Source organism: Arachis stenosperma, chromosome 3 (genome assembly GCF_014773155.1).
Source record: "Arachis stenosperma cultivar V10309 chromosome 3, arast.V10309.gnm1.PFL2, whole genome shotgun sequence".
Lineage (NCBI taxonomy): Eukaryota > Viridiplantae > Streptophyta > Magnoliopsida > Fabales > Fabaceae > Arachis > Arachis stenosperma.
This window is the reverse complement of record NC_080379.1, coordinates 22,834,299-22,906,387: the sequence shown is the minus strand read 5'-3', so window position 1 is coordinate 22,906,387 and position 72,089 is coordinate 22,834,299. Positions and strand designations below refer to the sequence as shown.

Genomic DNA, 72,089 nt, shown 5'->3' with positions numbered 1-72,089 from the left:
CACTCCGCTGTGTGCTCCTCATGCCGGCCCAAAATTTACTCTTGAAGAATATTGGCACCCACTTACGTCGATTCGCATAAAGATCTGCACCGGAAAAAATAAATAGCATAAGAGTGTCGCTTATTACCAACAGGATGACAGCGTACAAAGCATCGATAGAACATATAAAAGAAACATCCAGACACACTATGAAAAGAAACATTAGTATGTGTATTGAAAAGAACATTCGCTGACATAAAATTAAGAAAAAACAGAAGAACGGAAACACCCGGCAGTAATAAAATTAGATGAATAAATATGCACCATGAAACCAACAGACGGGATTTAGTTTAGCGATCACAAACCTGCTAACCATCTGTTCTGACCTAACGCAAATTCTTTAATGAAAGCAGCCCAATCAACTTCAAACGATTCACTCGAAGGAGAGTTATACACAATGTGATTCATCATTGCACTCAACTCTCCATACCTAGCGTAGCCACCAAGCTTGAATTGTGTTTTCTTCATTATGTGCCAAATGCACCATCTATGGACAGTATCAGGTAGGACCTTCCTTATAGCACCAGCCATCGCCTTGCACTGGCCGGTAATGATACCCTTTGGCGTAGTCCCAATGCATCTCACCCACTGCGTGAACACCCACTCGAAACTAGGGATCTCCTCATTGCCAAGTAAAGCACAGCCAAGAAGGGTTGACTTCCCATGGTGGTTTACACCGACAAAGGAAGCAAACGGTAGACCATGCCTGAGAATACATAAAAAGCAAATGTAAGGTAACACGACAAATTTAACAGATAACTGCTCATGCAATTCACCAATATTTATGCAGACCTGTTTCTCCTGTACGTGGTGTCGAACGACACCACATCTCCGTAATATTCATACGAAGCCCTGCACCTTGCATCTACCCAGAGTGCGCTCCTAAATTTATTAGCATTGTCAACATCTATGGCATAAAAGAAGTTGGGATTGATTTCCTTCATTCGAAAGAAATAATTCATCATCCCATTGAAGTCCGCATTGTCATCGGAGCATCGGAGATTGCTTGTAATGTAATTTCTGACATCCTTTTCTGAGAAACTCATGTTTGAAGACCCACCAACTTCATTTGCAAGTGCTAGATACGTCTTGTTGGGTCTTATGCCAGCCTCGTCGTTATCCGTAATGACACACTTGGCATGCATGGTCAGCTCCCGGTACTCATGATAGTGGACAGCTTTATCAGCCGAACAGGGGTGAGAATGCCTCAATTCTACCCTGGACACAACCCAACATTCCTTCTCCCTGTCCAGCATGACATACATTCTTGCTTTGTATCTCGTGGTTGTTATTCTGTTTGACCTAGTTGCTGCCTTAACACGAGATTCTCGATAACCCTCTCGAGTGCAGTGAAGAGACTGATTAATGGGTATCTTTGCGTCCTTCCGCATCTTGTCAAAGTTTGTGTTCCTGACTTTAGTTACAAACCCCAATTTCTTTGCATAACTTGCATAAAACTCCTATACCAAATACAGCGAATCAAATCTCATTCCTATGGCTGGGATTTCCTCTTCACCGAGCCCACTATGATCCGGCAACTGTAAAGCCAATTCACATAACCAAAATACAAATTAAAGATAGTATCAAAGTGGTAACTATAACGTGCTAACACACAATAAGAAATACTTCAAACCTCGTGTCTTAAATCCAACTCATCATTTCTCGTCACCATGACGTCGGTGATTTCGTCGACCTTCAATTAAAGACAACCGGGACAGAACTTTAATCCACTTATGACCATTACTATATAATGAAGCAATCCAATAAAACATATCAACAAATAAATAGAAACATATATAGCACTCAATCAGACTTTATTACTATAAACAAATTATTTCTCCAGATTTTTCCAAATGCTAATAATCTAATTACCATGAATAAGAAGCCTTCACAACACACGTTTTAATAAAAAATTTCTATTAGGAATCAATGAATCAATAACAACATTTAATTGATTGCATGCATTATGACATAGACGGACACCATAGTGTGATTGAAATAGATCTTGGACTATACGCACATCTAGGGGCAATATACAATACCAATAATTTTGTCTTTGCCATCATAGATGTTACATGTCTTCCACACAACCCAATTAATTTCCATATCCACTATCTATGTCTATCTCTATTGGAAGTTTTATTATCAATGACATTAGCTAATTATAGTCTGTTCCACAACCCAATGTATTCAATTGCAATCATACCTTATTAACATGTCCACTAGCAACGTCGGTGTCCAATATTTTTTTTCAAAGAAATAAATTTAAGAAACATCTAAAAAACATGGAAAAGAAACATTCACACTTCAGGTTCTCATATAACTATTCATCAATTCAATACTAACATATACAACATAGAACGTACCAAGGAACCCTCTTGATTAACAACGCCATCGTCATTCAATTCATCATTGCCTTCACTAGCATTGATCACTGTGCTATTCGGTTTTCCTTCCGGATTTGAGCGTTCCATGGAGAATTTTTTTACAGAATATTTGCGCCGCCACAGCCGCTTCTTCTTTTTAGAGTAACAGAGGCACAGACCGAGGAAAAGCAAGGACGGAGGCACGGTTTATATGATTTGATGTGGACGGTCTAAAGCAAGTGATGATGATCAACGTGACATGCATGCAAGGCTTCCGAGGACGTGATGCATCAACGGCGGCTACTTGGTGAATGAAAAGCAGCCCCAACGGTCAATGAAACAACGCCGGCGACACAGCTTGAGTGATTGGGTAAAGACGGTGGAGGAAGTAGGCGGCTATGCTTCTTGGGGGAGAGAAAAAGAATGACGGCGCTAATTGGAAAGGGTAACCCAGGGTGTTGAAATTGAATGCTATGTTTCCGTGATTCTCTCCTACGAGAATCGTTTCTTTCCTCATATTTTGTAGGTTGTCAACAGTAATTTAAAAACAAATAAAATTATAAATTAATAAAATTAAATTAATTATATTTTAATTATGTTGTTTTATTTTTGGCTGATTATTAGTTGGTTCGTATACTTTTCCTTTTTCTTATAATGCCACAATTGAAAAGAGTATGAATCTTTTTATTTCATAAGGTGAAAAAGAAGTCAGAATTTATTATCTGCGATTCATGACCACTTAAACATCGTTGCCTTGAAAAGATTTCAACATTCAATGCATTCATTTTAAATTCAACATAATCTAGTTGAACAATGAAATGAACTTCTTGCCTCTTTCTAAAGTGATATAATTAATGCAACCACAATAAATATAAAGAGTTTCATAGAAAATAATTGACACCAGTGTATAACACAGTTCAAAATCACGCCATCAAAGGGAAGTAGGGAACAATGTTACATAAACTACTCCTGAATGTGTTTATTAAATAGATGTTGCATCTGCAGCCTTTGTATACAAATATCTCTGTAACTCTGAACTTAATTAAATTTGTAGCTTATATATCATATCTATTAATAAATGTGCTTATTGTTATTTACAAGATGACATACTATAAAATGATCTTTAACATGCAGAATTCATATATATTTCTCATCATTGAAGTTGAATGAGGCTGCACTTCAAGCTTCTTTCTCTGAGCTGCAACCAACATAATAAAGTTTGCATGTTTAAAAATAAATTAATAAATAAAATGTTTCATTTTCAAAGTAATATGATAATACCAAAACAAGAATAACCAAGTTCTTTTCTGCATGTTGAATGGAATAAGGTTTGTTTTTGTTTCGGAAGTATTTGGTAACAAAAAGAATTAGTCAAAAACAGACAAAATTTGTCTTATTTAACATTCATTAATTGTTACTAAAATTAATAAATATTAAATAAAACAAGTTTAATCTATTTTTTTTTTGTTTTTCTAGTATAACCGTAATTTTTTTTTCTAATATCTATTTGTGCTATTCTGCTAAAAAAGAATAACAGGAACATAACATGAAAAAAAAGTAACAATGAAATTGGTTATATATTTTTACCTCAAGGAGACGTACGGCATGGAAAAGGTCATAGAATTCCTCTAAGAGCAACTTCTCTTGTGCAACAACTTCTGCTAATTCTGATACCAACTCAGCAGTCTTATAAGCCTGCTTGTGAAGGAATTATGATTCAATTTCAATTAAAACTTTTAAGTACTCAAAGTCACAAGATAATAACATAGAAAATCATGTGTTACTTCTTTTTTTCATTTATTTAGTCTGCTAGCTACTATTAGTTTCTCAACTTATATGTGAAAAAATAAAATCATACTATAAATAAATTAAGAGGATGATACATTAGAAGTGAGTGAGGAATTACGTAACGTAACATACCGGCAGTGAAAAACTATTTAACATTAAGTTGATGGAATCTGTGAGATCAGATGCTTGCCGCTCAGCAATGAATGCCGATTGTATGTCCACCTGTGAGATTAAGACTTTTAATGAACATTTCTTTATACTAAACCATAGTTTTCATTCATTAATCATTATACACTGAGAGATTATATAGTCCATTAAGATCTGATGTTAATTACAATGTACTTTTGTGATATTTTGACTAAAAATATATAAATCAAATTTATTTCTCAATATTTAAAAATAAAAAATTTATATAAAAGATAAAGGATAAATAAGTTTATTATGATCTTTTATCACAAAGATAAATAAATTTTTCACCAAATTAAAATATAAGTCCGTTTATGTACAAAAATATTTAAAAAAAAGACATACATACCGTTGCGCCTTCCAAAAGCGGAACTTTACAAACAACAGAATGCAAGCAGTCCTTCATTGCAGCAATTTCTGCCTTGTGTTGCCTTTCCATAGCTCCCCATGATTCCAATAGCTTCATCTACCGATATATCAAGTAACATGAATTGAAGAATTTAATTAATTAATATATTGCAATTGGGAAACTCACTCTTGTGATAGAGTTTGATTATACTTACTTGAGAACGTAGTACAAGGTTGAGCTTCATCCTAAGCTTTTCCCTCTCAAGCTGTATCTTCTTTTGCATCACTGAATTTCTCAACTTTGTCAGACCATCCAAAGCACATGTTAAATTACTCTGAAAAAACATTCACGGTTCACAAAACCATCAAAATCCATATATTCCTTTTGCTATTAAAGATAGAAAAAGAAAAAAGCACCAACCAACGTACAAACCATATACCAAATAATAATAATAATAATAGAATTTGTTAAGAGTTTATTTATTTAATATAATATATATTAAAATTTTAAATGAAAATAACAGAGAAATAATATTATTTTAATAGAGTAATTTTTAAAAAATTTTAGAGAATAAAAATTTGTCAGACTAAAATGTTTGATCTAAAATTCTTTTAACATTAACTAATTTGGGTGTTCAATAATAACAGCACATTAATTGTTAATCTATATAAGTTAGATATGCTAAGTCATATTTTTATTGATTATTCAATTTCAAATCAACTATTCTAATTTTCTTTATGTATATCTATCTATCTAAACTTAACACTCTAAAAAGAAATGGAATCATGACAAGATACTATCCATAATTAACGATTTTACAGTTAAAGACATACCTGAACCGTATGAGTAAGATTTTCGTTCACAACCTGAGCTCTAGCATTAGCGAACCGCCACTGCATGAAACGATTATCAAGCAAGCGTAGCAAATGAAGATCCTCAGAGTTAGAAGAAGAAGAAGATTTCTTTGTCCTGAATAGATCAAAACCCATGCTCAGAATCTTCTCCACGCTCTTATTATTCTTCTGCGGCCTCAAGCTCGAAAACGAAGACGGTAGTTTATCCTTCTTGTCCACACACATAGTTGGTGACCCTGATCTCCCAGGAGATAACGCCCACTGAGACATTGAACTCTTGTACCCATTAACAAGCGAGTTTACCCTCTTTATAGAGCTGCTTTTCTGCAACATTGTGTTCTTGTTCTTCGCCGTTGATAGCATGGACTCGTCGAACGATGCTGCATCAGTGGTCATCACCATGTACTTGGAAGGAACCTCTCTACCAAGTTTTCTAGATGTTGTAGTTCTTGATGGAGAATTGAAATAACCAGGTTCCGATTCAACTGAATTCGAGACGTTAGAATAGTAATCTTGGTGGTTTCTACGTGAAGAAGACAAGGATTTCTTGTACAACGCATTTTCATCCAGAGATAACCTTGCCGGACCAATGCATAATGTATCGTTGGAACTTTGTTTCTTCACCGAGGAAGAGGAAGATGATGGTGATGATCTATGTTGCAAAAATTAGAAGTACAATTACAATTACAATTATATGTACACAAATTAAATGAAATAATCACTTTAGAGATGGAATTTTTTTCCACAAATCAGCATCAAATTGAAGTGAAATAGGATTTATTTGAGTGCTTATATTAGCTTGATGGTGACCATAATAAGAAATTCTATCTGAGAAAGAGTATGTCAATTGTATTAGAAGTAAAAAATGAAATTTACAATGATATATAAATTCTTATTATTAAATAATTTATAAATTATGATTCTTCCTTTACCAACGTTCAATTCAAAATATAATTTACAAACTAATTATGCTATACTAAAAATCGAGTATTTGTGTAAAATATATATTAAAAATAAGTGGGTAATTATACAGCAACAACATAAATTTAGTAATATTTAAAAGTTTTGCTAAATTTATTATTTTTGGCTTAATTAATATTTTTTTTAATTTTATTAAATTCTCTCCTCTTTTTCTCCCTCTTCACTCTTATCTAGAAGGTTAAAAGCTCTCTTATATATATATATATATATATATATATATATATATATATATATATATATATATATATATATATATATATTTTTTTAAAATAAGGCTCAGTTGAGACTATTTTTTTAAAAAAAAAGTTATTTCATATTTAGATAAATTTTTAAATAGAAATTTCAAAGACTAAAAATGTCTTTTATTTTTATTTTTTTAATAAGATATTGTTAATTTTAAAAAAATAAATAATTTATTTTTATAATAAAAATATTTTTTAAAATATATCTAAACGTAATTAGAATTTAATAAAAATATTTTATTTTAAAAAATTACTTTTTTTTTTCACTCAACTAATCCATTTAAAACCATCGCTTAGAGTTAATTTGAATTGAATTTTAAAAAATTACTTATTTTTTATCTTTTTAAAAAAATCTAACAGACAAAAATTATTTTATAAATTTTAAAAAAGAGAATGTCGTTCGTTTTTGTTTTTTTAAGTAAGGTATTGTTTAACTTTTAGAAAAAGTAAATAATTTATTTTTTTAAAATAAAAATACTTTTTTTTAAGAAGTATCTAAATAGTTTTAAATTGAATAAAAATACTTTATTTAAAAAAATGAGTACTTTTTCATTAAAAAAAATCAATTCAAATTAGTACTTATATAATTCTAATTAACAAGGTATTTTATTTTATTTTTTTAAGAGTAAATAATACAATTTTTTTTAAAAAATAATGCTAATGTTATTAATGAGTTAGTTTGACCTTTGAACCGTTTTAAAATAATTAATTAAGTTTTCGCATTAAGTGTGTAACAGTTACTTTATGTGAACATTATATGTTCAATTTAAGACATCAATCATATGATACTAAAAGAGAATCACATTTTTTTCAAAAATCATATTAATTTGTATGTTTTCTAAAATTTTTTTTATATTAAATTCTTCTTCCAACGAATAGGTGAGTAGTTGAGATGCATGTAAAATGATGGAGTTTTAATTTTGCGTTTAAATAGCCGAAAACAACATCACATTATTTGTTTTGGAAAAAAAATTAATAAACACTATTTATAATATTGTTTTTTTATTATTTGAATGCCAAAACGGCAAAACCAAAATGATCTTCCTTCACTGAGTCAAGCAAGCGTGTCGTCCAGCTATCTATTTCGTTAACGAAAATGATTTGACTAACATCAGCTATGTTAGTAAAATTTGAAAACTAGATAAAAATAATTAAAATTTTAAGAATTAAATTAAAGTTTGTGTGCAAGTTTACGGATTAAATAGTATATTATCTTGGTTACAATAAGTAGAAAACAGATCACAAAATTAAGTTTATAGAATCTTACATGATAGTAGACGGTGACGAGGAAGCAAACTTTACAATGTTTCTTAGAGAAGCAGCAAAAGAGGGTCCATCGTTCTCTTTGGAAGAAGCGCTGTTAACATGGTTCTTGGATTTCTGCCTGGTGAGAGAGGAAGCGGAGGTTGAAGATGTGTTGCTGTTGGTGGATTTGTGATGCTCTTTGTCTCTAAGCCTATCATTGGTTATATGATCAGCAAGCGAAGGAGAAGACATGAAGCGGGAAGTAACGACTTTTCCATTTTTGAGATGAGCAGAAATTGAGGACGAGGAGGTAATTGAGTCCGTGAAATCACTAGTCTTTTTCTTATACATTTGGAAATGGGAAAGAATAACAGAACAAAAAATAGAGAAATGAAGAAAAAGATATGTTAACGTTGTTATATATGTAGAGATCAGAGAAATGCGCCGGCAAATAAGAATAAAATGTAAAAGACCGGAATTTAAAATGTTGTTGTGGAGCTCGTTACAAAGCAATCATGATTAGTGTGAAATGTGAATAATACTACCCTTATATAGTGCTATATTTCCGTCCTCCCTTTTCAAATATCCCATATTTTAAAATTTGTAGTGTATTTAAAATTCAATGTAAATATAATTTATGGAATGAAAAACACTTCCGAACTATTAATATTAATTTATATTAATCAGTATTTTTAATTAATAATTTAATATTTTTAGTATTTATTTAAATGTTATTAAGTTGATAGAGGAAAAAATTTAATAAAAAAAACTTTTTATTTTTTAATATATTTAACAAATTTTCAGTAATAAAAATAAAAGTATTAAAAAATAAAAAATATTTTTTTTGAGAGAGTATATTTTATATTTTTTTAAAAAATCTTAAACAAAATCTTTTTTACATCATAAATAAAAAAAGTAATTTTATATTATTGTACTCAAACATAATTGATAAATAAAAAAATTTAAATAAAAAAAATTTAAAAGATTTTTCTAAAAAAAAATATCAATTTTTTTTCTTAAAATCCAAACAAGCTATTAATTCCCTAGTTCATCATCATATTTTTTGCAAATATTTTTAAATATCGATAATTAATTTTTGTATTGTTTCTATAATATTGTTGTTGAGAATATTAAAAGACCAGTACTTTTAATAGAAAAAAAAAAGAAAAGTTTATTAGCATTGATTAAAAAATATATTAGTTGTCTAATATTTTTACATAATTTATGTCTAAATATATTAAATTTTTAATGTGAATTTTTTTTGACAAAAATAAAATGTAATTAAAGTTTAAATTAAAGAGAGTAGGTATTTCTTTTAGATAATGAGTTTAATTTTAACGTATAAAAAGTTTAAGGAGTTTCACTCACTACTAGAAAACTAGTTTAAGGAGTACTTGACCATTCAATTAAATTTATAAATTTAAACTTTGAATTTTAATTATTATTTGGATTTAGTGAAGAGGAAGTATAAAAAAAAAGAAAAGAAAAAACGTGGAGTAAAATCTTAATTTTTTTTAGTTAAGTTGGATTGGTCTAGTAATTAGCTCACTAATCCGCTTAAGCAAGTGTCGGGGTTAGAATCCCGCCTTGTACATGCAGCAATCTATTAGCCAATAGCAAACCCTTAAATAGAGCTCAGTACCGCGGCAGATTAGTCTTTAATCTGTGTCAATTACTCTTTTAGTCATTTGGACGAAAAAAAATGTATATATTTATACAGTCAATTACTCCTTTATTTTTCTCCACAACGAAAAAGAAATTTTTTAGGTGGATCCATCATTTTTTTATTTCTTTTATATTTTTAAACAAATAATAAGAGATGATGAGAATTTATTATCATTTTTTATTGTCACTTAGTTATTAACTCAATTTTTTAGTTTAGTAATTTAACAATTTATTTTATTCTATATGTTTAGTTATTTATATATTAATAATTAATTGATAATAAAAGATATAAATTCAAATGATCTTCTAATATTTTTCATATTTTTATTTTATTTTCTTTTTAATCAAATCACAAAAATTAATCTACTTTTTTATTCTCTCTTTTATTAATTTTTTTTCCACTTTAGCTTAAACATATAGTCTTAGAAATAAATAAATTAAAAGAGAATAGTTATTTTTTAGGTAATGAGTTTTATTTTAATATAAAGATAATTTAAAAATTTTTATTTGATCATTTAATTAAATTTATAAATTAAAACTTTAAAAATTAATTATAGTTTAAAAAAATTTATTTGACCATTCAATTAAATTTATAAATTTAAACTTTAAAAATTAGTTACTTTTAATAACGTGATAATATATGATAATTATTATATGTATAAAAAATATTCTCACAAACTATGATATACGGACGAATACGGGATATGATACGAGATATGAAATGACATGGGATATAAAAATATGCAAATTTAAAATTTTTATAAGACACGGAGACACGATATATATATAAAATATCAATTTTTTTAAAATAAATTATAATATTATTTTAGTATTTTATTAATATTAAATCATAAATTAACTTTTTAATTATTTTTAATATCTTTTTTTAATTATATAATGGATTTAAAATATTTTGTTTTAATAATTAATAATATATACTATTTCTAAACTCATTTCAAAAATACATGTTAAGAATAAATTAGATACGCTAATATATGATAGTATTTAGATGTGTTCAAACATATCTAAAAAAAATTATTTTTTATCTAAACACGATTGGACATAGAAAATAAGTATGTCGAACAAAATTGATAAGTATCATATCTAAAATTTGTCCAATATAAACACAATAAATTAAAAAAGTATTCGCACTTGATAATTTAGAGTATATTGAAAATTCAATTATTATATTTATTCTTTATTGCTGGTTTGACTCTCTTTCATTTAATATAATCATTAGTGGCAAAAATTAATTAACGTTGTTTAATATTATAAAATAACTAAATAAGGAAGATAAAATAAAGAAGTGTAAATCAAAGACTCTAGTATTAATATTCACTAATATTAATATCCTACCATAATAACAATAATTTATATATTAATATTGTATTTGTAGTATATGAAGAGAAAGAGAAAGAAAAGCTTTATATTGTACGTAAAGAGAGAAGAAATACTTTATTGATGTGTGTTGTTTCATACGTTCACTTCCTCTATTTATACATACAAAAGGTATTCCTTTTCAACCATCATTAAATTCATTTTTTCTTGATATCTTCAGCTTTTAATATTGTAAATATGAACCACCCATATTAAATGATGGTCATCCACCTCATTTGATCTTATTACAACACTCCCGCTTGGATGACCATTTAGGATTATTGCCTCGTTAAAACCTTACTAAAGAAAAACACAGTGGAAAAAAACCTTAGTGAAGGAAAAAAAATACAATATCCTTTAGTGATGGGACTGCCTCATTAAAAACCTTGTCAAGAAAAACCCAATGGAAAAAAAACCTTACCAAGGAAAAAAGAGTACAGTCTCCCCCTCTTGCCGACATTATTTTATATTTCGAAATCGGCGCATCCCAATCTCATGTACCAATCTTTCAAAGGAGGATTTTGGGAGTGACTTTGTAAATAAATCTACCAGATTGTCACTTGAGCATATCTGTTGGACATCAATTGTCCCTTGATTTTGAAGATCATAAGTGAAGAAGAATTTGGGAGAAATATGTTTTGTTCTATCACCTTTGATGTATTCGCCTTTAAGTTGAGCAATGCATGCTGTATTATCTTCAAACAAGACAGTTGGAGCTATCTTATGATCAATCAGTCCACATGATGACAGAATATATTGGATCAAACTCCTGAGCCAAAAACACTTGCGACTTGCTTCATGAATCGCTAGTATTTTGGCATGATTAGAGGAGGTTGCTGCTATTGTCTGTTTCGTGGACCTCCACGATATAGCTGTACCACCATATGTAAACAGGTATCCTATTTGAGATCTCCCTTTATGTGGATCAGACAAGTATCCAGCATCTGCATAGCCAACTAGTTGTGACTTGGATCCATAGGGATAAAACAATCCCATATCAACCGTTCCATGAAGATATCGAAAGATTTGTTTGATTCCACTTCAATGTCTTCTGGTTGGAGAGGAACTATATCTTGCTAGTAAATTTACAGCAAATGATATATCGGGTCTTGTATTATTAGCAAGATACATTAGCACTCCAATGGTACTAAAATATGGTACTTCAGGACCAATGATATCTTTATTTTCTTCCTTAGGACGGAACTGATCCTTTTCCACATCTAAAGATCTTACGATCATTTGAGTACTTAATGGATGCGACTTATCCATATAAAATCTCTTCAAGATCTTTTCTGTGTATGTTGTTTGATGAATAAAGATCCCATTTTTTGTATTCTTGATCTGCAGGTCGAGACAAAATTTAGTTTTTCCAAGATCTTTCATCTCAAACTCTTTTTTTAGAGTTTTTATAATTGTTGGAATCTCTTCAGGAGTTCCAATGATATTTAAATCATCAACGTACACAGCAATTATAATGAACCCAGATGCAAATTTCTTTATGAAAACACATGGGTAGATATCATCATTCTTGAATCCGTGTTTGGCCAGATACTCAGTAAGGCTATTATACCACATTCGTCTAGATTGCTTTAGATCATATAAAAATCTTTACAATTTGACTGAGTATAACCCTTGTGAATATTCATTGGATGGTTTAGATATTTTTAGTCCTTCAGGAACTTTCATATAGATATCATGATCTAATGAGCCGTACAAATAGGCTGTTACCACATCCATTAAATGCATATGCAGTTTATGATATGCAGATAAACTGACCAAATAATGCAATGTTATCGCATCTACTACAGGGGAATACGTTTCTTCATAATATATACCGGGCCTTTGTGAAAAACCTTGTGCCACAAGTCGGGCATTGTAGCGCACAACTTCATTTTTCTCATTTCGTTTTCTCACAAATACCCATCGGTATCCAACAGGTTTTACATCTTCAGGTGTATGGACTACAGGTCCAAAGACTTCACGTTTTGCGAGTGAGTCTAATTCAGCCTTCATAGCTTCTTTTCATTTTGGCCAATCATTCCTTTGTCGACATTCTTCGACTAATCTTGGCTCAAGATCCTTACTTTCATGCATGATATTCAATGTCACATTATATGCAAATATTTCATTGACAATTGTCTTATTTCAGTCCCATTTCTCTCCTGTAAAGACATAATTCATCGAGATCTCGTCATTTTCACAATTTTCAGGTACCTGAATGTCTGCTGGCGTTAAAACCATATCAGAATTTTGGACAACTACAGGTGTCTTTACTATGTCTTTTTCAACAGGAATCGTATTTACCTCTTTTCGCTTTCGAAGATTTTTATCTTTGGAATCGATAGACTTGCCACGATTCTGGCGTGAATTTGCTTCAGTGGCTACTTGTCCTACTGGGACATCAATTCGAATTGGGGCATTTTCTGCTAGTATATAAGATTTAGTTATCCTCTTTGTATCGAAAAATGCATCAGGAAATTCATTTGCTATTCTTTGCAAATGTATAATCTTTTGAACTTCTATTTCACATTACCCTGGTCGAGTATCTAAATGCATCAACGATGATACATTCCAATTAAGTTTCTTTTTAGGAAGCTTATTCTCTCCCCATAATGTTGGAAATTTTGATTTATTAAAATGACAATCCACAAACCGGGATTTAAATACATCTCCGGTTTGTATCTCAAGATACCTCACTATAGAGGGAGAATCAATATCCAACATATATCCCCAATTTTCTTTGGAGTCCCATTTTGGTGCGATTAGGTGGTGCAATGAAAACATATATCGCACACCTAAATATTCTTAAATAGGAAATATTTGGCTGCTGGCCAAAAGCTAATTGCATAGGAGAGAACTGATAGTAACTCATTGGCCTTAAACGAATAAGTGTTGTGGCATGTAAAATAGCATGCCCCCAAACCAAAGTTGGGACGGAGATTCGTTCTCATAAGCAATGGTCTAGAAATTAATTAGAGGCATTTAATAAGCGATTCTATTAACCCATTTTATGTGTGAACATAAGCTACTGGATGTTCAACACTTATTCCATTAGCCATAAAATAAGCATAAAAAGCTTGGGAAGTAAATTCACCAGTATTATCAAGACAAATTTCTTTGATTGGATTTTCTGGAAATTGTACTTTTAATTGAATAAGTTGAGCCACTAATCTCGCAAATGCCAGGTTGTGAGAAGATAATAAGCACACATGTGACCATCTCGAAGATGCGTCTATTAGGACCATAAAATATTTAAAAGATCCACATAGTGGATGAATAGGTCCACATATATCACCTTGAATCCTTTCTAGGAATCCAGGGGACTCAAATCCAATCTTTACTGGTGATGGCCTTAAAATTAACTTTCCCATGCAGCACAACAAAAATTCACTAGTTTTAAGAATCTTCTAGTTCTTTAGTGAATGTCCATGAGAGTTTTCAATAATTCTCCTCATCATGGTTGTTCCCGGATGACCCAATCGGTTGTGCCAAGTTATGAATTCATTTGGGCTAGTAAACTTCTGGTTTACTGTGGCATGTGATTCAATTGCACTAATTTTGATATAATACAATTCAGATGAAAGTGAGGGTAACTTTACTAATATAACCTTTTTATTTAAATCATGAGTTGTGGTACATAAATACTCATGATTTCCCTCATTCATTGTTTCAATATGATATCCATTTCGGCAAATATCTTTGAAACTCAACAAGTTCCTCAGAGACTTGGTAGATAATAGTGCATTATTTATTATAAATTTTGTTTCTCCGGGAAACAAAATTATAGCTCTTCCGGAGCTTTTTATCACATTGCCTGAGCCAATAATAGTATTAACATATTCTTCTTTTGGCACAAGATGGGTAAAATATATAGTACTTTTAAGAATAGTGTGCGAACTTGCACTATCTACAAGACAAATATCTTCAGAATATGTCCTTGCCATTTTTCTTCAAAAACAAATAATAATAATAATAATAATAATAATAATAATAATAATAATAATAATAATAATAATGAGCAAAAGTACATGAACAGTAAAAATTATTCACATGAATACTTAACAAACACATACACATATTAAACTATTCCATCATTTATCAAATAGCCAATATTTCTTTCAGAATCTTTAAAGAAATTAGATACATCATAATGAGTGATGAAATTTTCATCATTTGAAACAAAATTTGTTTCCTTTCCTTTGTCATCCTTTTTCAAGGATGCTTGATAAAGATCAACTAGGTACCTTGGGGTACGACATGTACGTGACCAATGGCCCTTTCCAACACAACAGAAGCATTTATCCTCAATTGATTTACTTTACCCATTGTTTCTTTCTTTATCCCACTTCTGGTGAGATCCTTTCTTGTGAACATAATTTCTTTTCCTTCCATAATTTTTCTTGTTATCAAAACCTTGCCATTTACCTCTTCTAGAGTTATAATTTGCCGCATTTGCTTCAGGAAATGGGGCGGCGCCATCTGAGCGCGCTTCATGATTTTTTAAGAGTAACTCATTGTTGCGCTTAGCAACAAGAAGGCAATAAATTAGCTCAAAAAAAAATTTTTAAATCTTTTTTCTCGATACTGCTGTTACAGGAGCACATTCGAGGCATGGAAGGTCGAGAAAGTTTTCTCTAACATATCGGGTTTGAGGAAGTATCACCGTCTTTTGATGATTGTACCTTTTTTCAAGGTCTTTCCACATATCTGCAAGATCTTTTAATATGGGATATTCATTTTTCAATTATACGTCAAGATGACGACGAAGAAAAATTATGGTTTTGGCTATATCCTTTTAGGATGTATTATTTTCAACCTTAATGGTATCTCCAAGATCCATTGAATTAAGATGAATTTTAACATCTAGTATCCATGATAAATAATTATTTCCAGATATATCAAAAGTATTATATTCAAGATGAAAGAGATTCGACATAATAAAAATTTGTTACTTGGAGTCTTCCTAAAATTTTGTTAAAGTTTCGTGTTGATAACGTATTATAAAATAACTAAATAAGGAAGATAAAATAAAGAAGTGTAAATGAAAGACTAGTATTAATATTCACTAATATTAATATCCTACCATAATAACGATAATTTATATATTAATATTGTATTTGTAGTATATGAAGAGAAAGAGAAAGAAAAGCTTTATATTGTATGTAGAGAGAGAGAAAAGAAATGCTTTATTGATGTGTGTTATTTCATACGTTCACTCCTTCTATTTATACATACAAAAGGTATTCTTTTTCAACCATCATTAAATTCATTCTCCTTTGATATCTTTAACTTTTAACATTATAAATATGAACAATCCATATTAAATGATGGTCATCCACCTCATTTAATCTTATCACAACATTTAACTTTTTCTAGATGAATAATTATTTTAGACCAAATTAAATTTTAAGAATAAACATCTATTTTATATTCTCTCTTTTATTTGAATTTAAGACTTTATTTCTCTGTAAAGTACAAACAAGTATTTTACTTACCAAATCGATCAAATGTAACATTATTATTATTTTTTTTAATATTATATCCCTTATTAATGTTACTCTAGCTGATCAACTCGGAACAAGCGAAGAAATAAATAAGAATATAGCTAACTTGTGTTTACCAATAAATGTTAAGATTACAAATAAAGAATAATTATCCACGTTAGTTCTTCAGGATTTTAAAAACAAATATTTTAATTTAAAAAAATAATACACAAATATATTTTTAAAGTTTTATTTTAATAAATAAATTAATTTATAATTTACTTTTTAGTAAAATAATTATCTAAATCAATTTTTAATAAATATTTTAATAAAAAAATTTAATACACATATTAATCCTAAAAATTTTTTCGTTTTGTCTATTTTTTAGCATAATTTATTAAATTTTTTAAGTATTTATTAAAAAAAATATTAGTAGATATTATAATTAAATTAACTTTTAAAGTTAAGTTAAATTTATTTGATTTTTAATATGATATTTTTTTAAAAAAAAGTATTATTAAACCATCTTCTTCACTATATACACAATTTTAAATTCAACAATAATAAGGTGGATACTTCTATGATGATATCTTTACATAAAAATAGTATTGTGGACCATTAGATGAATTGATATATTTAACTAAATATGTTTGATTAATTATCTAAGAGTTCACAATGTCATCTTCATATGAAAATGTCATCATGTGAGTATTCTCCTAACAACAACTACGATATAATAATAATAATAATAATAATAATAATAATATAATAATAATAATAATAATAATAATAATAATAAAATTATTAGAGATTATTTTATAAAAAATTTAAAGTTAAAAATATTTGATATTTTTCTATTTAATATAACTTAACTTGGTGTGACAGTAAAGAATTAAGTATAATCAAAATTATTCTTCTATTTTCACTTGAATCTCAACTTGATAACCAAATTATTAATTAACTCAAAAAGCGAACTGAATTCCTACTTCATAATTAGACTAACTTAACATGCACATTCATGTGACATATACATATTATTTTTCTTTGATTTATAATGTGTGCAAAAATTATGTTAACAAAAAAAAGTGTCAAATTTGTAACTTAATTTCATATGCATAATGTCAAATTGTCAACAAGAATATAACAATATCCTATTTAAAAAATATTTTAATTTAAATTTTAAATAAATTATTATCATTCGTCTTACTTGTTTCTAACGAAAAGAGTGTATTAATATGTTAGTGTCAATATTTACATGCACAAAGCTAAGCTAATAATAATAAAAGAAACATGTAGTAAAAGTAAAATAGATGTGAGACTGTTATGTCGAATAGAGAAAAATGTTGTGATTGATCTGTGTATTAATTTTTTATGACTAAAATATCCACTTTTAAAATTATTAGAGACTGATTTGGGTAATTACTCAACCGAAAAATAGACTGAAATTTATCTGTCGAAATAAAACTTTAGGGATTAATCATATTAATTTTTTTTGGAACTAAAATGTCAAATTTTAAAATTTTTAAAATCTAATTTAAATAATTACTCAAAAAATTATTAAAAAAAAGTGTAAAATTTTAAGTTTTTAATACATTTCTTTTATATTATTATAAAATTTTAGAAACTTTTATTAATTGTAATCTTATCGTATGCAATTTTTTTATGTTAGCTAAATTCATAAAATAAATAAACAACATAACTAAAGAATTATTATTACTAGTATATTAATAGGCATTAACTTATCTAAATTTATTTTTTATTTATTAAATAAATGTGTGTACAAATGATTAAAAAAATTAATTCAAATAATAATTTACTTATAAATTAAGAGTTATTGGGTTCAAATTTTAAAAATAATAAACAAAATATTTTTTACGAATTATATATAATGAAGGATATTTAAGAAAAAAAAGTTGTATACTAATCTTTTTTATATCCTCGGTATAGGTTTTTTAATTTTATATAAATAAAAAAATTCTTTATTTACCCATTTAAATTAGGATATAGAAATTTATTAATATGTGCATTTAGTTTTATTTTCGCAATTAACTATTATATATTTTTTGTGACCGTATCAACGAAAATAAAAAAGAATTAATTAATTCATTTTTGTTGACCGTATGTACAAAAATAGAAAATTAAATTTTTTTTCTATTTTCACCGGCATAGTTACCAAAAGCCATACACTAAGATTTTCACGGTTTTTTATTGTAAAAATAAAATTAAATGCACGAATTAATAAATTTTTGTATCTTAATTTAAATTGGTAAATAATTTTTTTTTATTTAAATAGAAAACCCCCATTATATATAATAAGTATATAATAAGTATAGAAGTATAGATATAGAAGATTATATATAGTACAGAGATGGGATTTTTTTCAAATATAAAATAAAAAAATACTTAATTCTTAAAATAAGATATTTTAACTTTAAATTTTAGAATACGGTTTTTTTTATTAGGGGCAAGTTCGGCACCCTCAATGAACTCTAAGTTGGATTTTTAAAATAAAAGCATGTCTGTTAGAGAGCGAAATTAAAAATCACAATTTCATTTCCCACTTTCATTCTTATTGAAAATATTTTTTCAGTACAATGTCAAGACATCTATTGTTATCCATTTATTACGATGATAAAATAGTATATGATGAAAAAAGTTCTATCGTTTTTAGATCGGGACAACCGATAATTACTTATATGACACTGAAAATTAACAGTCTAACAGCGTTGAAAAATCTGATATTATATTCCATCGGACAGCAAGAGATAAAAAAGGTGAAAAAAATTTTACTACAGATATTTGACCAAAATAGATGGCAGTTTGTTTTATACAAGGTATATCACAGTTGTCTTGTCTCTGTAATAGTATATTTATTTGACCATGGTTATGAGAAATTTTTTGTTGTTTTGAATTAGGTATTGTTTACGTGACGACGAGGATGTACGTCTTATACGATCGTGGCACAATCGATGGACAAATGTTCATCTGTTGAAATTATTCGTGTTCCTCGTTGAGTTGGGTGGCCGAAGATCATCTGCAGATACTGTCGATGATAGTCCATTGAGTGGAGTTATTAGACGAAATATCAGAAGGACGATGGTGGATCTAAATATGCCACTTGAAAGTAGTCAAGAGGGGAGGGGACTAATGTTAAAGTTTATAATGTTGACTTCATGGATGACGATGTTAAAAGTCATGAGGGTTCTGCTTTCAAGGATCCGATGATGGATCAGTATAAAGTTAACCCCATGACGAAGACGATGCTGATGATAAACCACCCGAAATTTCTGATGACGGTGATAAGGAAGAAGAGATGAACTACTACTCTAGTAAAATAAAATAACATATACTGAATTTAGTTCCTTTCACATTAACTAAAATCTTAAAAAACATATTTAAATCTGCTAATTGTCTACTTTAATTCTTAATTAGTTTATAAATTTACTAATTAAAATTTAACTCAACTACATGAGACCGTCAACTAATACCCTAAACAGCCCTAATCAATAACTAACTGAATCATAATCATGTTTCTTTTTAATCTAATCTAACCTAACTAATTACTCCACTAATTACCTTGTAATTCACAACTTAAACTAATTATTCTGACTAAACTAGCTTAAAAAGTTAAAATTGACTAACAACTTATACTAATTAACATGTTATAAATAATAAACAGTAACTGTACTTGAAAGCAATAACATAAAAAATCTAGCTAACATGTTATATACTCTAACTATCATGTAAATAGTGGACAGTAATTCTAAATAATATTTACATAGTAATTCTAACTAACATGTAAACAGTAAACAATAACTCTAACTAACATGTAACAGTAAATCTGTTACTCTAACTAACATGCAACCACTTAGTAACTTTAACTAATATGTACACAGTAACTTTAATTAACCTGAAAACAGTCACTCTAACTAACATATTATTTACTACCTGAAATTGAGGATATCGTGGATAACAAATTTTAAGGACGTCAAAAGACAAAAAAGAGGAACAAAGTGAATTTGGAGGAGAGATTTGAAAAGGAAGGAACAAATAAAAATGCCCCCACCACATTTATATACTCTGCGAAACTCAACCTAGAGTTCGTCGGAGGTGCGACGAACTCTATATAAATTATATGGGGGGACTTGCCTTTAATGGAAAAAAAATCGTATTCTAAAATTTAAAGTTTAAATATCTTGTTTTGGGAATTAACTATTTTTTATTTTATATTAAAAAAAAACCCTACAAAGATGTAGATGCAAATATAAGTCTAGAGGATGATAATAATAATAACATATATTTATTTTTAACTTTCGTGATTCTAAAGCATTCCAATTATATACGTGCAATATCTATAAAAAAAATCATATACATGCAATCATTATTAGAGTTCAATTTTAATGTATTGATAGTATAAAATATTTTATGTAATCGTTTAATTATATTTGCTTTTTAAATAATTATTTACGCGATCAATAAAAAAGTAATTATTTTTTCTGACACGATGATATATAATTAGATGCGCGTGTAAACGTATTTTAAATTAACAGTATATCAAAATTAAATTCTAATTATTATCATTAAAAATTGATATAGAAGGAAAAATAGCTTTCCTTAATGTATAAATTTTTTATTTTATTTTTTAAAATGGTTGGATGCTTAATATGGTTTTATAGGCATGGAAATTGAAAGAAAAAAAAGGCATGGGAATTGAATTTATTTATTATTTTTGTCATTATTATTATTTAAATGAAGTGGTCACTGATGAGACTAGAAATGAACGGAGAGCAAGCCAAGTAGAAGACAACAATGGAAGTGAAAATGGTTTGGTGATAATTCCGCCATATTTTGTTGAGTAACGCCGGCACTGACTTTGACAGATTAGAGGACAACAAAAGAATTGAAAGCTTTGTATTATCATTTCCTTTGTCCTCAACTAGTTACTAGTTATCCACCAAAATGTATTCTCTCATACTAAGTTACAAAATTTAGATTTCTATTGTGAAAAAGTCTTCCGAATATACATTACATAGCTAATATTGTAATTAATATTTAACGTAAAAAATGATCTAAAACTCTTTAAAATAAAAACATTCGAAACTTAAATTAAACATATTCAAACTCAACAAAAACTTAATTTTAAGAGGCTTGATAATAGATTTATTTGATAATCTATTATAATATTAACTGAAATTAACTGTTATAATGTTGATTACTTAACATTACTCTTTTATTATTGATTGATAAAATGAATCTTAATATAAATTTTACAATAGTACTTAATCAATGAAAATATGCTAGATTTCATGGGTTATTGTGACCTGTGAGGAACTATCGTAGCGAAATATAATTAAATGCTGAATTTATCAAAAAGAAGCAAAACTTTATTATTTTCATATACAAAGTGATGGATCCCAGTCAATAACATTTTCAAAATGGGTAAATTACTAAATTGGTTTTTACATTTTGGTATAATCTTATTTTAGTCCTTACGATTTAAAGTTTCTATTTAAATCCAAAAAAGTTTCATTTAGTTTTAATATAGTCACACCGTAAAGTCAAAGTTAAATAATTAACGGAATGTCCTATATGACAGTAGTATAAAAACAAAGTCAATAATTTAGAGAACAAGTACAAATTTTAAAGGCACAAAATCAACCGTAGATGCATCAATATATTTATTTATCATTTTTCTTAGTTTTATAAAAAATATTTCATTTAAACTGTAAAAAAATGATAAATAAATATATTGATGCATCCACTGTTAAAGATTGTACTGCTGTAGGACATTCCATTAATTATCCAGATTATCAACCTTATTCTTATACTATTGTAAGACATTTCATTAATTATTTAACTTTGACTTCTATATTGGAGTTAAATAAAATTTTTTTAAATTTAAATAAAACATTTTAAACTTTAAAAATCAAAACGTACGTCTAAATGTAGAAGAACAATTTAGTACTTTACCCTTTCTAAAACTATAAAGAAGATGAAACTTTAGTAATTTCAACTTCAAAATAAAGGGCACCAGATAACTCGCCAACAAAATTGAAGACTTAAAATCAAATGTACTGGTAATTATATCCCTTCCTTAGTTCCATGGCTACACATTCATTATTTGGTAACTCTAGTCTCTAGAGAAAAAAGAGAAAAATGAAAATTGTATATACACAATTGGAAAGAAAAGCAACTATTTACAAAATGAAAGCAGCACCTATGAATATCCTTTGCAACCCAATTAACATTGGCCCAGTGGCCTAAAATTCTATAATGCCACATTAATCTGCATCTTTGATCAATCACTGAATCTCTAAACAAAATTTTCCAAAGCTTACAAATGTATCAAGAATGATTTGGCTACTACTATATTAACTCCTATAATCTCAAAGAAAAGGAAAAAAAATGCATGAACATGAATAAACTGATTGGCTACTAGATTTTGCAATTCCTAATGTTTTGGAACTCAATGAAAGTTGCACTGTTGCAACAAAGGATGAGAATAATCCATGTATTTTTCCCACAAGGGCTTGTACTTTTCCATCCCAATCTTCAACCATGGTTTGGAGTTTCCATTGAAATGCAACACAGCACCATTCTCTATCAACACAGGATCCACAGAGGTGTAGCCAAAACCCAACACATGCCATGATGGATCCAATGGCTCAGTTAATCCATAAAATGTTAACAACCCTGGTGGCAATGTTCCAAGTTTCCACAATGTTCTATCTATATTCTTTTCTTGCCAGTAGTGGTAGATTCCTGTTACATTCATTTTCCTCCATTGAACCAAATCAAACACATTCATTCCAAATGCCCAACCACATGCATCAGGATCAAAGTGTGCTCTAATTAAAGGATGTGAATAGTTCAAGTATTTATGGTACCTATGAAATGTCTCCATACATGTCTCAACTGCTCCATTAACATTGTCATTCAAATCAATTGAGAAAAGCTTAGAAAGATCCTTCTGGACCACGACATCATCGTCGAGGAACACCACCCTCTTTAGATCCGGAAAGACTTCGGGGATGTAGAATCTTAGGTGGTTAAGCATGGAGAGATATTTTGGATTCCGAAACTTGATCGGAGTACTTCCATCGTCTTTGCTTCCTCGAAAGTAGTAGCTCTGGATCTCTGAGTCTTGGAGCTGCTTAAGCACAGGAGCATATGAAGCATTTAACCAATCAAAGTCTTCATACTTCTGAACTTCAACTGTCACACCACGAAAATCGTTTAAAGCAAACCATGCCTTCATAACAGCATAACTTATTTCGTCCGTGACAATGTGGAAAACAATTCTATCTGGATTCTTAGAATTTTGCGCGGTCGAGTTGATTGCAACTGAAGTAGCAAGGATGTTATCAGAGAACACACAAAAGTGGTAAAGATTGTTGTCCCTAAGTTTCATGTCAGATTGCAATTTGTCCTTCAATTTGTTCTGCAAATCGAGATTGTTTAACCATTTTGATGTCAACTGGACACCTAGGCAGTATAGGCTCTTGGGGACTTCTTCAGCAGCTACTTGTCCGTATTTCGAACTCTTTTCATTTACATAATTCATCTGTTCTTCAAGAGATTCAATCTTTGCTTTCTGTCTCATGATCATGCCTGCAGTGTCATAATGGAGCTGCTGTGCCTGATACAGCAATGATGCCATATCATGAATCGCTTTCTCTGACTCCATTATTGTCAAGGGAGCGCGCCTGGTGGCTGCATTTGAGAGGAGAATCTGCAAATTTTGAATCTGGGAAGTTAAGGACAAAGCTAATTGGAGATTGTTACTTTCTTTGGCAATTACAACAAAGGCTTTTGCTAGAGATATTTGATCATTTAGTTGTCTTGCTACTGAGTCAGGGCTTAACATCTCTTCAGTAATATTAAGGCTTTCCATGATCCTTTCATTCCTGAAATTTCTCTGCACAAAATAAATTAGAAGTAATTGATAAACAAAGGATAACATTTATACTCCTTAGTGTGTAATCAAGCATCTCATGCAGCTGAGTTCGAATTTAACCAAATTTATCTACTATTTTGTATGATCCACACTTTCTTCTTTCTAGCCAAATTTGACCATTCATGATTAAAATTCCAATATTAGATAAGAAGAATCTTTACAAGATACAGTATTTGTTTTTGGTTCTTATATTCATAAAAGGAAATGTAATAAAAACCAGTGCAAATATCTGGATAAACCAAAACACTTTTCATTGCATAAAAGATTCGTCAATAAGCTGATATTATATCATTGAAGCAAACTAAGGAAATTTTAGTAAATTTAGCAGAGTGATTGCAAGATATGAATTAACTCAACAATTATGCTAAGTCTTTCATTACTTGCATGACGGGGAACAAGTAGAACTTGCCTTAAATTTGTCAATTACTGAATTCTAATCTACATCGATTCCAAAATTCATGAAACCATGATGATCCTGATAATATACATTATGAGAAGGGAGAAAAGAGAGTCATTTTACTAAATACAAGAACATCTTCTCTCTCCCTCTCTCTAAACAACCATATTTAGATCATAGTTACATGAAACGCAATATATTTTGGTACGAGAATGGGTACGTAGTACACTATATGTAAAATATTTTATGTGAAAAATATACATATGATGTTCCAACACGCAGATGAATTAGTACCCTTTACACTACCTAATCGGTAAATTCATGTAACTATGATATTCTAGATGACACACGACACTGTCACATGGTACATTATTCCAAAAGCACAACATCAATAAGAACAATTCAATCAGCTTGTGTATTTCATTGGAAATAATTCAATTTGCTTACCTTCTTATTTTCACTACACAAAGTTCTAGCATTCAAGAACACACATTAATAAACTTTAGTAGATAAAAACGCAAATGAAACAGCAACAATAATTTTTAAGGAAAGAGAAAAAGGATAAAGTTGAGTTACCAAGGAGAAAGGGGGCATTGAGGTAGTACTAGTAGTGTTGGAGCCTTTGGTGGTGGTGACAAGAATATAAATAAATAAGAGAGCTACTACACTACAGAGTGTCCACCACGCCACATCCTGCACCCTCCTCCTCACTGGCCTTCGAAAATCCGCACCTCTTCGCCTCATTGTAAATTCAATTACACACCCTGATAATATCTGCTGTTGTTTACTACTTCTTCTTCTTCTTCTTTTTGGTTTCCCGGAAAAAAGTGTCTTTTTATTTTCCGGGAAAACTACGGTGTTGAGATGCAGAAGAGAGAAAATGGGTCAAATGAGGAGGGAGAAGAGGAAGATCCTATTTGGGTGGAGAGGGAATGCGATCTTTGATGGAAAAAGAATCGAAATTCGGTGAAATCTTTGATGAGTTTGTGTTAACGTTGGTGCGCACATACACACGCATGCACACACGAGCTTCAACGTCTCTTAGTAAGCAGAGAACCATAGAGAGAAATGGATACAAAAAAAAAAAAAAAAAAACAACAACAACAACAGTTAGAAATGGGGTTCTACCTGCCGGTGGGAAGTGTGGGACTGATAGTAAATGATTGCCAATACCAATTTATTTGAGTGAACCACGAAAATTGAGAAAAATTTTATTCAAATTTATTAACAATAAAAATACTTTTTAAATATTTTAAAATGTGATCAGAATAATTAAACGAGAAGTACTAGAGGCCTATTAAAATTAATTGTTTTGGACTATTATTTAGAGTCCATTTAGAAAGTAATAAAAAAATTACTTTCTTTTTTTTTAATTATAAAAAGTTATATTAAACGTATTTGATAACATTTTCCAAAAATATCTTAACTTTTCGAAAAGTTAATTGAAAATTTTAAAAAAGTAAAAAATATGACTTCTTCTCAAAAGTTATTTTTTACTCTCATTACAAAAATTTTGACTTCAAAATAAAAGAGATTATTATACTATTTTTATTTTTGATTTTGTGAAAATGTTTCTATTTTTACTTGAAATATTAGTCCTCTAAATTTTCACGCAATATTTAATCTACTAAAAGTATTGACCTTTAATTATTTTTATGTAAATATTTCATAGGCTAGAAGTGCTTACTTTTTCAATTTTCAAACAACTCAGAATTATTAAGAACTTTAAACGAGGATAACAAGGTATAATTTTACACATTTTTGTGTGAATCTTACAAACTCAGTGTCTCATCTTGCACCTTTATTGTTACTTTTAAAGTTATCAACAATCTTGAATTAGTATTTATTTATTTATAATATACTAAAAGTCTAAAACAGAATTGAAGATAATGTTTTAATGTATTCTTAATCTTTTATTTTTTTAACTAATTTATTGGTCGAATAGTTAACTCATTCATATACTTAAGTAAGTATTGAAGGTTTGAATCTCATCTTATATATGCAGCAATCTATTAACTAGCACCAAACTCTTAAATAGATCTGAGATCCATAGGTATTCAATGTAATTTGTTCACTATTTATCTAATTGAATTATTTTTTAATCTTTTTATTTCTAATTGAATTATTTTTAGATTTTTTATTTCTACTTTTCATGTGCCTCTTTATTATAACTTATGATTTTTTTTTCATTTTTTTCTTACTCTCATAATATTTATTTTTCTTGAAGTTACTCTATAATTTTCATATTCTTCTACTTTTTATTTTTATATAAGATACTACTATATGTCTTTAATGTTAATATTATTTCTCTTTATTAGGTATAAATATAATTTATCATCTTTTATACTCACTCTTTCTTAAAATTATTATATAGCATTACAACTTAGAATTTTTTTCATTTTCCTTGTCAATCTTATATCATTTATTTTTCTTTAGGTTACTCTATACTTTTTATATTCTCTTACTCTTTACTTTTATATAGGATATTATATGATTTGAATGTTAATGTTATTTCTCTTTAATATGTATAAATTGAGTAATAAAACATAATTCATCTTCTTCTTTCATACTTACACCTTCTTATAATTTCTATATAAATCAACATTCACTTCACACTTTTTCTTTATCTCCTCTTCTCATATAATATCATGTCACTTATTTTTTTCCTACATTTTTACTAATATTTTGCACAAGTATTTAAAGAATTAGGTTAATGACCACAACTCTTTTTTTAGTTTGCCAAATATATGTATTAAGTAATAAATTCCTAAAACACAAGACCTTTACAAGGCTTTAGTTTTTTTTTTTTTTGTCTAATTATATTCATTAGTTGTATAATTTATATATCATTTTTTTCTTTAAACAATTTATATTTTTTGATATCATTTAGTTGTAATATATTAAAAATATATGATACTATTGTGAGTCATAAAAAATAAAATTAAAAAATAGAATATTAATTTCAATTATATAACATGTCCTTTACAATTTCTTTTTAATTTTTCTATTTTTAGTCTAACTATATTCATTACTTATATCATTCATATATCACTTTTTTTTTCGTTTCTACCATTTACTTAGTTGTAATATTATTGAAAATATATAGTATTATGGTAAGTTATAAAAAATAAAATTAGACAATTTGCTTAATATTTATCTAATTGAATTATTTTTTAATCTTTTTGTTTCTAATTTAATTATTTTTAAATTTTTTATTTCTACTTCTTATGTGCCTTATTATTATAGTTTAAGACTCTTTTTCATTTTTCTTCTTACTCTCATGACATTTATTTTCCTTTAGGTTATTCTATAATTTTCATATTATTTTATCTTTTACTTTTATATAGGATGCTATATACCTTCAATGTTAATATTATTTCTCTTTATTAGGTATAAACATAATTCATTCTTTTTTATACTCAATTTTTCTTGTGATTACTATAAAGAATTACAACTTAGGATTCTTCTTCATTTTTCTTCTCACTCTTATGTCATTTATTTTTCTTTAGATTACTCTATACTTTTTATATTCCCTTACTCTTTACTTTATATAGAATACTAGATGGTTTCAATGTTAATATTATTTCTCTTTAATATGGATAAATTGAGTGATAAAACATAATTCATCCTCTTCTTTCATACTTACTCCTCCTTATATTTTTCATATAAATCAACATTCACCTCATACCTCTTCTTTATCTCCTCTTTTTACAAAATATCATGTCACTTATTCTTTTTTCTTCATTCTTACTAATATTTTACACAAGTATTTGAAGAATTTGGTTGATGATCACAACTCTTTATTTAAATTTGCTAAACATATGTATTAGGTAATAAATTTTTAAAACACTAGACTTTTATAATTTTTTACGGTTTCTTTTATCTTTCGTCTAATTGTATTCATTAGTTATATCATCCATATATCATTTTTTTTTCTTTCAATAATTTATATTTTTTAATATCATTTAATTGTAATATGTTAAAAATATATGATACTATCGTGAGTCACGAAAAATAAAATTAAAAAATTAAATGTTAATTTCAATTATATATCATGTCTTTTATAATTTTTTTATTTTTAGTCTAATTGTATTTATTAATTATATCATACATATATTACTTTTTTTCCTTTCAACTATTTATATTTTTTTTAATATCATTTAGTTGTAATATTATTGAAAATATATTGAAAATATATAATATTATCGTGAATCATGAAAAATAAAATTAAAAAATTAAATATTAATTTTGACTATTGAAACATTATATTCAAAATTTTATTTCATCTAATAATTTTATATTTGTACTATGATACTTAAATATAATCTAAAAAAAATAAATATAAATGACTACTTAGAAGAAAAAAAATAAAGATAATAATATAAAATCAAATAAATAAATTTGAACGGAGTATTTTCATAATTTTATTTAAAGTCAAAATTATGTATAAATTTTTAATTATATAATATTAAATTTAAATTAATTTATACATTTTATATAGTATATATCCATTTTATTTTCGCGCATTGCGCGAGTCTAAATCTAGTTATTACTCAAACCATTTATCAAAAAATTAATATCCTCTTGGACACCTTTTTTAAATCTAAGGGTGAAATGAAAATGGATGAATATCACAACATGCCATAAGCTAAGTCAAATATGATCTAATGACAATACAACTGATGTCTAATAAAATGGTGTGTAACTAAAGTGATTTAGTCTCAAATAGAAAGGAAGAGTAAAGAAGGGAGTAGAATAAATCATTACATCTCAGTTTAAAGTACAAGAAGTTCAAATCCCTCAAACTTTATAAGAAAAGCATTCAGAAAACTTTTAAAAGAAAAAAAAAAAAAAACTTAGACTATAATGGTGATTACAGTGGTGCAAGGAGTTTTCCCAAGATATAATACACTTAAAAATTTCCTTTTCGGTACCAATGCCTATATAAATTTACTATCATATTACAAAAAAAATGACCTTCACAATTGGAATTATGTTAAAGTACAACACTCCACATGCTAAAGAAGAAATTTTCAATTAGTACTAAGAGTAACAAGGCTAACATTACTCTAGAATTACTGCAGAAAGGTGATCCCATTGAGAAATCGAATTTGTGAGATTGCTCCCTGAATTTGAGAAACAAGAATTTGTTACTATTTATCCAAAGTAAATTACAACATATCAGCATGAAAGCCAGTCACCAAAAAAAAAAAAAAAATATATCAGCATGAAAGCCTTATGCATGGCACATATAATAAATCCTTGTAAGTGATCAAATATATGATATAGGAAGGAAATGGATTAACCCATGGGAAAGAAATAAAGAAAGATGAGAGAACTCAGAGAAGTGTGTTTATAAGGAAAAGAATCTTAAACCAAGGACTGAATTTTGGAAGTTAATTTTAACCTTGTAGGTACCAAAATAATGAAAAAGAAACCTTGATTTTCATTCTTACTTTTGAAGAGAGGAGAGTAAGCCACAGTATATTGCATTCTGAGGCAAAGAGCTCTCTGTATAATCAACCTCCGGGTTTACAACTTGTATATAAACTTCTTGACCAAGATACCAAGAATTGAGGTTCTCTGCACGAAGGTTCCAAATGCCGGCATTGTCAAGAGATACTAAAATGGCTGTCCAAGCACCAGGAAAGACCTACAAAATGTTAGGTAAAGCTGAGCAAGTCAAATTCACAAGAAAATCCTCTATATATGATTGAGGTGGTCTTTTACTTTTTGTTCATTATCAGCAATGCGGACTTCATGCATGCTGTCCAAATTTTTCCTCACTAGACCGTTGCTCGTGACTTGCTAAAAGAAAATATCTATGCCTTAAAAACCATTTTGTGCTTAAAATGTTGGGGTTGAATTGGTGTTGATTTTATATAATTGAAATCATTTGCTATATGATTGAGGGACGAAAGTAATATCTTTAAGAAACAAAATTGATGCTAACCTAGTATTTCAAAGGGAAGAGGCAGAATCTATGCACATCCTCTATATGGAATTGGTTGTGACATAGCAGTAGTATAATATCCTAAGCTGATGCATGGAATGGGAGAATGATTTTGGGGTCAAGAAAGTAATACCTGCGTAGTGCTGCGAGCAACACCATCCCACTTGTTATAAGTACTTCTGCTATTTTCTGTCCATACTCCAAAATCCATGCTACAATTGAAATAATGAATAATGAGTCGTTTAATGTTCCTATTCCTAAAACAAAACTGCTAAACAAAATTTGAAGGCTAAAGTCTCACCCAACAACAAAGAATGCATAGCCATCCATATGGTAGGTCTGGACTGTAGTGTCATTGTTTTGAAAGATTATTTCCATAAAGCCTTTGAAAGTGCCATTAATCAGGGAGGTATCAACTTTGGGAGGCCTGTTCATGAATTTATTTGGAAAATCTAGTTTATACACCCCTAGAACTTTGAATTGTTGCGCAAGCTTCAGGGGCGTTGAAGGTGGTAAATACGATATGCCGTTAAGTGTAGTACGCCACTTTCCATTTATAAGCTCTGGAGGTCGATTAAGAATAACATACACATCTGTCACAGTAATATCACCATATCGGAAGGAACCTTGTGGGTTCGGACGTGCAGCTCCAGCAGAAACATTCCACCTACAGTACACCACCATCAGAAATAAGATTGAACAATCAGTCCTACAATGTCCAACATCTTTGATTAAACTTTTCCATGCTAACATCAAACTTAAGCATGTATCAAAGAGCAGGTTTCGAATGAATATAAGATTCTAAGGTTAGACCTTAGAGCAGTCTTTGTAAAACAAAATGAATGGTAATGCTAAATATATAAAAAAAATGCTAACCTTATTGATCTTGCTTGATTCATAGAGAAAGAAGGATCGTCTTGACCCATAAGAGTGGGAAGAGGACCTGAAGCAGGTCCCTGAGAATTGGAGTAGTGCAAAATGGCAACTCCAGTAGCTCTATCCCACGATGTATTAACAAACCGAGGACTGGCAACAATATAGTAATCTGTGGTGGCATTTTGATCCATGGTAACTAAGAATGAATACGACTGACCCACATGAATATCCATGTTTTCATAGTTTTGCTGAACTGTGTAAGACCCCTCAGTCTCCACAAGAAGCAAGTTGTGATTTTGTATTCTGAAGTTCAAGCTTGTTGAGATACCAACATTATGAACCCTGAAGCGATATGTTTTCCCTGTGTTTCAGACATAATGGTAGACAAGTTGATAGCGATTGAGTACAGCAGAAGCAAACATATGTTTTCACCTTTAAATTTTGACCACTCGGCTGCCAGTAGACAAATATATGCATAAAACTAGTCATATGAAAATGAGAAGTAGATGAAAACATGTACTTCCGAGATCCTTACCAGGTTCAACATTTATTATTTGGTAGGAAATTCCACCTGGGACAAGTGTGTCATCGTAGCGATAAGGACCAAATCCATTAATGAGAACTCCATCTGGGACTCCGAGATCAACCCCATTTTCCACATCCTTCCTGAGATCCTGTATCACCAAATGCATTGATCAATTGACTCAATTTCAATGAACAGATAAGATAACAAAAGGAAGTCACAGAAAGCAATCAGACCTTATGACTCCTAGTGTACCAGTCACTCAAAAGTATTGTGATATCTCCATCTGGGAACCCAAAGGGAAGAGGAATAACTTCTCGGTTGTTTATGATAACTCCTCCATATCCTCCTGCTGCTTTCTGAAAGTTTAAGGAAGGGAAGTAGAAGAAACTCCCTATCTGATCTTTAACTTGAAACTGATATGTCCAATTCCAACCTGCAGGAATTGGACAACTAGTTCCTGAAACTCCATCTTGCCAAGAGTTTTTCCTATGTTGTACACCATTCCTGCACATTAACTACTCAACATGATCATTACCATCAATCATTACTAGTTATCATCATCACTATTTAAGAAAATACAATTTATCTACCATGTCAAAAGCAACGGTTCATCAAGGTCATTCTTGACATTTACAACAACATTCCAGTTTGTGGTGGCGTTTAGAATTGGTCCTGGAAACTGCCCATTGATCCCAATTACCTGAAATAGGATTTGTTTGTCATACTATGAGTAGAGTAAGAGACAATGTAGTAACTCATTATTTAGTGAATATTAATCAAACATGTATATACCACTAAATTCCACTAAACAAGAAAATAAGAAAATACACAAACAAACCACTTTTTCAGCAGCACTGGTTGGATACATGAACTAATTCTACTAAATTTACTTTAATACAATCAGTAAAACAGCTGGATAATTTTAAATTCCGAAAGTGACAAAGTTTGTCCACAGTTGACATGGATTCTATGCTAGTCTGTGACATATCTTAAAGGTGAAAATTTTGAAGGCCAATTTTCAATAGTTTGTTGAATTATGGGGCTAGTTGGTACTCCTATCCACCCCAAAAGATTTATGGCGATGACATTTAAAGGCACATTGTTAATAAAATACACCCTCCTCTTATCCGTTTGAGAAAACAGTAATTAACACTTAGCTTAGCTTAGGAGCAAACAAGTGCATAGAAAGCATATAAACAACGACAAGTTGCCAAGTTCAATTCCTCAACTTTGTGATTTATGAAACAATTTTAGAGTTTATTACAACCCTTGCAGTGACCTTAATTGCATCTATCACAGATTCACAGTGTTTTCCAAAAGCAAAAGAAAGCTATACATAATGTCGAATTTAACTCGGGAACTTGCAAAAGAGAGAATACATGATAACAGCACTTCAAATTTCTAGAGAAAGAGAAAAAGAAGGAACCTTCTGTTTAACTCCAAGTGGGGAGGCTCCGATGTAGGAAACAGTCCAATCATAGAAAACAAAAGGGTCACCGGCAAAAGCAAGATATAACTGTAAGAAGAAGCAGCATAGAAATAGCGTTGTGATGAAGGAAGAAGGTGATGGCATGGTGGCGCTGGGTGAATCTCGTTGTGGATATGGGTTTTCTGTCGAGAGAAAACGGGAACACGAATAGTAATAGAAATAACTGCAACTGGATTTACTCAATTAAGCAAAGTTGGCAACTTCTGTTAATCATCACATGGTAGGGAAGAGAGAGCCAGTGCAGACTCTTTTTGACTTACTAGTGCTGACGTGGGCCCCAATGTTTTTCTACTTTATCACTGTTCTAATAATATTTCTGTTTGATCTACATTAAGCTATGTTGACGAGAGATTGGAACATAGAAATTGAAAGATAATGATTAAATTAAATTTTTATATTAGACTTAGTATAAAATTATATTTTTATTTATAATAATATTATACGAATATAAATTTTTTAAAATTATAGCCTATTTTGTTTTGACGGTATAAATCATGTATAGTATAAAAGATTTATAAAAAAAAATTATTTTTACAAAAAAAATAAGTCATAAATTGACAAAAATCTCTAGTTAAAAAGACCAAGATATCTGTAGATAAAAAATTAAATAATAATATTTTTAGATATTATTTTTATATAAAAAAATCTAATTTTTTATTAATAATTAATTTTAACATTCGTTATCTAAAATTCAAAACAATCTAACACGTATACTTTTACATTTAATTAAGTGTTAGCTGTTAAATCTATTGCACAAATAAAAATAATTAATTTTTATACTTGCTATTTAAAAGTAATATTTTTTCTCTCTATGTATATAAAAATATAATTAGATATTAGCATAGAAAAATTATACTGATAGTTATAAAATTAATTCAAAATTAATTTATTTAAAACAATTGAATCTTGATTCTAACTTTTAATTATAACATTAGTATTCTCTCCAAATTACATGTAATAAATATTTGAAAGAAGAGAAATAAAAATATAAATTAAAAAAATAAGCGGTAAAAATTTAAAACAAAATAAAAAAACTAAAAAACTATGTATATAATAACAATAATAATATTTTTTATTTAAATTATATTATTTTGTTAATTTTGTTTTCTGTAGGAGAGAAAGATAGAAAAAATAGAGAATGAGAGAAAAGAGAGAGAAATATAAAGATGAAGAATGAGAGTGAGAGTGAGAGTTTGTTAATTTTGAAAGAAAAAATATATTTTAATTGTAAAAAAATATCGGATAACATATTTTGATTTATCAAATTACTAACTTAAAATATAAATTATATATAGAGTAAAAATAGTAGAGAGAAATAAAAAAATAGAGAGAGGTAGATGAGACAATTTAGGAAGAAAGTTTATTAATTTTGATTATTAAGTTTATAATTAATTTTTAACTCAATTTTTGGTAACTAAAATTTAAATGATTGAAATTATTAAATGCTAAATATTTTGTATCTAACCAATTTTATTTTTGTTATTGAAATTAAAAAAGATGAGTTGTTAATCAATTCTAAATTTAAATTTAGATTTGAGTAAGAAAATAAAAATATTTTAAATTTTATCTCACTAACTATAATTAATTTTAAAATAAGAAATTATTTTGTACATCATATATAATGTAGGATAGTATGGTTATTTACTATTTTTTAATAGTAAATATTATCAAATAAAATGATGTAAGAAATTAGAAAGAAATGTATTTATCAATTAAAGAAATATTAATTTATTTTTTAATAGAATAAATTATATATTAAATAACAAAAGTTGTTATTGGTTTCTTTTCACACTTATTAATACTCAACGATAGTATTTTTGTACATCATGTTACTAAGAAATATTAGTCGATCTAATAACTTTTGTAATGGCATAAATTTATAAATTTAAAAGTTTAAAAATCATTTCATAAAATGTAAAGTTTCAACAAGTAACAATGTTGATCATATTGTTTTGACTTCAAAAATGAATACGATACCAACAAATAAAATTGTCCCAAGTAAATTTTAACAAAGACAAAAGTCTATAAGTATTGTTATTAATGAGAAACTATTTTAAAGACAAATACAATTTTTTTCTACGGATTTCCTAACTCGCCAAGTCGAGGACTAATCCATCACATATTAATACTCTATTTATTAAAGGTCTGCCGTTAACTAATGGATTGTTATACACACAATGCAATATTCGAGTTCCAAATATTTGCTTAAGCGGACAAATGAGATGACCATTCAACCAATCCAAATTGATTAAAATAAATACTAATTATTTTTAAATTATAAAATATTTATAATAATAATTACTATATGTATTTTTCATTTAATCTTTTAATAAAAAAATTACATAATTTTATGTGTTATCCCGTGCAGGCACGGAAACATATATTAGTTTTGGTTGTAAAATTAATAAGAAAGAGGGGAGAATTTTTTAATTTTGGAGGAAAATATTTAATTTCAATTATAATGAGAGAGTGATATGTGATACATTTTGGTTGTAAAATTAATAAGGAGGAGAGGAGAATTTCTTAATTTTGAAAAAAAAAAGATTTGATTCTAATTGCAATGAGAAAGTGACCTGTGGCACATTTTGGTTGTAAAATTAAAGATATATAAAATAGATTTTTATATGAAAAAGTCTAATTTTTATTAATAATTAATTTTAATATTTGTTAGCTAAAGTTTAAAACATTTTAATGTATATACTTTTATATTTAATTAGGTGTTAACTGTTAAGTCTATTGCAAAATAGAAATAATTAATTTTTATGCTTGCTATTTAAAAATAATATTTTTTTCTCTTTATGTATATAAAAATATAATTAGATATTAGCATAAAAAAATTATACTTATGGTCGTAAAATTAACTCAAAATTAATTTTTTTTAAAATAATTGAATCTTGATTCTAACTTTTAATTATAACATTAGTATTCTCTCAAAATTATATGTAATAAATATTTGAAAGAAGAGAAATAAAAATATAGATTAAAAAGATAAACGGTAAAAATTTAAAACTAAATAAAAAATTAAAAAACTATGTATATAACAACAATAATAATATTTTTATTTAAATTATATTATTTTGTTAATTTTGTTTTCTGTAGAAGAAAAAGATAGAAAAATAGAGAAGGAGAGAAAAGAGAGAAAAAGATAAAGAATGAGAATGAGAGCGAGAGTTTGTTAATTTTTGAAGAAAATTTTTTATTTTAATTATAAAAAATATCGGATGACATATTTTGATTTGTCAAGTTATTAATATAAAATATAAATTATATATAGAGTAAAAATAGTAGAAAGAAATAAAAAATGGAAAGAGGTAGATGAGAAAATTTAGGACAGAAGTTTATTAATTTTGAAAAAAATTATTTTCTTAATTTTAATAAGAGAGTATCATGTGACACATTTGATTATTAAATTAGATAGTAATATATGATACATAATATAGGTATATTTCAATTTCAATTTTAATGCAATTATAGAATGTCATGTTGCATATTTTGATTATCAAATTAGTAATTAATCATTGATATTGATAAAGATATATAAAATAGATAGAGTGGTTGAAGGAATGAGAGAAATAGAGAAAGGAAGAGGGGAGATGAAAGAGGAAGGAATGAAAAATTTTTTAATTTTGGAGGAAAAAATTTGATTTCAATTGCAATGAGGGAGTGACATGTGACACATTTTGGTTGTAAAATTAGTAAGGAGGAGGGAATAATTTTTTTATTTTGGAGAGAAGGATTTAATTTCAATTACAATGAGAGAGTGACATGTGGCACATTTTGGTTGTACAATTAGTAAAGAAGAAAGGAGAATTCCTTAATTTTAGAGGAAAAGATTTGATTCCAATTACAATAAAAAAGTGACATATGACATATTTTGACTCTAAAATTAGAGATATATAATAAATATACATAATTAAATTATATTTTAGTATTTTATTTGATTTAAGATTAAGAAAAAATAGTTATTTGTATTCATAAATGTTATAAATATTGACAAAAATATTCATTAAATAAAAAATTAATATTATATTTATAAAAAATGAATTTTATGTAAAAAAATATTTAAATTTTAATATTTTATTAATTTTTTAATAAAATTCTTAAATTATTTCCATCCTTTATATTTAGCGTTAACTCCGGTATCATCTCTTCTTCCTCAAATTCTAAACCTTCACAAATTTTCTGTAGACATTACCCATTATAATCTCTTTCCTATACCTGCACTTACACTAACACCACCACGCCCCCATTATCTCCCTCCTCAAAAACGATCTAATCGCATTCCTTTCAAACTTCTGGATTGACAACTTTGGCCACCTCAATGCCACCATCACCAACCTTTCCCCTTCCCTCCGCTGCTTCGACCTCTAGCTCCTCGCTTACTAGAAGGTCATCACCGACGACATTGGCATCTACTTTTCCCGTTCCTTCATCCCTTCCTCCACCCTCAACAACCCCTTCTTCCTTTGCAACGTCGTTTTTGACTGTCGATTTCGATGGAATCAGCGTTTTAAGTTTTTCATCAAGTCTCTCAAATACACCACTGATTATGAATTCTTATCAAAGAGAAAAATCAAATCCATATTAACCGCTACTAGCGGCTCAACAGGCACTAGTGCCGCTTTTCTATTGTTTTTAAGAAATTAATTTAATTTTTTTGTTAATATATTATTTATTTTTCAAATTTATTAGATAAATATTTTTTTATTTTAATATTGACGTGATCTTATTTATATTATATTTTGTTGAAATTAAAATTACTATAAAATACTTTAAAATGTTAAATTATAAAACCACACAATAAAGAGGTAATATAAAATCGTCATAGTTTAAAGTTCTAGGTAATATATGAGATGAAATATTCGATAGAGTAAATTTTTATTCTCAACTATTCTAAAATATACAAAAAGTATTTTCAGAATGATAATGCTTCTATTGTATTTCTTTAAAAGTTTTGAATGTTGTCTATTAATTTATAATATTTTTTATTTAATTTTTTAAATTTATTATGACAAAATAACGATATGATGAAGTTTTTGTCCGCTAAAATTGCGAAAATATTTTTAAAAATTAGTTTATTCATTGTACTTTAATTTGTTTTTTTTTTTTGGTGTTTATGTTATATTCCATACATTATTAAATTTTAATTTGATAATTTTTTTATCATTAAGGACTTATTATTTAGTTACTGTAATTTAATTAAGATTTATTTTTCATCACTAAATGATGTTATGTGTATTACGGTTATTGCCATTAAATAATATTTGTAGTAGTATTTTTTAGTTTGTACTTAAATTAGTTATTCAATAAAAATTTATTCGGTAACTCATAAAAATATATACAATGTTATCTATATTTTTAATTTGAGGATTTTTAGTTTAGTTACCTATTGACTTATAATATTTAATATAGTATTTTGATATTTTTTAAAAAATTAGAACACATTTTGCCATGACCAAATTTTACTATCTATTAAATTTTTAATTGGGTAAAGATTCTATAATAAAAAGGATCCATATAATTTATACAATACATTAATAAATACATGAGATAAAATAAGACATATTTTTGTACTATTTTATAATAGTTGTTATTTTGTGTTTAAGGTAGATCTTTTCTAATTTTACTATTTAATTTTAAAAGATATATGTTGTTACCAAAATTTTATTACAAAATTATTGTTATTATTAGTCTTATGAATGTATTGCCTATTTAAAATTTATAGTATTTGTTAATTATTTGTTTTATTTTTTTATTATAGAATTCATAATTTTGTTTAACATTAGGCATTTTATATAGTAGTGCACAATATCAAACTTCTTAATTTATTCAATACAAAAAATATTTTAAATGAATATTATGCGATGAAGATAAAATATTAAAAATATAAGTAGAGTAAGTGAGTACTAACTTCATATTTGCATGGCTTTTAGTATTGTTTATAACTGGTTCATTATAAGAGATTGATTGAGGCATTGAATTAGTAGCAGTGGTGTATGTCTAGACCTACACTAATACAAAAAAAATACAAACTTAATATGTTGTAGATTATCTTAAAAGAATTAAAAATTAGTTCTCAGAAATCAAATCAAATCGCGTAAATTAAGTTAATTAATTTTGTTAATCTTCTATATTAGGATTTAATGTATAGGCAAAATGACTTAAAACGAGGTTATTACATGTTTTGAATATATAGGGTACTAACCAGTTAGGATATCACCACATCTTTTACTTGAACAACTTCATTATAATATGATTCCAGACCTATATTTTTAAAGAGCAATACAGATAATAAGCATAATTTGAATTCATAAGATTAAAATTAGTTATCATGATTAAAGTTAACTTTTATGTCGCGTATAAATGTGATTTTAATTATTTTAAATTTGTTTAATTTTATTCTGAAATGGAGAATATTTTAAAAATAATATTCTTTTATTATATTTTTTTTATTAATTTTTTTCAAAGTTTGAATATCGTCCATTAATTTGTGACATTTTTAAATTTATTTTTTTAATTTATTATGATAAATTAACAATATGATGAGTATTTTGTTCATTAAGATTGAAGAAATATTTTTTTAAAAATAGTTTATTTGTTGTACTCTAATTTATCTTTATTTTTTGTGTTTATATTTTAACATTTCACATTAGAAATTTATTACATATTTAATATTATTAAATTAATATATTTTTTAATAATAAATAATGTTACGTGTTTCATGATTATTATTATTATTGGCTGATATAGTAGCTTTTTTTTTATAATTGATATTTAAGATAGTTATTCAATAAAAATTGATTCAGTAACTCATATAAATATGTAAAGCGTTATCTATATTTTTAATTTTAGAATTTGAAAATTATTTATCCAATCACTGTTTGTAATATTTAATATAGTATTTAGATTTTTTTATAAAATTATGACCCATTCTACCGTGATCAAATTTTGACATTTGTTAAATTTTTAAATGGAAAATAATTTTATAATAAGAAGGATTAATTTTTATTTATGCCATGTATTTAAATACATGAGATGAAATATCAATATTCTTGTATTCTTCTTCTATCATTATGTTTGTATTTAAGTCTGAATTCTCCTGGTTTTATTTTAAAATTATAAAAAATATATATTATTACCAAAATTTTAAAATATGAAAATATATAAATTAAAATAAAAACTAAAAAAATTAAATTAAAATATATTAAAAATCATGATGTTACATTAATTTAACACAATATATAAATATTATTTTGATAATAAAATTATTATATTTGACAACTTTTTATAATTATCTTATAACGTAGTATTTTTGTGTTTAAAATGACTTCATTTATTTTTTTAATATGAGAATGCAAATGCATATTTTTTTTTATTTTTAATATTTTATCCCAAGCATCTACATTAATTTGAAACATAAATATTTTTTTTGTAATAAATTTATAATAAAAGTTTTAGTTAAAGAGTACTCAATACTTCTTTTAATAATTTAGAGCAATAAATTTATTTTTATTTTATAGTTATTACTTTGTAAAATATATTTAATCACTCAAATTTAAAAATACACATGACAAAAAATAAGCGATATGTTAATTTTTTTCTCTTTATTCTATTTGTTATTATTAGTTTTATGAATACATTGTTTATTTTAATTTTTTAATTATTTATATACTATATGATAAAGATGAAATATTAAAAAAATTATTATTTTGTCCACTAAATTTATTTTATGAAATAAATTATATAAGGATATACGAAATCTAAACAAAATTGGACACCAAATTCTAGTAGCTTTTTGTATTTTTTATTAAGGAGTGCTCTGTTATATATGTAATTTTTTTTAGTTAAATAATAAGCATCAGAAATATATAAATAGTGTATATTAATTTAATTAATTTTGTTATAGAATACCAACCAATTATGTTACTATGACATCTGTTATTTGGACCAACTCCATTATCATGCGCTTTCAGTTCTAGATTTTTCAAATAGTAGAATATAGATATTAAGCAAAAATTGAATTTATAGCCGAAAAAATTAAATTATCATAATACATGTTAAGTTTTATGTTACCTGAAACAAAATGACGATGATGATGATGATGGGTGGCTCTTACCATTTGTCTAATTGTAGCTAATTATGTACTTGATAATGGATTTGGAATAGGAATTATATTAGTTGATATAATATGATTGCGATTCGTTCAATTTTCCAATTATATTTGTCAGAATATAAGGTTGCAAGAGCACGATTGAAAGTGAAACAGATATTTAACTCTCTTGAGTAAAGTACTATTGAAGGCGCAGAAGTTTTTTTTATTGAAAGTGAATCAACTTTAAATTCTGTCGTGGGTTGAAAGTGAATCAATTTTAAATCCAGTTTTTGAAAAAAATAAAATAAAATAAAGAATTGAGTACGTAGTAGCAGTTTTTTTATTGAAATCTGTTTTGAAGTCCTGTCATATGATAAAGCCAATTTTTAATAAAAAGAAAATAGGGGTAAAATAAGAAGAAAAAATTGAATACCACAATTCCATATCCCATTATACATTGCTATAGATAATATTTTTTTTAGTAATTATTCATTAATAAATGTTGCAGTAACGATTCTATTTATTATATTTCAATGTGTTTATTTCGATTAGACTCAATGAATTTAATAAAATTCAAACTTATTATCTTGAACTTCTTCCTTGATCATATGGTTAGAATCGTTTAACAGAAGATCTTCAGACCATAAAATTTTTAAAGTAAAAGAAAAATACAATAAAACATATTAAAAAACCTAAAAAAATAAAATAATTTTTAAAATAGAATATATATAAGAAAAATAATAAATTACAACTTACTTGGCCTATCACATAGAAAAATAAAGAGAACGAAATAATTATGAAAGTTGAAATAACAAAAAATATATAACACAGTTCTTATCTTAACACATTTAAATGTTATATGTCAATCTAATAATTAATAAAAAATAATATTATCCAATGTAAAATAGATTAAAAATAAGAAAGAGATTAACAAAATCAATTAACAAAGTTTTTATCTTAAGTTGCCAGATTATTTAAAAAATCAATTAACAAAGTTCGTATCTTACTATATTTATTGTATCTTACTATATTTATTATATTTATTGTGTTATATGTCAATCTAATAATTAATAAAAAATAATATTTTTTAATATAGAACACATTAGAAATAAAGAAAAAATTAACAAAATATACGTAGAAATTTTTCATTCTACCATTGGTAAATATAAATTTTTTTACATCTTTTATATGCCAATCATATGACAGATGAATAATATTAAATTAATTAATCTTTTTGCAATAACTTAAAAAATTAATAAATGTCAATTTTAGTACTCTTTATAAATAAATGTCAAATTTAATACTCTACATAATTAATAATTTAGATAGTTTAGGAAATTATAAACATAAACTTTAATAATACGTATCAATTAATAAACATAAACTTTGATAATACGTATCAAACAATGCAAAAAAAAATATTGATAAATTTTAATAAATATAGAATATATTTATAGATAAATTTTAATATTATAGAATATATTTGAGTAGTAGTGTTCGATCTATAATTATACAAGAAAATACAAACTTTAGATGTAAAAATGGAATAAGATAAAGAGTACTTGTCCTTTGAATTTTTTTTTAAAAAATAAAAAATTAGTACTCAAAAATAAAATAAACCGTAAATATAAAATACCAATCACTTGTATTATTATAACGTCTATTATTATTTTTCAAAAGGTACCTGTATTTGGCAATGAAATTGGCATAGAAATTGTATCAACTTCCTTGTCAAATTCTCTTACGATAATTTGCAGGTGTTCCTTTCTTAGTAAATGCATGTCAGAACCAAAAGATAGCAAGATGCAGAAAAAAAGATCGACAACAGTGAGAAATATTTGTAAGTGGAGCAGTTATTTAATTTCCTCACGATTGCAGCAGTTATTTAATGGGTTAATGACTTTTTTTAAAATTATAAACAAAAATATATTATTACTATTTTGTCCTTAAATTTGATTTGTAAAATAAATTATTTGAGGACAAATAGTGTCTATAAAAATTAGATACCAAACTCTGATATTGACTTTATATATTGATATAGATATAACCGACCATTTTTCAAGACAAGATTGTTTAGGAAGTGCTGCTCATGATTTTAGAGCCAATATATGAAATGTGATTTGAGTACTCTTTTGAATGGAATGAAAATTAGGATGGTAGTTGTGCTGTGATGAGGCATACGAGGGATAAGTTTGTGGTTGATTTATGTGGTAATAAAAGACTATGAAAATTTGAAATTTGAAAAAAAAAAAGATATGGTGGTAGAGTTAAGATTGAAGATAAAGAAGGGAGGTAATTTAAAAATTTTATTAAAAAATTAATAAAAAATTAAAATTTAAATATTTTTATCACATAAAATTCATCGTTTATAAATACAACGTTAATTTTATTATTCGATAAATACCTTTGTAAACGTTTATAAAATGTATTCGTACAAATGCTTATTTTTTCTAAATTAATATAAGAATTGAAATAAATTAAATTACTAAAATTTTCTTAATTAATTTAAAAAAATAAAGTGAAACGCACAACTTAACCATTTGGCCATCTCCTTCCTTCATTTTTTCCATTCTACTCAATAAAATTTATCATTAATCATTGTTATAAGATTCAAAGAAGTACAGAACAGAAATTCATTAACAACATAAGATAAATGATCTTAATCTTTAAATTATATATTGAAAATTCTACATCTAAACTAAGAATAAAAAAATATAAAAAATTACAATAAAAAAATAAAATAATAAAAATAGATTCAACAACTTTGGACCAATTTAAGTGTAACCCATGTTGTCCCCAAACCTCCATTGAGCATAGGTACCACAAGCTTGTCCAAGAGACTCTACCTCAAAAGAGCCTGCAACAATTTTAGTTTAGGCAGCAAACACATTGATTAGATACATCAGATTCAAATCAACCACTCAATTATATGAATCCCAAACCAATACTACCGGAAGCTTAGAAACATACAATAAAATGCAAGTAAAACAAATAAAATAAAAATAAATAGTGAAGACAAGAGAATAAAATCTAGATGAATCAAATAGAAATAGAAATAGAAAGAAAAGAGAATAAGCCAAAACCGAGGAAGAGCAGAGAAGTCATACATAAACAACAGAAAAACGTAGAGGAGAACAAAGAAGAGAAAGATGTAACGGTGACTTATCTTTGTCATCGTGGCTGATAAATTACTATTTTATGATATGTTTTGGATTGAATTGAGTGAGTTTTGTCGACTATTCTCATACTTATTCATCTAAATTGCATGTTTTTAAGTTTTCTTCCTAATTTTGTGTTATAATGGAAAACATGTTTTTTAGGTCTTAAAATTATTAATTTTTTAATTCTCTTTTATTATCATTCAATGCCGTGATGTGTTTGTTAAGTGTTTTCAAGTTTACAGGACATGAATGACTTAACGAATGAAGATGAAGCATGTTAAAGTAGAAGGAATACAAAAAACTAAAGAGTTGAGAAGCGAGGAGCGATGCGCACGCATGACCGACGCGTGCGCGTTACCTGGAGCGTCGTTCAGCGATACATACATGTGACTGACGCGTACGCGTGACTAGTGCAGAAGTTCAGCGACGCGTACGCGTGACAGAGCGTCACGTGCTGCACTTAACAGAACTTGATGGGGGCGATTTCTAGGCTGATTTGGACCCACTTTTAAGTCCGAAAACGCAGACTAGAGATAGGGATGGAGATGAGACTGAGGGACTTCACTTTTACTTTAGTTTTAGTTTTTAGTTTTTGAATTCTAGCGGAAAAACTCCTACTTCTCTCTAGGGTTTGAGCATTCTTATTTTCATCTTCGAATTGGATCTTGAGAGAGTTGCTACTACCTTCGTTCTTCATCATTTGTTCCTAGTTTCTTCTTTGACTCCTTTATTTACTCTTTTTCATTTGATTATTGAATTCATGTTTGGATCTTGTTACTTTTGAATCTTATTAATGCATTGAAGTATTTTTATGTTTAATTCTATTGCTTGTTTGAGTCGTGTTAATTATTGTTCGTGCAAATTTTAATTTAATTAATTTTTCATAATTATTATGTCTTTTATTTACTCTTATCATGTGTTTATGAAAATGGCATTTATGTTAATGGAGTAGATCTTTCAACTTGGCTTGGGGTTGATTAATTGGAAACTCTTGAGTTGTGATACTCTAAGTGTTAATTTGTAGTTGGAAATTGCTGGCTAACTCGGTTTTTACCAACTCTAGTCCTTCCCCATGAAGTGACTCAGACTTGTGAGTCAGAGTTAGTGACAACCATTTGACTTTCCTTCAATTGTTAGAGGATAACTAAGTGGGAGCAACGAACCTTTATTATTATACTTGGGAAAGACAACAAAGATAGAAACTCCAGTTCTCTCCTCTAGCCAAGACCTTTTATTTCAAATACATATCACCTCTTGTTATTCATTCATTGCTTTAATTTCTAGTTATTTATTTTTTTCGTTCTCAAATTCAAAAAATATTTAGAAAAATCCTAACCAATAATTTGCATTCTGTGTCAACTCTTAGGGAAACGATCCGAGATTCTACTCGTAGTTATTTGTTTTTAATTGTGACACATTCTAAATTGATAGTGAAATTTTCGTCGGTTAAGACTGTACTTGCAACGCTATTTTTATCAGAAATTCTTAACCGACATTTTTCCATCCATCAATTTTTGGCGCCGTTCCCGGAGAGTTGCATATGTGTGCTAAATTATTGGTTGGTGTAAATATATTTTATTTACGTAATATTTTTTAATTAATATTTATTTGTGTTTTTTTCGTTTATTAATAGTATTTATTATTTATTTTTCTTAGTATATTTTATTGACATGAGCTCTATGTTTCTTTCATTGAATGATGCGTTCATTACCGGATCCAAGTCTAGCAGTATTTGATCCTGAAATTGAAAAAACTATTTCACATATTAGGCGGGCTCGGCGTCAGTTAGCCTCCGAGGGTGGTAATGGAGTTTCGCCCAATTCACCAGTCTTATCTGAGGTTGAGTCTGAAGTGTCATTTGCATAAGAAACTAACTCCTGTCCTACTAATTCCATTGACGTCTCTTCTGTTGATTTAGGTGCAGATACTATGGCAGCTTCTAGAAGAATTACGGAAGCGGGAGTTCCGGATTTTACACTTCAACCATATCAAGCGCGTCATCCGAATTTAACTGCTGATTTTGAATTAAAGACCGCATTGATCAATCTTCTTCCTAAATTTCATGGTTTACCCGCTCAAGAGCCTATCAAGCACCTCAGAGACTTTCAAACAGTTTGTTCAGCTACTAGGCGACATGGTGCGGATGAGACTGCAGTTTGGTTATATGCCTTCCCATTTTCTCTTGAGGAAAAGGCAAAGTAGTGGTTCTACACTCAACCCGAAACTATTGTTACTAATTGGGATTTGCTCATAAGGGAATTCTTAGACAAATTCTTTCCAGTGGAAGTGTTACAGATAGACTGCGAAAGAAAATTTTTTGCATCATTCAAGGTGAATCAGAGACCCTCTATGAGTATTGAAAATACCTCAGAAATCTCCTTGACTCGTGTCCCCATCACATGATTGACCAGTTGGTGTTAATTAGCTACTTCTGCCAAGGCATGAAGTCTCGAGACAAGACCCTCTTGAATGCTGCGAGTAATGACTCTTTGACAAAGTACAAGATGGCGACAAAAGCGTGGCAACTGATCACCGATCTAGTTGAGTCTACCCAAAATGCAAGGCAAAAGAATAATCATCCCAAGGCTATTGCGAAAAATAAAAAATAAAAAATTAATACATTAGATATTATTATTTACGTACTAATATAATATATTATCGATTATTAAGTTTATAATTAATTTTTAACCCAATTTTTGGTAACTAAAATTTAAATTATTGAAATTATTAAATACTGAATATTTTGCACATAACTAATTTTATTTTTATTATTGAAATTAAAAAAGAAAGAATTGTTAATCAAATTTAAAATAAATTTAAATTTGAGTAAGAAAATAAAAAAAATATTTTAATTTTTATTTTACTAACTAAAATTAATTTTAAGATAAGAAATTACTTTGTACATCATATTATAGTAGGATAATGTGATCATTTATTATTTTTTTAATGGTAAATATTGTCAAATAAAATAGTATAATAAATTAAAAAAATGTATTTACCAGTTTAAGAAATACTAATTTATTTTTCAATAAAATAAATTATAAGAAGAATTTAATTTTAAGTATACCAAGTATACTGATGTTCCAATAATTTTAACCGTTGATCTTAATTATAAAAAATATATATAATATATATTATTAAAATCAACTGTTAAGGTTACTAAAACACCGGTATTTTGGGTGTATTTGAAAACTTTTCTAAATTATATATTGAATAACAAAAGTTGTTATTGGTTTCTCTTCACACTAACTAATACTCAACCATGGTATTTTAGTACAAGATATTACCAAGAAATATTAATCAATCTAATAACTTTTGTAATGACATAAATTTATAAAGTTAAAAATTTAAAAATCATGTCATAAAATATGAATCTTTAACAAGTAACAATGTAGATCATATTATTTTGACTTCAAGAATAAATACGATACCAACAAGTAAAATTATCTTAGGTAAATTTTAACAAAGACAAAAGTCCATAAGTATTGCTATTAATGAGAAATTAATCTATTTTAAAGATAAATACACTTTTTATCTACAGATTTTCTAATTCGGCAAACCGATGACTAATCTACTACTTATTGATATTCTATTTATTAAGAGTCTGAAGCTATTAATGGATTGTTACACACAAGATAAGATTCGAACTCTAAATACTTGCTTAAGTGGGCAAATCACAAATGAGATGATCATTCAACCAATTCAAATTGATTAAGCCAAATACTAATTATTTTTAATATTTTTTGTTTAATTTTTTAATAAAATTTTTTATATAATTTTATATATTATTCCGTGCAGAATACGGAAACATACACTAGTTAAGTGTAAAAATTGGATTTTTATATAATAGAATAAATAATAAATAAAATAATGGATGAGTAATAGAGATAATAGATAATAGGTATAAAAAGGAATTTTAACATTAAAATAATGACAAATTTTCTTTGGTGGATACATCCTCCTAAAAATGTTTTCCTGTATAGGCCCCCGCTTTCGTTCTGTTTTGTCAAGGACTTTCAGGCCCAAATGGAAACCCAACGTAGCATTTTCCACCCACTAACGACGTGCTCTCATTCTTCTAACGGATCTTCCATGCGCTGCACGACTCAACTGCAGAGCCATCTCCTTCTGCTTCGTGACTTAGAAAATCTGTCCCTTGTCCTACCTCTATTCTATCTCTGTAAAAATACCTCTGTACCATATAAATCACCAAATTGAAATTAAATTAAATAATATAAGCCCAATGGGTCAACCCGCCCCAATGTATCACGGGTAAACCTCGCCCTTGAATAATTTTTCTAAAGAAAAAATGAACGGTAAATCCTCTCTAAATCCCAACCCATAGGCATAGCTATGTCCACCACTCTTCTATCTCACACCCTCTCTTTCAAACCCCATCTCCCACCCGCCAAACCTCAATGCTTTCTCAGGCCTCCGAGGTTTGTTACTTTATCTTCACCTAAAGAACTTTCCAGAATCTCTCTTTTGAAGCGTTTTGCAGCAAACGACTACGATGGCGCTGGTAGTGGCAGCGGTTTTGTTGATTGGGAGAAAGCAGAGAAGGAGGCTCGAGCGCGGAGCACTATGCCAGAACGCTTTCGGTATCTCGCTAAGGAAGCTCCTGATCCTCCTATCAGGTGGCCTTGGCTTCTTGGTCAGTCCCTTAACCTCTCTATTTTTCTATTGCTTTCAATTTTTAGAAATTCAGAAAATTCTATGTGTTTGGGCCACGAAGTCTGAAATTTTATTGTATTAGGGGTAATTGCATGAATGGGCAAGTATTTGTAAATCATTTTGTTGCAATTCAAGTGCTGTTGGAGTGTTCAGTTTTTAGACACATTCATTTATCCATGAATTTCTTATTGTGCTGTGGAACAGAAAAGGGTTTTGATATGTCCCCCAAATTTCATTCTGGTGTTTATTTGGTTATTCATAGCAAAAAGTTCATGGTTGCTGCAATTCTGAAAATTTCTGGCTACTCTCTAACCTCATAGCCGTGTATAATGAGAAATTTCTGGCTACTCTCTAACCTCTCATGTGGAAATTAAAAACTCTAAGCTTTCAATGGTCAGTTGATCTCTTTTTTTGTGTACTCATGTGTTCTGTGTTACTTTTGTGCAGTACTTGGCTTTCTCATCTATGCTTGGAGAGCTGTTCTATTTGAACTATCGAACTGGAAGAATGTTGTCTTTGGTATTGTCCGTTTTGTAGGGAACCTTTTGACATATCTTTTCGCCATACTGTATCGATTTATAGGAAGCCCGATTACTTTTTCAATAAGATGCCTGGAGGATTCGTTCTATACTGTACGAGCCTTCTACTCTTGGACAATCAACAATGCTCCCATACCAGAATTGACCACAGTCATTGTGCTCGCGTCGGTTGTTTTAGCAATTGCCGAAGCTACCGTCCCTAACTGTATCAACAAGCAACCTTATGTTTTGACTGTGTCTGGTCTTATTGGCTATGCAGCAGTTAGAGGCTATATCTCTGAACCTTTTTTCTGGACCCTTCTGCTAGGGTTGTACGCTTTCTCAAAATTAATCAAAAAGAGAGACAATGTTTCATGCGCAATGCCTGTTGCAGCTGTACTAGCTGCTGTTGGGGAGACTTGGGTTAGAGTTTTGGTGTTCATCACATTTATAGCGTTGGCTACTTATCAGTATTCCCAAACACTTTCCGAAGGGAAACAGGTTGAAGACCAAGAAATGACAGAAAGGAGGATTCCAGTACCACTACTTGTTGCTGCTTTAGCGATTGGCTTACGCTTCGCTGCTAAGTGGGCCGGGTATCGGCACTTGACGTGGATGATTGTATGATCGCCGAGAGAATGGAGTTTCTTGATCTAAGATTTTTGAGGTAGGATGACTAGAGCAGTTATTGTTCTGTTCTGTTATTATGCATATTTGGTTTTCTCATGTTCTGTAGAATAGAGGATTGTATCACAAGGCTTTTCACATATTCTTGTCATAAAAAAAATTGTTATTCCATTTAATAGTCATCCGTTTCAATCTGTTATTGTCATGTAATATCACCAGCAGTTTCAACCTAACTTGATTGATAGTAAGGACTGCAGACTCCAACTAAGTTTTAGATTGTTATATCAAATGGAAACTTTTGACTTCATCTTCATGTGTGTTTTTTCTTTATTTCTTTTTGGATATAGACTTAAATTTGGTTCAAGTTTTCAAGAATTGTTGGTATATAGTTTTGATTTTAGGATTTACTAGAAAGAATGGATATTTTCTTGTGTAAATTACACGATTTGGTCATGTGCACATCTATTAGAAAGGTTACACCGAAAAAAGGGAAGAAATTAATAAAAGATGAGAAATCAATGATGAGCTGATGAGCATGCACGTTTGACGATGTAACTTAATCTTATAAAACGTTACAAAAGTATCTTGCCAGTTGTTTCAAGCTCAAGCTCATGTTAAAGTCTTTTCGTCTTAAGAAACTAGGTTCATATTTGCAGAGAAACCTGCGAAGTATTGTTAGGCTTTTTTCGGTTAAGTTTTTCGAAGAGATACTTGTAATTTTTACAAAGACTTTGTTTTGTATTTGTTAAATAAAAGAATAATGAATTTGTATTATTTTTAAAGAAGTACGTTAGAGGGATATTAGATTTTATTATTTTTTATTATTAATATTTAAAAGTATAGGTATATAGGTTAAAGAATGTTATTGAAGAGGCTATGTTAAGGAATTGTTTTTAGAAAATTATTGTAAATAAGAGTATAAATTAATAATAAATAATAATATTATCTTATATAATATCATATGAATGAATCAGTTTAAAATTAAATATGAAAACTAATATAATCTAATTCATTATTCATGCCATTTATTAAAATATGATAAGAATAAGATCAATCCAATTTAAACTTTTGCAAATATATAAATTACCTATTATAGAAGAACACACATTAAGATATCATTAATTTAAAAATATTTAAAATATTTAGATTAATTTAATCTTAAGAGTTTTCTTATTTCTTATTTAAGATATCAGTACACATATATAGTTCATGATCATTGGTCAAGGGTATAAACGATAAATAAATAAAAAAAATTAAAACATACCTTTATATTGGAAAAGCTCTTCCTAAAGTGATTTTTCTCTAAGTTTGTGTTTCTAGACGTTTGCCCCGTTGTTTAATAAAAAAAGGAAATAAATTAAAAATATTGTTGAAAAAAGTTAAGTTTGACACCAAATATTATAATAGAAAAATGTAAAGAAAAAGTATAGGGAGTTAATAGAATATTTGTACAATATGTACAATAAAGGTTTAGAGAGTATTAAGAATATAATTATTAGTGTTATCTTTTTTTATCAGCTAGCCCATTGTACACATTAAAGATTTGTTATATATATAAGCTTTTTTGACTGGTTTGATGATTTGAGATATTTATTAGCCCATCGTACACATTGGAGGTTTGTTATATATATAAGCTTTTTTGACATAAAGTTGGCATCGGTTTAGACTATTAAATGATCCCATAATAAAATATATTTTTTAAATTTTTTAATAACGGCTAAATAGTTCTTATTTAATTTTAATTACAAATTAATCTTTTATATATTATTTAATTATAAAATCTATTTTTTATTTTATAAATTATTATTTTATCATTCATTTATCATGTTTATTAATAATAAAAAAACTAAAACAATAACAAATTAGATCTTCTATTGATCGTAATAAATATTTTGCAATCTTAATCGATCATAATTTTCCGTTTATATACATATTGGATTGAGAAAATCGTGTTTGTTAAAAATTTAATCGATTGGATACACAAACCAATCAATTGAAATCCAGGCTTCCTAAATTTTAATCGATTGGAATTGATACCATAGTTCTAAAAACCGAACCGGATCGGCCGGTTCAATCGGAAAAATCGAAAACCAATCACCTAATCAATTCGGATAAGGTCAAAAACCATAAAATCGGTAAAAAATCGATCGAACCGGTAGTTAACCGGTAAACCAGGAGAACCGTCCGGTTTTTTCGCGGTTTTTAGTTTGAAAGTTAAAACATTAAACAGCGTCGTTTTGGCTCTTTGGAAAAAAAAAAAAAAAAAAACTCCTAAACAAAACGAAGCCCTAAATCCCCTAAATTTGTTCGATTTTGATTTTGTTTGCGCTAGGCCACATAGTTGCAGGCAGGGAGAGAGAGAGAGAAATGGAGGGCGGAGACGAAGGAGTGGAGATGGTAGCGGAGACGGAGGACCTTCAGCAGCAGACTAAGGCCTTCGACAAGCTCACCGACCGCGTCGAAGATCGCCAGCTCGATTCCACTCGCGTCCAAGAGGCCATGGCCTCCATTGCTGCCTCTGCTCAAGCTGACTGGAACACCATGCGTTTAAGGTTACATTTTCTTTCTTCTATTTCCTATTAACATTTCCTTTTCCAAATTTAGGGTTATGCTTTCAACATCACTAATTAGTCATGGAAGCTGGATAACCGTTATATATATATCATAACTTTTTGTTCATTATTTTCTTGCGTGCTATTTACTTTGTCGATTTGAGCATGACTAAGAAGAATGGGAAGCCATGGAGCTTTGATCCTGGTGGTTATCCTCTCCATATATGCATACAACGATAGTTTAAGAGATGTGGGAGCAGGGTTTCAACTTTAGTCCTAGAGTTTCTAGTTTAGAATGTGGAACTACTTGAAATTTAAACATTCTTAATCTCGTATTTGTTATCATTAGTGTTCTGTCACCTTCTGATCTAGGAACAAACAAGTGTTGTTAGAGCTTGACCCCATGGCTGCAGTGTCTTTGGTTCACTCTTAATGGGTCCATCTTCATTATGTGCTTTTTTTTTTTGTTTTTAGTTACAAACTTTAATGTTTTAAGTTGTTTGTGAAACTCTGATATTAAGTTATGGATTATTTATTAATGGGTCCATCTTCATTATGTGCTTTTTTTTTTTGTTTTTAGTTACAAACTTTAATGTTTTAAGTTGTTTGTGAAACTCTGATATTAAGTTATGGATTATTTATTATGTAAAATTTTAAATTTTATTAAGTTAGAAATTATTGAATTTATATATTTAAAATTATTTTTAGTTTTTTTAATAATTTTATTTATTTAATTAAACTGGTTGAATTCCGGTTGAATTCCGGTCGAACTAGTAAATCGTTGAACCAGTGATTTTATTGGTTTATTGACTGGTCCGGTTCTCGCAACCTTTATTGATACACAATCAATTAAATTTTGTACTGCATGTGGGATTTTTTTATTCAATTGATTGAAATCATCAAAACAATTTGAGAAATACATAGATACACGGGAATAAATCATATTTAACAAGAATTTTTTCATTATAAATTAAAAAAAACCCATTATTATACTCTTATATATTCTAGAGACGATGATAATAGTTGCCATTGTCTATTGTGAAACTTAATAATTTGAGTTAGTCATTTTTTTAGAATTTAAAGTGAAATTCGCCTTTCTCTGCATAAAAAAATTCGTATTTGAGAAATTAAAGTTGAAAAATTGGGTTTTGAAAAATAATAAATTTATTTTATTTCAGAAAAAAATCTATTACCAAAAGATAAAAAAAATATTTTTTATTAAACAATCAATTTCATGAATAAAGAATCGAAACAAAGAATTGCAAAATTAGATATTATATTCACTAATCTCGATTTTGTAATCAAAACAATGGATTGTTTTCTAAACACTAGTGAAAAAATTGATTGGATCTCTATCGCTAACTGTGATTATCAATTAATGATGAACAAATATTGGATATTAAAGAGATGGATAAACAATGAAAATTTTTTTGATATTAAGTAGATGGATAAACAATGAACAAAAATAATGAAAAAATTGATAATCAATCAAATTGATAAACGATTCTAATTGTAGGATTGAATAATTGTTGATAGATTATTCACCAATTTATAATTTTAGTATTAAAGAAAATATAAGATTAGAGTATCTAAATCAAAATAAAAACTTAAAAATTGAAGATAGAATTTTAAAGATAAGATAGAAGAATACTAAAATAATAATTTATAATCACGAGCAGAAAAATTTGGAGAAGCGTACATATAACTCATTACACAATTCAATCGATTGGGTAATATAACCAATCGATTGAATAAGAAAAAGCCCACATGCCTTGCAAAATTCAATCAATTGCGTATCAATTCCAATCGATTGAAGTTTAGAAAACCTGATTGAAAAAAATCTGAATTTCAATCGATTGATTTGTGCATCCAATGGATTGAATTTCTAACAAACATGATTTTTCCAATCCAATACGCTATGTAACGGATCAATGATAAAATTATGATCGATTAAGATTGCAAAATATTTATTACGATTAATAGAAGTTCTAATTTGTTATTGTTATAGTTTTTTATTATTAATAAACATGATAGATGAATGATAAAAAAAAATTTTATAAAATAAAAAATAAATTTTATAATTAAATAATATATAAAGAGTTAATTTATAATTAAAATTAAATAAGAACTATTTAGCACTTATTAAAAAACTTAAAAAAATGTTTTGTTATGGGACCATTTAATGGTCCAAACGTTCTTGGACCATCAAATCTTTTGTCATATAAGTTTATATAAGTTGGCCTAAATTCAACAAAAACAACCTTCAGTTTAGATTATATGTAAACACGCGTTTTTTCAATTTCTCTTGAATAGCGCAAAAATCATTATGACAAATTAAACGATTTTTCTCTCTCAAATCAAAACTGCAATGCTCAAAATTCAAACAAGGATCAAAATCTCTAAAAAATCTCTCAAAATCATCACAAGGATGAAAAAAGTTTCAAAGCTGAATTTGAAAAAAATTATGAAAAAATGAAATAAGAAGAAGAGGAGGAGGAGGAGGAGGAAGAGAAAGATTTTTGAATTATGCAGAATTTATAAATATAAATAGATAGAAAAATCTTAACAATACACATAAATGTCTTAGTTTTACACCGAAATTTGCTACAAATATACAAAGATATTTTCTTTAATGCTGCATTTTTTTAATTTTTTTAGTTGAATGAATGTAAGTTCATCATCTTCCAAGTAATTTCGCAACATTATGTTTCTTCTTCTTTTTTATTTGATTTTTTTTTTATTTTTATTCTTGTTAAAAGAGAAAAACAAGAAGAAACTTGAAAATATAAAACAAGAAGAAAAAGATGATAAGAAAAAAAAAGAAGAAGATGGTGATGATGATAAAAAAAGAAGAAGCAAAAATAGCAGAAGATGAAGATGAGGAAGAGAAAGTTTTAAATTATACCGAACTTATCAGTATAAATACACTAAAAATTCTTAATAATACACATAAATGTCTTAGTTTTACATCGAAATTTGTTATAAATACACAAAAATATTTTCTTTAATATTGCATTTTTTTCTTCTTTTTTTCTTTATTTCTTTCTTTTTTAGTTGAATGAATGTAAGTTCATCCTCTTTCAAGTAATTTTGAAGCATTATGTATTTTTTCTTTTTTGTTTGATTTTTTTGTTTTTATTCTTGTTAAGAGAGTAAAATAAGAAGAAACTTGAGAAGGTAAAACAAGAAAAAAAAAAGATGAATAAGAAAAAAAGAATATGGTAATGATGATAAAAAAAAAAAAAAGCAGTAGCAGAAGATAACGAGGAGGAAGAGGAAGAGTTTTGAATTATGCAGAACTTATCAGTACAAATACACCGAAAAATCTTAACAATACATATAAATGTCTTAGTTTTATATCGAAATTTGCTGTAAATATACAAAAATATTTTCTTTAATGCTGTATTTTTTTCTTATTTTTTTCTTTCTTTTAGTTGAATAGTTGAATGAATGTAAGTTCATACTCTTCCAAATAGTTTTGTAGCATTATGTGTTTCTTCTTCTTTTTTGTTTGAGTTTTTTTTTTTTATTCTTATTAAGAGAGTAAAACAAGAAGAAAACTATTGACTTCATATGAAAACAACTGCATGTGAGTCTTTACCTATTATTATATACTATAAGTATTTATTGAAAAATAATATTAATAGATATCATATAATCATAACAAAAATTGTGATTAATAATTTTTTTTGTTTATCTTTTAAATTTGTATGCATTTAATAAAATTTATAGTTAAATAAAATATAATTAATTTAAAAATAAATGACTTTAAAATTAAAATAAATTAAATATAAATAAAATAAAAAATTGCTATATGTATTATAATTTGTATATATATTATAAGAAGCATTGTAGTTTGGTGGTACAATCATCTTTGTTGTATTCTACAGTGACGGAGTTTGAATCCCGATTTTCACCGGTTCGTTCGCACCAATTCTCTGCCTTGTTCAATTCAAACATCGAACTAGATTGGTATATGATCTGATTTATCGGTTTTTCGGTCAAACTGGCCGAAAGTGAAATCAAAATAATAATACACTTTGTTTTGGTTCAATTGATAATCTGAATTTGAATCATTTATTATCTTCAACAACGATATAACTGTTCAAAAGTTATATTTGCGCGTTGATTGAAAAGTTAGTTAGATAGTAGCGCGTGAGGTGAATTAGATTAAGAAGACTTATATAGACTTATATGTATAAATGACTCTACTTGGAGAATATTTGTTAAAATAATAAAAAAATTGATAAAAAAATGTTTAAATTTAAGTTCCATAAAAAACAGAATGATAGAATTTAAACTTTAAATTATTTAAAATAAACATATATTTAGATCTAAAAATATGTATTCACTTAAAAGTAGATAATGTGATTAATTAAAATCCTAAAAATACTGGATAATGTGATTTTAATTAAATCCTAAAAAATAACGTGATTTTAATTTTTTTTGGGAATTAAATTTTTTTATATTTTATAACAGAAAAAAAATCTAATTAACATTGAGTTGGTTCAATATATTAGATAATTTTATTTCTTTTTAATACTTTTTAATTATAATTTTGGTTTAAGAAAAATTTTAAAAAATAGTAAACAATTAACTACAATTTCGCAATTTAAATTAATCAATTTTTATAATAAAATACATATAATGGTAAAATATCTAACATCATAGCTATATCATATGTTCTAGAGACTTAAACCACCGATGCCAATTAAGTTTTGTAATTAATCTAGAAGCTCGTTAGTCAAGTTTATATATATTAAAAAATAGAGTTGTTATACATTTAAGTATTTTTTATTCATGTTCATTTAAATAGGTCCAACACCAACAAAAATAATTCTTATTAAAAGAGCGTAATTCTCACGTTCGCTTCTTCTCATGTTTGTTTCTCCTCCTCCTCCTTCTTCTTTTTTGCGTTCCTTTTTCTTCACTTGTTTTCTCTTTATCGTCATTCTTTTGTTGTTGTCAACAACAACAACAGTTGACAACAACAAAAGAATGACGATAAGGAGAAAACAAGTGAAGAAGAAAGAACACAAAAAAGAAGAAGGAGAATGAGGAGGAGGAGGAACGCAAAGAAAAAGGCGAAGAAGAAGACGCTCCGTCCGTAAACGAACGTGAGAAGGAAAAGAAGAAGAAGAAGCGCATGAGAGAAGAAGAAGAAAAGAAGCTTGAGGGAAGAAGAAAGCAAAAAAAATGCATAACCTAAAATCACTTGGATGAACTTAAATGCTACAATTGTTTGGACGTGGAGAATATCTTATTAAAAAATAACTATAATTTTTCAATTTAAATTAATCAATTATGCCCTATACATAGATCCCAAGTGCTTTCTCTCCTCTAATTTCAAAGTATTACTCATCACATTTAACCTAATATAATATACCTTTTTTTTAAAAAATATTTTGTACTTTTAAAAATTACAATTTTAACAAAATATATTTTAGAAAACTCAAATAACAAAATGAATTCTTAAAAATATATTTTATTTGACAAAATAAGCTATATATATTATATATGTAATAAATTGAGCTTAGGATTCTGCGCATTATTCGTGCTAGGTAGTGTGAGGTAGGTTATTGCACGTTAATTGTATTAGGAGATGTGGGATAGCTAGTTACACGTAATTGGTGTTACTTGGCACCAGATTCGGTGGTCCCAGAACGTTTGGACCATTAAATGGTTCCATAACAAAACATGTTTTTTAAAGTTTTTTAATAACTGCTAAATAGTCTTTTTTTGAATTTAATTACAAATTAATTCTATATATTTTATTTAATTATAAAAACGATTTTTTATTTTATAAATAATTATTTTATAATAAATCTATCATGTTTATTAACAGTCAAGAACAAAAACAATAACGAATTAGATCTTCCATTGATCCTAATAAATTTTTTGGCTATTACAATCGATTAAAAGATTAAATTTGATCCAGAACGTTCGTGAGGAATTACAAAATCGTGTTTCTTTGAAAACCAATCGATTGGACTATCAAACCAATCGATTGAATTCTAACTCAATCGATTGGATTTCAGTTTATCACTAAACAATCGATTGAAAATTGCAAGGAAGCATGATTTTCGCATAAATCAATCGATTAGTCATATTAACCAATCGATTGAACGATGAATTAAATGTGGATTTTATGTAATTCAATCGATTGTTTAGAATTTTCAATCGATTGAATTCTTCAAAACAATCGATTGGCTAGTACAATTCAATCATATACGGTCATTTCACACTGATTTTTGTCATGGTGCAGTCTACCACCATGTCGGATTTCTGAACATTGTACCAAATTGTTTTTACTATATAGTGGAGCTCATATACAAATATGATTGAATCTAGAATATATAAAATCCCAAGCAAATTATGTCAGTACCAAAATAACTGCCTTTTGCTAAGAATGGCAGGCCATGTAAGTTCAGCCAAGGCTCCAGAGAAGCTGAGCAACTCAAACAGTTTCCTACACAAAAAATCGAATTCCAGCATTCATACAGATTCAACACAGAAGCTGAAAATAAAAGAAAAGATTCTGTAAATACTAAAACAATCTGGCATACTTGTCATCATGAACAGAAACTCCCCACTCTTCGTCATGAAAAGCAACATAACTTGGTTCTGACACAAATGAGAACATATCAGAAATTAAAGAAGAACAAGAAATGATAGTTACAATGTTAATGCAAGTGCAATAGATAACTTGTAACATTTTATTTATCCTCCCCTAGGTTTACAGGTACAAAAATTTTGACTAAAGAACAAGGCATATGACCAATGCGAAATTATGGATCTTAGAATTCTTGTTTGACATAAAACACCTTAGATGCCCAGTATGAGGTTGTAGAATGAAAGAAAATTAGTGATGCTAACTCGCTGCTATAGCACCCTGCTTTCCCAGACATCATTGCATCAAATTCACAGTGGCAATAGCAATTAACTCCACTATATGATTGAATTTTACTATCCAATCGATTGTTTTGAAGAATTCAATCGATTGAAAATTCTAAACAATCGATTGAATTACATAAAATCCACATTTAATTCATCGTTCAATCGATTGGTTAATATGACCAATCGATTGATTTATGCGAAAACCATGCTTCCTTGCAATTTTCAATTGATTGTTTAGTGATAAACTAAAATCCAATCGATTGAGTTAGAATTCAATCGATTGGTTTAATAGTCCAATCGATTGGTTTTCAAGGAAACACGATTTTGTAATTCCTCACGAACGTCCCGGATCAAATTTAATCTTTTAATCGATTGGAATAGCCAAAAAAATTTATTAGGATCAATGGAAAATCTAATCCGTTATTGTTTTTGTTCTTGATTGTTAATAAACATGATAGATTTATGATAAAATAATTATTTATAAAATAAAAAATCATTTTTATAATTAAATAAAATATATGTGGTTAATTTGTAATTAAATTCAAAAATGACTATTTAGCAATTATTAAAAAACTTTAAAAAACATGTTTTATTATGAGACCATTTAATGGTCCAAACGTTATGGGACCACCGAATCCTGAGCCATGTTACTTTATAGTGGTTTAGGTGAAAAAAGGTAAACTATTCTATCCTAGGGTGAATTATATACCATTTGAGATGCTCAATGCCTTGGAACGATTTATGAGCACATTTTTTGAAGAAATTTCATGCATAAATCATCTTAAATTGTGGTGTTTAATATAATATCTAACACACTATCCTAGCACGATTTATATATTAGTAAGTCTATGGAATTCACATTTTCGAATTTGATTTAGAAGGATCAAGTAAAATTGATCCCTCTTTATCTTATTTAACTAAAAAGCCTTTAAAAAAAGATATTTCTTTATTATTTAGTATGTTTGGAAATTTTTAATAGTAAAAGTAAAAGTATTAGAAAAATAAAACATATTTTTTTGAGAAATTATAATTTATAGTTTTTTTTAAAAGATAAAATTTTTTTTATGTAATAAATAAATAAATAAATATTTTTATATTATTGTATCCAAATATAATTAATAAATTTTTTTTATATGAGATATCAAATATAAAATTATTTTTACTTTCTTAAAAAAATTTTAAAAAATTTATTAATTTTTTTAAATTCATCCAAATAAATCCTATTAACATTATAAATAAATACCAATGATAAATTATATAATAAACATGAATTTGAATTATCTAAATTTTAAATTTTTAGTTTAAAAGATAAAGTATAATCTATCATTTTGAATAATTTTTTTTTTATATTTTGTCTTAGTATCACTTATAAAATTTTGAATAATTTTTTATCTTATTTATAAAATAAATAATAAATAATCACATTTTATCCTCTAAAATAAAATTCAAAATTTAGCGAATCCTAATCCAACCCACATCAATATAAATTTTTCATAATATCTTCTCTTTTTCTCCCACAATGGCTGAGTGTGGGTGTACATGTGAATGCGGAGAGGAATCCGTGCATGGGAGTAGCTATCTTTTTAGTTTTCTTAGTATTATCTTTTTTTTTTTTTTATCAAAAGATGTGAAGGTTAAAATGAGAAGAGTCACAAATATTATTATAAAAGATGAAAATTTTATATATGTAACATTAGATTGGTGGCCATCTAATAAATATAATTATAACCAATGTTCATAAAAAAATGCTAAAATTCTCAATTTGATATTTTATTTATTTATTTTGTTTGATATTATTATTATATATTACCATTCAAAATATTGTGTACATTTTTTTTAGTTTTTCGTATGCATTTTCAAATAGGTGGTTACTTACTAACCAAATATCATAATCTAATCATAGAAAAAAAAGAAAAATCAAAACGGAGATAAAACAAATTCCTATCTGTTCATATTCAAGCCCAAACTCTATCCAGTTCTTCAAGTCACGCTGCTAAAAGAAGCTATTTTCACAAGACCAGTGCCTGAGGTGAACCAGGTCAGGACGGGGTTGGCTTGCATCGTTTGCCGGAACTGCTGAAGTCGTTATTCCGCAGAGCACTGCTGATGTCGATCGCGATGGAGAGCATTGTCGCGCACCTGATGCACGGCATATCCGGCGGAGTCTGCTGACAATTCTAGTCGACGTCAGTCAGATTTGTTTTTTCCGGAATGAAGATGAACAGATAGCCATTTTTTCAGATAAATAATTAGGGTTCTCTGTTTTTTTTTTTTCATTTTTTAAATTATTAGATTAAGATTATTTGTTTTTTTTTTATTGTAAAAGAATTTTAATTTCAAACACAATAGTAAAAAGTAATTTAGTTAGTTAATAAGAATAATAAAAAATTGTCTTTGTTCTTTTATAATTTCTTAAGGGTATTTTAGTATATATAATGATAAATGATATAATATTTAAAAAAATAAATAATAAATAATGCTAATCAGGTAAATATATTCTATGTACCGGAACAAGCACCTTTTAAATATCATGATGATAATTAATTATTGTTTTTGCAACTTTTTATGCAGCACTTAAATAACGAGATACTCTCAAATACAATCAAGAGTAAGCTATATTTTCTCTAAACTCAAAACTATTTTTAAGAATTTGAATTTTTTAAATTTTAGATTTTTACTTTAAAGAATAGAATGAGATCTTTTATTATTTAATATTTTTTTATATTTTTTTTTAGTTTTACCTATAAAATAAATAATGATAAATTATATTTTATTTTTTAAAATAAAATACTAAAATTCAAATTTTAAAAATTTAAATCCCATTTTCAAATATCATAATGCTTATTTATTTATTAATTTATATCTATATTCTTAAATCTTAAATGCTTATTTTTTTGAATGATCACTTTATTATTAATAAATAATCCAATCATTTATTTTTAAGTGAATGACTTACGACAAAAAGATTAATCACTGTATTTTTGATAGTAGATATTCAAAAAACTAAAAAAAAAGGTGTATTCCACATTATTATCTATTATTCAAAGATTTATTTAATTTAATTGTTTTTAAAATTATTGCAGCATTCAATCCTCTCAGGATTAAATCAGGGGTTCATTACAAGATCAAATTATTTGTCAATTTGAGAAGCAAAAGCAATGTCCAACTATGAGAAAGGAAGATAATAGTTTGTTTGGGTTCAATATTGAATGTCTTTCAAGAAAGAGATGGGATGAAGTGAATCACTTTTTTAACAAAATTGGGTAATTAATATATATTATTTTAATTTCTCAATATTATTATAATTACTTCACAAACAATCAATCTTATCTTATTTACTTTAAATTTTGCAGTGTCAAATTTACATTTAGCTTAAACGCACTTATTGAAAAGAAAAATTTCAACGAGGACCAATTAAATTGGAATCCAAACAATGCCATATACCTCGTGAAGTACACTGTCTCAAAAGGATACAATATAGACTCATATGAATTAGGTACCAAATTAAATTAAAATCCTGTAATTTTTTAATTAACTAATTTAATTTTTACCCATGATCTTTTTATAAATTTAACATCTTGTATTAATTAATCATATAGGCAACGAGCTATGCTCTGAAGGAGTATCAACAAGAATAGATAGTGTTCAATATGCAAAAGATATCGCAAAACTAAGGCACATAGTTAACTCATTATACCCAAATGTCACAAGATCAAAGGTGTTGGGTCCAACTGGATTTTATGATAAAGAATGGTTTGATAGCTTCTTGCAACACGTTGTACCTGGTGTCATTGATGGAGTTACACATCACATTTATAACCTTGGTGCTGGTACGTATAATAATAATAACGATAACAATAAACATATATGTTTTTTGTTGCTTGATTAATCTATTCTATTATATAAAAATTGGATGTCTGCACTTAATGATGGAGATGGAGCTGACGTGACATGCTCCAGAGAGTATTTCCCGATTTAATTATTTTAACTTATTCAATATAATTTATTACCATAACTTAATTATATCAGCTAATTGATTTGATTAGATATTTAAATATTAATATAATTTATTATAATATATATTACTTAATTAATTTTACTACATTAATTGTAATTTGTTATATTAGTAAATTAAATATTATATACGCAAAGAAAATAAATACAAAGATGATTTATATAATATTGGTAATATTATATTAGCACGGTGATTTTTTTTGTTTTGATATCATATAGTATAGATCAATTAGCATTATTTAACATATCTAAATATTTATTATAGGATATTACGTCTTTATTATTTCGATTCTCTTAACACCTATAAATACCCTTCTATATTGTATCATTTTACACAACTTGAATACACACAAACCTTTTCTCTACTGCTCTCTCTTACCCTTTCTAATAATAATAAGTACAATTTAATTTAGTTAGAAGTTCATTATTTTATAGTCTTCTATAAAATAATCTTTTTATTACTTTGGATATTTTAACTCTTTTTTCTTTTTTTCTCTTTACATGTAATTTTGTTGTGCATTAACTTTGTTTATTTAATGATGAAATATACTCATGTTAATTCTATCGTATAATAGTTTGTTTTTCTCCTATGTATTTTGATTTGTATAGTTACTATTGATCTTACTGTTTTCGATCTTGCTGTTTTCGTTTTCTTGAATTGTTCTTTATTTTTTATGACTTGATAATTTAAAAAAAAAAAAGCAAAGAACAGAAAAAAAATGGCCAAAGACGAAGGTTAAAAGTCTAAAATAGCAACATCATTCCTCAGCATTATTATTATTAACATGAACTTTATTATTTCTTTTTTAACATTCTTTAATACAAGCTTCCTTTCTTTTTCTTAATTATTATTAATACTTTTATTCTTTTCTTCTCTAATTATAAATCTCCTTATAATAATTTTTTGATCGGATATTTTTTTGTCTAATAATTTTTTATCTATTTTTTGTCAAAAATAATTGATATTAGAAAAAAAAGATAAAAGTAAATTTTAAGATTCAAATTTAAATAAGATGTGCAAAGGATGACTGTTGAATTCATTTGGTCGATTTAAACACTTTGTATTATCGTAATTAAAAATTTCAAATGCTATTATAAAATTCTAGATATTTTTATTTTATTGTTCTTAAATTATATATTATACCGTGTATTTGAAGAGTTTTATCTTTTTAAAAATAAGTGTGACATTATATACTTTTTTAGATACAATAAATAAATAATAAGGTTAAAGTGAGTAACAAAATTTATTATGGTAGACTAATTATATTATTATTAATTAATTATATTAAAAGATTAAGATTATGATAGATTATCATTATTTTATTATTTTTTATTTTTTGATATTAATTCAGATGTTTAGCTTCTTTTTATTATCATTTTTTATTCTCTTATTCTATGTGTTTATTCCTATAAATTTTACTAAATTAAATAAAACGTTGTATATCTTCTTTTTATTCTTCTTTTATATACACATAAAATTTATTAAATTATTTCTCTTCCATCTAATAATTTTATTTCTCTTCTATTTATATTTCTTTCCTTCAATATTTTATTGGTTCTTATTTTTATAAATTTTATTTTAATTTATGTATTTGTTCTTACTATACCTAATTTTTTTATTTATGTGTAATATACATTCTTATATATGTTATAGAAATATGATTTGATTCCATTAACTTGCCAAATTTTTTTTTGAAAAATCTAAAGCTAAAGTACAAAAATATATTTATAGATATTTTACTTTAATTTTTTAACTAAAAAATATAATTTTTTTGTCATATTTGTTGGAATTCTTAGTTAAATATGAATATTAATTTTTGAAATAGAATAAATATATTTTAAATTTTTTGCATCTAAAAATAATATTCTATCAATGTTAGAATTATTTAGATGGATAAATAATAGTGAATATAGAATTATTTAGGATGGATAGAACTAAGTATATTTTTTTATTGAAAGTACGAATTTAAAAATATTATACTCAATTCTCAATAGTCAACCTCTCATTGAATCATTGTATTATCAAAAGATTTTTGAAAAAATGAAATAGTTTTAGGTGTATAATTTTTGTAAAAACTTAATTAATTTAAGATATTTATTATTGTTGATTAAAAAAGTAAATTGAAATGACAATTTAATATTTCTATACTCTTAAAATATTATTTATTTATTTTTCTAGCATTATTTATCATCCAATGATCACATTAATATAATTTAATTCAATAAATTTATTTATTATCATTTGATTGAATAAAATTTTTATTTTAGCTAAAAATTTTAGGAGTTCTCAACCTCAAGATCATTCATGTTAACTCATTAAAAAATATAACTAAGAGCGTGGAAGCGTCTCTTTATTCGAGAGTATGATTGAGATCAGAGAGTTTGGCTCTTGTGGTTCTTTGATCTTCGTCAACTAAAACCTTATGTATTTTTTATAGGGCTTAATCTTAATTTTACTGTGGGAAAAGAGCTACGAAGACAAGTTTGATGTGTTGGAGACCAAAATTCTAAAGTCATTATTTATATTTGAATGTGACACTCAATAAATCCTAAAACTCAAATAAAATAGTATCTATGATTTTAATCTCATTTATCTAAATCAAAAGTAATAATGACTTATTTAATTCAACATTTATGACAATAAATGAGATTACCGTTGTATAAGTCATTTAATGTAAAATTACTTAATTTACGATTATAATTAATATATGTATTATCCATAAATATATTAGGAAATAATAATTTTCTAACAATCTTCTACGTACTTGGGTTATAAATATATATTTTCCTGAGATAACCTCTTATAAATTTTACGCGCAAATCTGAATATTATTTCTCTTATTACTTTCATAATCTGATCTATCTCATATATTAGTTATGAAATTACCGAAATTTTTATCACATTAGTGTCACAACAAAACCACGATGATCCCATACTAAAATACTCAACCATATAGATCAAATTTGGATGAGAAAATTCAGAAATTACATGCAAAAATGATCTCATGCATGTCTATTTTTAACTTGAATAAAAATTCTATTTTATTCAGTGACAGACTCAGATGAAATTGCAATGGCAACGTCTGGGCTCATAGCGAAGGTGACTAAGTAATGAGTCTGTGGAAGAAGAAGAGAAGAATTTAACAGACTCACAATGTGAGAGAGAGAGAGAGAGAGAGAGATTTACCCCTAGAGAAAAGGGACTCGGCAGGAGAAAGGTGGCGACGGGCTCAACAGCGATGGTAACAGGATGAGCAGCGATGATGACATAAGCTGTGAACAGTGACGGATCCAAAAAAATTTAGTAATGGGGACAAAAATATAATAAAATTTAGGCATAGATATTTTTTTTGCTTCCCACAATACTCAACAAGTTAAGGACAAATCCGTCATGAATTTGAATTTCATTTAAAAATCTACAATTGGCTGGCAACGATTTGCTATACATACGAGACAAAATTCGAACCCTCAATACTTACTTAAGCGCAGTGACGGACCCAGAAAGTTTTAGAAGTGGGGGCAAAAATATCTATATATTAAAATAAATATTATTGCGCCTTGTTGATTATACTAAAAATATAATGGAGATATAAAAATTAAAAATAGTTAATAAACACTTTCATTCTTAAATACTATTTATTATATATAATTTATAAATAAAATATTTTTTTATTTTTAAAACTTGAACTCAAAATATCTTAATTAAATTATAAATAATTTGTCATCCTAATTAATTTTATTTTTATTTATTTTTATACATATTTAATAATAAAAAGAGTGAATTATTTAGCACGTTAGCGCTTATTAATACACTAGTATTTATAATTTAAAACTAGAATTATATATAAATAATTAAATACAAAAAAAACTAAACCTACATATAAAAGTATGTTTATATAAAATAATAGAAACTTATTTTATAATTATTTTTATTTTTTTGAATAATTAAATTTTATATATTTTTTAATTTAATTTTAATACACTCTCAAATTAAAAATTTTATGCATCTATTTAATTATGTATTATAATTAAAAAAATAAATTTTTACATTCATCACATAAATAATTATTTAAAACAATAACTGTAACTAAATGATTATGTAAAAAAATATACATATTTTGATATATCAAAATTAACTTATATGATTTTTAAACAATTGTTTAACTACTCATTATAATTTTCAAATATTAATTACCACTCATTAAATTATTAAAAAATTTATTTATTATACTATTTATGACATAAAATATTTTTTAATCTAAAATAGTTATTACAAACAAGATTATTTAAGAGATAAAATTAAAAAATATTATAAAATTTTAAAATAAAGAATCTTAATTAATAAATAGATACTATTTTTTTCTTATTTCAATTAATTTTTTTAAAAAAGATATTAATTATTTTATTTATATTTAAAAGGTTGAGTTTTAGTGTGATAATTAACTAGTTAATTAGTTTTAAAAATTATATTAACACTATTCATAAATTTTTTATTGAGTTAATTTATTTATTTATTTTTTATTTTTATATTAAATCAAATTTAACAAAATAAAAATGGTTACATATTAAATTTAATAAAAAATTATTTTCAATATAAATCTCAAAATAAAATTTTCTAAATTTTTATGGGGGCAAAAAGTATCATCATATTAAAAATAATATATATATTTATATAGAATTATTACATTTTTTTTTAATTTAGTGGGGGCAAGTGCCCCCCTTCCCTAGTATTTAGGTCCGTTCCTGCTTAAGCGGATGACTAAGTTGATTACTTGACCAATCTAAATTGGTTTAGATATATTCAAAATTTAAAATTAGAACTATCTAATACATATTGATAAGAACTAGAAATATATACACAATCATTATTATAATATTTAAAATAATAAAAATATAATTTCATACACATGGTATAATATTTAAAATAACAAAAAAATATTTATAAGGACTTTTTTTATTTTTAACATGATGACTAAATATTATTTTTTTATATATATTTTTAAACAATTATTTTACTTTTTATTATCTCATATTTAATTGTCAAATCTACTTATTATTATTTTTATAGTATAAATAAATTTTTTAACCAAAATAATTACAGTATATTAATACATAGATAATATATTTTTGTATCTTGAACAATTTTTAAAAAATCACTAATAATTTAAGTTGTATTTAATTAGAAAATTAAGTTTTAATTTAATTATTAATTAATTAACTAATATAATATAATTAATTATCACTTTTTTTTAGTGTATTTATTTATTTTTCATACTAAATCAAATTTAACAATATAATTATTATGTGTTAAGTTTAACAAAATATTTTTTAACATAAAATACAAAAGAACTATTTATATTTTATTTTGAGACAAATATAATATAATAATTGGTATATATGTATATAAGTATTAATTTTTTTTTTTAAATTTGTGGGGGCAAATGACCCCTCTATATTAAACGTGGGTCCATCCCTGGCTGTGAAGGAAGATGAGAGTTGTGAATAGGTAGGCAGCGATGGACTCAGCAACAACATGACTCGAGCTATGCGATTTTTTTGTGAAGAAACCGAAAAGAAGAAAATTTTGAGTGAGGATGACTGAGTTTATCTTGCATGGCTATAGAGTATAGATTGAAGTTATGAATCATTTGTAATGTGAGGCAAATCCTAATTCCTAAAAAGAGTTTATATGTATATATTCGGGGCGGGTACACCCTAAACCCGACCATATACCCTGTCTTGAGCAAAATCTGTCCCGACTTGGGTCAAGTTATTACTCTTTCCATCCGGGTATGAACGGGTCGGGTACCCGCGTATTCGGAAACTCCTGCCAAATCTAACCACGTATTGATACTCCATTTATTAAGATTTTAACGCTAGCCAATACATTGCTATATACACAAGGCGAGATTCTAACTACTAATAGTTGTTTAAGTGGACGAGTGAGATGATCACTTAACAAACTCAAATTGATTAAGACAAATACTAATTATTTTAACATTTTAATATTAAAAATTTTGAGAGTTTGATTTTAATTATAATTTTATAAAATATTTATATATTATTTAATTTTTTAATAAAATTTTTAATATAATTTTATGTATTATCCCGTACAAGGTACGGGAACATACACTAGTTTTTTAATTCTAAGAATATAATTATATTATAAAATTATACTATATAGGTGTTGATAGGGATCTTATTAGTAAGGTTCAAGACCCATATTTCTTGAGCAAAATTGCACAAACTTTTAAGGAGGTTTCAACGGCGGTGAAAGAATTTATACCACGGACTGGAGCATGGATTGGAGAATCTGGTGGAGCTTACAATGGTGGAGGCAAATATGTATCACATACTTTTATTAATGGCTTTTGGTAAGTTTTTTTTATTTTAAATTGAATTTCAATTTTCAGTTCTCTAGTTTCTTTTACATATTTTTTCTAATAAATTTTTTAATTAATAATAACTATAGGTATTTGGACCAATTGGGTATAGCATCAACCTTCAACCATAAAGTTTATTGTAGACAATCTTTGATTGGAGGAAACTATGCTTTGCTAAATACCACATCATTCATTCCTAATCCAGATTACTATGGGTGTGTCACATATATTCATTCATATTCATTTAAGTAGTTAAATTAAATGTCATTTTTGAATGGATAACAATTTTATTTTCTTTAAACAGAGCATTTTTGTGGCATCGACTTATGGGAACAAGGTGCTTTCTATTTCTCATGATAGTTTACCATATCTACGTACATATGCTCATTGTTCCAAGAAAGGGGTAAACTAATAATTTTATTTATATATTTTAATTTTTTTTAATTTTAAGATAACTTTTTAAAAGTTATAACATAATATGAATCTAACTATTGTTTCAGAGTGGAATCACATTACTATTAATAAACATAGAGAAGTCGATATCTTTCAATGTCTTTCTTGTGAATGACATGAATCTTTATCCGGAGGAGTTGGCATCAAAAGGAGAAAAAAAATTGAATTTGATGGATTCATTGAAAAGGAAAGAGTACCACTTGACACCTAAAGATGGAAACATTCAAAGTGATGTTGTGCTTTTGAATGAAACTCCATTAAAACTCACCAAGTCAAAGAAAATTCCAAAACTTAAACCAAAGATTGTTGATGCTTCTTCTTCTTCAATCAAAGTTGTACCTTATTCAATAGTTTTTGTGCAAATCAATAATTTTAATGCACCTGCATGTGCACCTCCTACAAAATAAATTATTAGAGTTCTCTAATGTTTCTTTTATATATATATATATATATATATATATATATTTTCTGGGAATAGTTTATGATTAATTTTTCTTTTAATTTTTTATTTTCAATAATTTGTTATATACTTATATCTTTTTATTATTGATGACTTCAAGGATACATATATTACATGATTAAAAACTAATTGATTAATTAACACTATTATTCATATATGACAATTTAATTTCATAATTAAATAAAATTTAAAATACTCATAGATAATTTCTTAATATTGCTTTATAATATATATTTGTGGTAAATTGTCAGCAAGTTTCATTCTTAATAACATTACCTAAGTTATTAGTAACAATCTTCCTTAGCTATCTTAAATTTTTAACTTTTTTATTATAATTAAATATTTTTTTTGCCAAAAAAAACACAAAAAAAGAGAAAAAATTGAATAAAGAAAATCTAAATCAGCTAAAAATGAGAATTTTATGCTCGGATGTAAATTTTAATAAAAGTTTATTTCATTTACAAGCCACCGAATAGTTAACTGTT

The 72,089-nt window shown here is 27.1% G+C and overlaps 5 protein-coding genes and 1 pseudogene across 8 annotated transcripts in view; 2 read left to right on the top strand and 4 right to left on the bottom strand.

Moving 5' to 3' along the window:
• The window catches only part of LOC130965673 (protein FAR1-RELATED SEQUENCE 5-like), a 2,535-nt gene extending 1,105 nt beyond the window's left edge, over positions 1-1,430 (bottom strand). The window contains exons 1-3 of the mRNA XM_057890433.1: positions 832-1,430; positions 345-745; positions 1-84 (exon numbers count right to left, since the gene is read on the bottom strand). The exon at positions 1-84 is cut by the window's left edge and continues 878 nt beyond it. Coding sequence (XP_057746416.1) covers positions 1-84; positions 345-745; positions 832-1,430 — 1,084 coding nt within the window. The remainder of the gene's footprint in view (positions 85-344; positions 746-831) is intronic.
• Positions 1,431-3,371: 1,941 nt separating this feature from the next.
• Positions 3,372-8,418, bottom strand: LOC130970522 (QWRF motif-containing protein 3-like). 2 transcript variants are annotated; one of them, XM_057896634.1, is made up of 7 exons: positions 8,073-8,418; positions 5,562-6,234; positions 4,943-5,062; positions 4,729-4,845; positions 4,326-4,415; positions 3,993-4,100; positions 3,372-3,603 (listed from the first exon to the last, which is right to left on the bottom strand). In XM_057896634.1, exons 1-7 carry the CDS (start codon positions 8,399-8,401, stop codon positions 3,559-3,561), a joined length of 1,482 nt encoding a protein of 493 aa, XP_057752617.1. In that variant the 5' UTR covers positions 8,402-8,418; the 3' UTR covers positions 3,372-3,558. The 2 variants fall into 2 exon arrangements, with proteins under 2 accessions (XP_057752617.1, XP_057752618.1); XM_057896635.1 differs by lacking the exon at positions 3,372-3,603 and having other exon boundaries at positions 4,009-4,072.
• Positions 8,419-23,041: 14,623 nt separating this feature from the next.
• On the bottom strand, positions 23,042-25,673 carry LOC130966664 (probable galacturonosyltransferase 10). Of its 2 annotated transcripts, none has more exons than XM_057891483.1 (2): positions 25,506-25,673; positions 23,042-24,493 (listed from the first exon to the last, which is right to left on the bottom strand). In XM_057891483.1, the coding sequence occupies exons 1-2, from the start codon at positions 25,671-25,673 to the stop codon at positions 23,042-23,044; spliced, it is 1,620 nt and encodes a 539-aa protein (XP_057747466.1). The 2 variants fall into 2 exon arrangements, with proteins under 2 accessions (XP_057747466.1, XP_057747467.1); XM_057891484.1 differs by having other exon boundaries at positions 23,042-24,491; positions 25,522-25,673.
• Positions 25,674-29,717: 4,044 nt separating this feature from the next.
• LOC130969526 (monocopper oxidase-like protein SKU5) lies at positions 29,718-33,974 on the bottom strand. Of its 2 annotated transcripts, none has more exons than XM_057895283.1 (9): positions 33,711-33,974; positions 32,875-32,984; positions 32,518-32,788; positions 32,294-32,432; positions 31,759-32,119; positions 31,184-31,549; positions 31,016-31,094; positions 30,386-30,582; positions 29,718-30,055 (listed from the first exon to the last, which is right to left on the bottom strand). In XM_057895283.1, exons 1-9 carry the CDS (start codon positions 33,855-33,857, stop codon positions 29,926-29,928), a joined length of 1,800 nt encoding a protein of 599 aa, XP_057751266.1. In that variant the 5' UTR covers positions 33,858-33,974; the 3' UTR covers positions 29,718-29,925. The 2 variants fall into 2 exon arrangements, with proteins under 2 accessions (XP_057751266.1, XP_057751267.1); XM_057895284.1 differs by having other exon boundaries at positions 32,518-32,799; positions 33,711-33,792.
• A 15,291-nt stretch (positions 33,975-49,265) lies between these two features.
• LOC130967951 (uncharacterized) lies at positions 49,266-51,152 on the top strand. The gene is made up of 2 exons (XM_057893011.1): positions 49,266-49,680; positions 50,148-51,152. Exons 1-2 carry the CDS (start codon positions 49,380-49,382, stop codon positions 50,843-50,845), a joined length of 999 nt encoding a protein of 332 aa, XP_057748994.1. The 5' UTR covers positions 49,266-49,379; the 3' UTR covers positions 50,846-51,152.
• Positions 51,153-61,813: 10,661 nt separating this feature from the next.
• LOC130965672 (heparanase-like protein 2) lies at positions 61,814-71,551 on the top strand (annotated as a pseudogene).
• The last annotated feature ends 538 nt before the right edge of the window (positions 71,552-72,089 follow it).

What these genes read in the sequence shown, in the direction of transcription:
- LOC130970522 (XM_057896634.1), bottom strand. Translation starts at nt 8,401, where the DNA reads ATGTATAAGAAAAAGACTAGTGATTTCACGGACTCAATTACCTCCTCG. An exon ending in TAAATAGTTTTTCACTGCCG is followed by an intron (nt 4,101 to 4,325) that starts GTATGTTACGTT and finishes CTTCACAAGCAG; the next exon opens with GCTTATAAGACTGCTGAGTT. An exon ending in ATGCCGTACGTCTCCTTGAG is followed by an intron (nt 3,604 to 3,992) that starts GTAAAAATATAT and finishes TGTTGGTTGCAG; the next exon opens with CTCAGAGAAAGAAGCTTGAA.
- LOC130966664 (XM_057891483.1), bottom strand. Translation starts at nt 25,673, where the DNA reads ATGAGGCGAAGAGGTGCGGATTTTCGAAGGCCAGTGAGGAGGAGGGTG. An exon ending in CAATGCCCCCTTTCTCCTTG is followed by an intron (nt 24,494 to 25,505) that starts GTAACTCAACTT and finishes TATTTTGTGCAG; the next exon opens with AGAAATTTCAGGAATGAAAG.
- LOC130969526 (XM_057895283.1), bottom strand. Translation starts at nt 33,857, where the DNA reads ATGCCATCACCTTCTTCCTTCATCACAACGCTATTTCTATGCTGCTTC. An exon ending in GGTACACTAGGAGTCATAAG is followed by an intron (nt 32,433 to 32,517) that starts GTCTGATTGCTT and finishes TTGGTGATACAG; the next exon opens with GATCTCAGGAAGGATGTGGA. An exon ending in TTACTCTCCTCTCTTCAAAA is followed by an intron (nt 30,056 to 30,385) that starts GTAAGAATGAAA and finishes TCTCAAATTCAG; the next exon opens with GGAGCAATCTCACAAATTCG.
- LOC130967951 (XM_057893011.1), top strand. Translation starts at nt 49,380, where the DNA reads ATGTCCACCACTCTTCTATCTCACACCCTCTCTTTCAAACCCCATCTC. An exon ending in CAGGTGGCCTTGGCTTCTTG is followed by an intron (nt 49,681 to 50,147) that starts GTCAGTCCCTTA and finishes ACTTTTGTGCAG; the next exon opens with TACTTGGCTTTCTCATCTAT.